Genomic DNA, 71710 nt, shown 5'->3' with positions numbered 1-71710 from the left:
AGAAATGGTCCATAAATTATACTTTGATTTGCATGTCGTCTTTGAGTTCAATTATTAAATTATGTAGTCCATAGGCTCTTCCACAAGTGGAGTTTTAGTCCTTCTTCCTTACTTCTGTCAAGTATTATTTGACTGTCTATTTAAGAGGTAAAAAGGTACATTGAAGTTTAGAAAAGAGAGGTGATTTAGTCTAGCTCAGCCTGGCTTAGTTTTTTCATTAAAAGAACTGGAACTAAAATCAGACCAAATCGGTTCCATCTAATTTTTGGTCAACTCAGTTCAGTTTTTTATCAATCATGTTTTTTCTGGTTTATTTGGGCTCAATTTTTCGATTTGAATGCCCACCCCTATCTTCTATGGTCTGGCCATAGTTTTCCCTTCAAATGGTTTTAGATATTTAGGAATTTTTTTTTTAAAATTTAAGTTGGGATAAAATAGAGATTTTTTTTTTGGGGTCAAATTATAGGAAGGGTAAAAACAGATATAGCAAGAGACGATTACTTTAATTATTGAAATGGAAATAATCCAATTGAGGATTGTGATCAAATCAACATGCATGGTTTTCTTCGGAATAAAGAAAATCACGATGGTTTAATTGAGACATTTATTTTATAATATTCTCTTATTTTTTCCTTACGTCTTTCTCATTCAGTTTTCTTGATCCTTTTCTCTACTTGGTTTTTTTTATTTTGGTCAGATCCATCCAATTTCCTTGGGTTTAAGCCGCTTTCTTTCGGCCAAAAAACAAAGTTTCCTTTGAAGACTCACAATATCCATCGAAATATGGCTATTGAAGAACAGTTTCGTATGACAAATAATTTTATTTGAGGAGCCTAAAAGCCTTAAAAGTGAAACATTTAAGCTAAACTTATACAACAAAAACATTTTAAATGGCAGATTTATTTCGTCTATACTAGTTGAATTAAACCTTTTTCATTTTAAACGAAGTATCTTAGCCTAGTCTCTTTGAACACAAATAGAAAAGGAAAAAGGGAATAGATCTTTACCATTGATGACATTTTCTTGATTTCTCAAGAATGAACACATTTGTTGGAAAGACGTTTTGTTTCTCTTGATTTTGACTCATTCACCTTAAGGCTCCAAGATTGGAGTCCTCTATCTCGCCACACCAAATGCTCCTAGAGATGAAGAGAAGGCAATCAAGAAGTATGGATGCTAGTCTACTTCTTGATTGGACCAATTTTTGATTTATGGAAGATGAGATACAAAAATGATCACTCATCAACCAAAGTAGGAAACCAAAAATCCTAGCTAGTTTTCTCTAATACGTAGGTTATATAGGACAACACAAAAGGCAATTGGGTGTGTATCTGGGGCTCCATTTGGTCCATAGGTCATGTCATCTTGCGTCACTTATTCCTTGGGCCCAATAGCCTTTTGGGTTATTTTATCCATTTCCTTTAAAATCATATTTAAAAACTCAATTCAATATTTCTATATGTCAATATTAATTCCATAATTAATTTTTTTATTATAATTTAACTATTAAATTATAATTGACCCGGTCTAACTATTTGACTTTGACCAATTGCTCTGGTCAACATGTTAACTTTTGACTGTTGACTTTGACATTTGATTATCAACTATTGACTTGTGTCTCCTCATTTGTACCTCTAATCACATTCTTTGGGTATGCAAATTCGTAGGTTGTCTTTAGCAAGGTTGTGGGTTGACTCAACTCCTCAGAGATAATATTCGAATTAAATTTAATTTAATTCTTCCTATTAATAAAGGTTAATTGGAACATTTTAGGACATCCACAAACCATGGTTATCGCCTAGCAGCAAGTCACGGTTATCCGAGCTAAATAAGACGTTGTGAAATAACCTATTCAAATTGGAATGACGTGAATCATTCTCTTATGTCAATACTCCTTATTCACATTATTAGATCATGGAATCCAATTGTCAATATCCTAATGTGAATCATTTATTTTATATGATTATCCTGATAAGATTTGAAGACTTCTTCTTTCAAGTTTTATCCACTATTCTACGCAAAGATTTAACCAATCATATTTTGGAGTATTCTCTCTCCTTTACTGAGAGTAGAGATTCCTTGTTGTACATTCATTTGCTTCCATGACTCTACTAAAAATCCTGATGAGCATATTTAGGCTGTACCTAATTTAGCATGACTGTATAATGCCCTCAAAGATTAACAACATAGACACAAAACATCTATGATGCCTCAGGTCTAAGGATTAGTTTGCACCATTGTAATTTATGAGTTCCAGCTTGACATATGAGTAAAGACTTCTATGTTGGAACTCATGTGTTGGATCGCGTTCAGTGTACTTGTTCTTCTACAAGCACCGACACACATATTGATGTGTCTCCACACTTAATGACTTGAGACCCTTTCATTCCCTACATATAGAGACGATACTGTGTGTACTGGTCTTTGCGAAATATTGACGCCCAATCAATATTCATATGACCAGGAACATATTTAGAATAGGGATGATGAGAAATCTCCATGTATGCAATCTCATTACATAGCTCTCATATCCACTTGTGTATTCCTTGGACTATGGTTGTTCTACATATTGAAAGATAATATAGGATGATTTAATATATAAAACAACCTTTCTTGCCCATTAATAACATAATATATCTTTTATCAAAGATGTCCTTAACTCTAATTATTACATAATTATTTGGCTTTAAGGGCATATTTCTAACATAGCTACTCTATTGTAAATAAAACCATTTCCATGTTACTCGCTTCGTTCTGTATTTGTTAAGTTATATTCTAGCTAGGTTTCTTTTACCTCCTCTTGAGAACTTTGTAATAGGACTTGTAATGTAATTACCCAAACTCAAGGTTATTAGACTAGGTTAAATTGCTATCAAGATTTGTTAAAAGTAATTTTTCATAACATTCATTAGAATGCATTAGGATATGACTAGTACATTCACAATAGGTTGGTATCGGCTTCCAATCCCATAAATGCCGTTGTGAACTGATTTAAGGAAGGAACAGTAAACCGGCCATGCACCTCTTCATGTGCCTTGACACAAACCTGAGTTGAGTGACCAAGTCTACCACAAGCAAAACAATACTCCGAAAGATATTCGTACTTGAACTCTATTAGTCTCTCTCCAATTTCAAGAAAAGTAACTGGTGTTTGACGTATTGAAGGCAAGTCAACATCAAAATGGACCCGGATACAAATAAAACGACCCACACAATCATCCCCATCTCGATTATCCACCCATAATACCTTACCCAAAGTGGCCCCAACAGCTATTGTCATACAAAAACTCAGAATATCATGCAGTTGAACTCAAAAGGTCCCATAATGTAACGGCGCCATGGGGAGAGAGGCATCATCTGGATTCTTCGCCAGCAGGACAAGGGATCTCCGATAGGCCCATGGTTCCATATCAAGAACTCGGCGCCCATCACAATCACATACAACCGAACCCAAAACCGATTATGTGCAATTTCCTTAATCGAGACATCCTCCTTACCTTTCCATAGGCTGGAGAAATTCTTGATAAAAGCATCACAATTGACCTCCTGTGGCATTAGCACTTTTGCAACAAGGCCATAAATAAAACCCACAAAACGATCGGATATTGCAGAAGCCCCTATCACCACCCCCACCTTCTCCCGATATGTAAGCACGAGTTGTTCAAGTGAAGTCCCAATCTTGTCAAGGGTCGGCTCCCCAGCCAAAAGAAGGGTTCCCTTCTCCCCCATACAAGTAGGACTGAAACCAAAAAGCAGAGGGTGTTGGAAACGACGGAGAGCAAAACCTGGACTGTAGAGAAAGGCGCTACCAAAACCTAAGAACCAAAGTCTCAAAACAAAGCTTGCCAGACATGATACAAAACCCAGAGAACCACTACCAAATCAAGCAAGGAAAACCAAATCAGAGAAGGAAAAGACGAGATCCAGTTACCCAATATCAATCCGGAGAGCACTTGGAGAGACGGTTTCAGGAAAACATAGAGGACCAAGACTTTTCCTGTGGGAAACAAGGAAGAAACCCTAACCGTCAAGACTTTTCTCTCCTCGTAGAAACGAGAGAGCGACCCCCACTCGCCCACTATATCTTTATTTGGTGGAATAGAACTTGTGCCAAAGTACTACTAAAAATTGGTCCACATTTTAAGTGTTCAAGAAACTAAAAACTAAGGCTTTGCTGTTAGTTTAGTTGGGACATGACCAAATACGAACCCAAGAAAGAAAGAAAAAAGGTTTTGTACATGCTTTCAAATTTAACGCAGGTCCTTATTGGTTTTGAACTGGCTCTATTCTCACCTTCGTATGTTAATTATTTGAATGAAAGGAACTCAAGCTACGAAATTGTACACAGAATAATTGATGGAAATACTTCTAGCCCCAAAAAAGTCGCTTTACATAGAAACCAAAACCTCAGAATTGGATCTAATTACCAAAAAACCATCTTCCGATTTAATTGGAGCAAAACCCCAAAAGCAATCCTCTTGTAAGTTAAAAACCACATTTGTTTTCTTGATTGAACTGTTAAAAGGCCATAAAAATGGGGTTGGCATTTCATTGAGCAAGACTTTTTGTGGCCTGTGCCAATTACACAGTACTCTAATGCGGAGGTCATGGTCACAGCAAGCAAGGACATCCATTTTGAAAAAAGTTCATAACAAAGTAAAAAATGGTAGAAGTGCCATGACAAGAATATTTATTGCCCATTTCTTAGTATTTTGTTGGACAAACAAAAAAAAATACCCCCCAAACTATGGGGTCATTTTCAAGTTCATACCCATTTTTAGGGATATTTACAACTCCATACTTAAACTCTGAAAAACCTACAATTTACCCCCTATGTTATCTAAACCGTTAATGAATCTGTTAAATACTTTGGTGTCAAAGGTTGGACCCAATTTTTAATGACATGAACTTCCACGTTGACAAAAAAACTAATAAAAAAATTCTTTACATTTTAAAACTAATTTTAAATAATTTTAAAATAAAATAAAAAGAAAGCAAAAATATATGTCTCCTCCTAGGGAACCTAGCCGTCTTTTTCTCCCTCCCGACTCAGCCTAACCCCTCAGCCACCCATCTGCCGTCACACAACCCATACCTAGCAACGACATCAATGGTGTAGAGTAAATTTATGGAATATAATATAGATATATTTTTTTTTTGTGGAGAAAAAAGATATTAATTATTGACGAAAGAAAGTACAAAATTTAAGCAACTAAGATGCCGAATATGAGTAAATCTTCATTAGTGACCAAATGCAACATCAAGCTAAATTGATCTGGAAGAATCACATGCAACCAACAAAATGACTGAAATCCCGTTTTCAGCAACTAAAACCACACTTAATTGAACCTGAAATTCATATTAGCAGCCCATTTAGCATAAGAGACATAGTCGAAATCTAAAAACCTTAGAAAAAGAATAGAAAACATAGCAAACTCTTAAAATGTTTCTGAAAGTTATTAGATGGAAACAAACTAAGAAACAGGATCACCACTCCACATCCTGTCACGCAACCTGAAGAAAGTTGTAGCGCCATGCCGGCTAAACCCATAATGTAGTGCCAACTAAACTTGAATCCAACGCAACCCAACAACAACCCCGCCTTGCAGCTCAAACTCATGTTGAAGGCTGACAACTGGAGTCAAATTCTTATGATGGGATGTGTGCGTGGGCCAAAAGACGACGACTATCAAGGTGATGACAGTGCTTCAAGACATCTCCTTCCCGACCACAAAACAAAACGAAAAAACAAAGAAGGATTTTGGGGAAGAGTGAGAGAATGAGAGGAGAGGAGATGAGAAGAGATGGGAGGAAAGGAAAGCATAGGGGAAAGGCTGAGAGGTGGGAGGGGAGGGAAGGAGGCCATGACTCCAAAGGGGAGCAGGTGCAAAGGTGTCTTTCCGTAGGATTTTTTTTTGGAATGTCGCTAGTTTTTAGCTGGTCAGACCACAATGTATATTGAATTTGAGTGAACCCTAATTTTTTTTAAAGGTCCATAAAGATTCAAAACTAAAATTATTGTTTTCTCCTTCGTTTCTTCCTCATCTCATTCATGTGCACATGTGCTAAATATGCTCGCAAAACTCATGGCAATAAATTTTCTTCAATCGTCAATCTATTAAGTATTCATGAATGTGAGAATTCATGATGTTATTCCGTTCTATTACTTTTTCGCTTCATTTTTATATTGGTCCCTTCACACATATTCACGTGTGTGCCAATTAATTTTTTTTATTTATGAATTAAGAGAAAAAGAAGTTGTGTCCCATGAAAATAGGACATCGTGTTCTTATTTCAATTTCAAAAAATTTAAGATGAAAAAATATTAATTTACTATATTATAATAAAGTTTCAATGCTTAATAAATTCATTAATCAAAGACAACTTTTAATATTTTAAATATTTTATAATTTTCTGTCCTTTAACTTCCACAAGTTCATTTTACATTTGTTATTCAGAGTTTATAGTTTGTAGGCCTGCTTGAAGGGACCCATTTCAAAGCACTAGTCTCTAGTACCAAAATTAACTGGCTTCATTTTTGTATTCTATACCCTTTCTCTCGTTAACTTCCACAAGTTCATTTTACTTTTGTTACTGAGAGTTAACAATTTTTATGTCTGCTTGAAGGGAGCCCAATTCAAAGCACTAGTCTCGAGTATCATTGTTGTGTAAGGTACCCATAAGAGCTCACTATATTGTCTCTTATCTAACCACTTAGGTCCAATACCTTGTGTGGGATAAAACAAAATGAACCTATCCAAGTGTGGGGTTTATCTAAACGTAGTGGATCAACTGCTTATAAGTTGTGGACTATTATAGTACTTCTCCGACGTGGGATAATGGCCACTAGGAGTGGACGCGGTCCAGTTTAGTCTAATTTTTACTTTAAATCAAAATCGGTGCCGGTATTATTTAACCAGTTTGATTTTACTGGTTTTTTTTTTTTTTTGAAACAGGTGGTTTGATTTGAATCAATTTCGATCTGGTTTTCAGTTTTTGATTGGAATTTTTTTTTTTGAACTTTTTTTTTAATACAAATTCAAACTAAAATTTATTTTTTGGACTTGAAAATTAACAAATGATTCAATTTCATACAAATAGAGATATTGGGCTTTGAAAAAAAAGAGATGTTTTGAAGTTTAGCTTGGGGAAATATTTGTTATGAGATTAAAAATGTAGCATTAGAATTAAATAATTTTGTAAAAAAAAAATAAATTATACACAACTGATCCGATTCGGTATGGTTTGGTTGGGTGTGAAATCGAAATCGAAATCGATTGGAACCAGTCTGGTCTAGTTCAATGCCAGTTTATTGACATTTTAGTCAATCGATTTTCTTTCGACTTTTTCCATCCGGTCCGATTTGGCGTTCCTATTTTTCGATCCCAATGCCCACCCCTAATGGCCACTACCACGTCCATGCATATTATCGAACCACACAATGCCAACAACAAGGCCAGTGAAACTTTAGTTGCTAAAAAGAATACATAAGCTTGGCTTTTTTTTTTAGTGGTGATTTCTCCACTCCAATTTTATCCACTTACACTCCATTTTATAATTAAAAAAGGAGTGTAAGTGGATAAAATTGGAGTGGGGAAATCATTACCCTTTTTTTTTTTCTCAGTTACAAACTAGGCCCATGTCCAATTTTTAGTAACCAACTATCCGGCCCATTGGAGCTTGGTTTTTGGATTGGGTTTCTAAAAAGGCCAACTGCACGGTGTTTGGCATCTCCCACTAGAGTTGCTCTTATAGATCCCAAATTTACGCCGGTCATTGTGGATGCTCTAAATCATTACCTTTTCTTCAATTCTCTTTCTCTCCGGCCCTCCGCCTTCAAGAAAAAACAAAACTACCTAATCCAGAATCACTCTCTCTCCTGCTCTTTCAAGAAGGATTGACGAAATTAAAGACGGAAAGTCGTTGCTCTAAGGATTTCTGAAGTTCAATTCACGTACGTTGAGTTTAATTTGCTCTAATTTCTTTTACATCTTTAGAAGAACAGTTGATGTGTAGTAGGAAATTTTATGTTTTTTTTTCCTCACACTATTAATTTTAAAAGGAAAGACTAAAAAAGGGAAATATTTCAAAACCCTTCACCTACATGTGGTGACACCACTCCTCCCTCGGCAACTTCCCCTCCCTCGTGGATCTGTATCGGTCATCTATTTCTATATTTCTCTCTATATTCATCACTTTTTACTCTCTCTACATACGAATCAGATCTGAGGCTTACTAGCTCTCTCTATGTGTATTTATGCAAATAAACCGGATCTTAGGCCAAATATAGGAAATAGTGGCGATGAGGGAGGTTGAGCTAGTTGGGGAGAAGCGACGCCAACACCGACAAGTTTCATATGCTTTCCTTTTTTCTTAGAATAACAAAAAAAGAAAAAATTGTTGTGCCTGAATATTGAAGAGTCGGACTCCAATAGGTTTTTCCTAAATTTTTGGTTTATGAATGAATTAGTAATGCTACATCTTTGTTAAATGAGTTTATGGAGTTGTTAGTGTGTTCTTCCACCTCGACCTATGTGGACAAAATTCAAAATCCCTAAACACCCCATGAATATTTGTGTAAAACCCCTTCTCAAAGCCCTTTTACTTATTTTTTTTAAAAAAAATTATGGAGTTAGGTACTCCTTTCTCGTTTCTTGTGCAAATGTTATTAACACAATTAAGTTGGTAAGATATGGAATGCCAATTTCACTGATCATTCCCTAATAATATCATTATGCAGATAAATGCTTGAGGCTTGTTTTGAGAATCGCGTAGGAGGACGGATGGCTATTGAATTTCTTTATTTTCATCAATAAGGTTCTATTCTTCCCTACCTTTTTCTAACATTTGATATGATTTCTTATTGTTGGGCGGTGACTTTAAATGCAAAAATTTTACCATACCTCCTATTAGAATGTGCATTCTAAATCTAAAAAGGAAAAAGGATAAAATAAAATAAAAAAGGAAGCAAATGATAGTTAAATTAACTCAAAGTGAATAAATATCACCTTAACTTTTAAGCATGTGTAATCCACATAAAATTTTAATTTTTACTATTAATCTGAATTTTGTAAAGTGTTGCAATTTATCATAGTCTACTATTCAATAAAAACATATCATATGCCCCTCATGTTGAGGATATTTTATTCCATCTACATATTAGGGATCACTGGAATCGATTTCCATTCAAACAGCCGATCTCTTCCATATTAGATCCTTGACCATTCTATAAGATGTAGTCATTAGCGACCCCTAATACGTAGATGGACGAATATCACTCCATGTGAGAGGCATGCTAATGAAAATTGAATAAAACTTAACATATGTGATATGAAACTTAAATAGAACTTGACATAGGTGATAAATTGCAACACTTTATAAATCACGTTTCACCTAGACCCATAACATCAGATACGAATCGGGTCAAAATTGAACCCATAAACTATGAGCCACCCGATAATATTGAAAAGGATATAATTATGTAGTTATGATGACACCATCAATTCGGTGCTCCTTGTTTCTTTTGTAAAATCCTGACCACTGGCTTCTTATAATTTTGACACGAGAAAAAGCTGCACATATGAAAACGTAAGCCCCCGCACACACAATTTGACCAAACAAACCCTATCCATCCATATGCACAAGATGGAGGAGGAGCCTCTTCTTCTTGAACATTTCCTCTTTAATTAGCATGCACCCAACAAACATGCATCTTAATGATATTGGGTGCTTGCTAGGGCTCTCGAGTATTTTTTTTATTTTTTTATTTTATATATAACTAAAGTGGGCTACCCTACAATCTAATAAAAAATATTGCAAAAATAAAAAGCCAAAAGAGAATGCCTTGGATCCTCTTCCGGCACAATCATGTTCATTTGAGATTATACACGAAATAATGATTTCTTATTTACCCTTTTCTCACTTCACATAATTTCATACAATCATAATATACACAAAGAGAGAGAGAGAGAGAGAATAATATAACCAAGTATTTATAGTATATGATACATTGTTAGCTTCTTAATTGAATGATTAGTAAAATGCTGTCATATTGTCAATATTATTATAAATTATATCAATTCGAATCATCCTCCCCATAGTTTAAATTAAATTAAAATTGAATATAGTTCGTATAAAAAATATATATATAAGCATAAAAATCTATATATATATATATATATATTATGGAATTCTTGCTGAAGGAGTGCCGCCCAAATTAGTAACCTAGTAACATACAACATGTGACAAAAGATTGCCTTCTTTCAACTATCATGATCATGGCTCATAATTGATAAGCGAATCTAGGCAAAATCCTACTTTTCTGAAACCCAATTGTCCGATTTCCTCATCCCTTTTGCTCCCGTCAATGTCATTTTTCTACAAACGTAACTCAATTTAATTCTAATAAAGATAATACAGTGACAAAAAAAAGTCTAAATCTACCACCATGATCACTTATTAATTGCACAACACTGTTGAGCCCATCATTCCACAAACCCTAATCATAAATTCCCAAGACACCAATTACGCTAGCTCTCTCTCTCTCTCTTTTTCTCTATTGGGAAACAGCATATGGATACGGTCTCCCTTTCAGTTTATAATCCCTACTTGTCAACATATCAGCTCGGTTATGGTAACTTTGTAGTTACCGAAGCCTTTGCCTGCCTACCTGTTTCTCACTATCTCTACACTTATATTTACTCCTCACTTTTTCTTTTTGGTCCAAACTCCGAGGCAACAGTAAAAATCTAGGGTCTCTCTCTTTCTCTCTCTCTCTGAGTTACTGCCAATTTCTCTCGCGCATTCACAAGGCTACAGACCCCAAAAGATTCTTGTATCCGTGCACTTTTGTCATACGTGTGGGCATCAACATCTACTTTTTGGTCTGTTCATGTCCTCTCCTTCTCCTGTCAATGAGAGAGAAGAAAGTAAAGGCTCTTCTCTTCTGCAGAGAGAGAGAGAGAGTGAGAGAGATAGTGGCATTGCATAGATCACTCACATGGGTGGGGTTTTGGTGTGTAGGCCCCACCCCCAATCTGGCATTAGATAAATGAGTAGGACCCACATGCAGCGTCAGCACCACCCATGTGGGTGGTCCCCGCTTGCTTTAGTCTTTAGCTCCCCATGAATAGATAATTTTAAAGACAGTATCCCACCAGTTACAAAAAGAAGAAAAAATGGAAGTGGCTTTTAAACAAAGAGACAAAAAAACACTCCTCCATCATAAAAGCCAAAGCACAGAAAGAAGCGAAAAAGATACCACAAATTAGAGTAAAAAACTCACTTGTTTCATTTCTGATTTTCATCCTAAGTTTTTCTTACTGTTCTTTTTTTAACATTTTAACAGCAAAGGGTACAACTCTGTGTATAACAACCACTACAAGTAGCAGGAACACATCATTGATTGATAATGGTAAAATAAAAATAAAAATAAAAGTTTCCCAATATCGTACTCGAGCTCAGCTGACTGATTTTGCTTCACAGCTTGCCTTCCTCCTCATAGGCTCCTTCAATTTCAACTACCCTTTTAAGAGTTCTGACTGACTCAGCCTTGTAGTTACAAATTTACCTTCTTTTCTTCTTTTTTTTACCTCTCTATCAGCTAGCTTCTTTCGGCCTCCGCTTCTGCTGTACAAAGATTGTTTTACACTAAAACAGAGACTAACAGACTAAACTAGATTTTGGCAATTGTTTCACTTAAAGGGGAACAATTGGGAAGGCTGACAATTAAAATTACAGTGCCAAAAGTTACAAACTAACATTTTTTTTTTTTGACCGTGTTTTGATTCTTTCTGTCTCTCTTCTTCTTTAAAACTTTTAAACCTGTGGTTGCAACTTCAACTACAGAAACTGAGTACAAAGAACAAAGAAAAGGAAATGGCTGACCCACTTCCTTTACTGCCTTTTACGTATGCATTTTTGTATGGTAGTAACTAGTATGGTATTTGATGATATGATGGCGGTGCTGCTGGTGGGGAAGGGATTTGATGATGATGATGATGATCTCTACAGATTTTTGGTGGGTTTTGTTTGGTTTATTAACTTGACTTGTTGATCCTCCTGCAAATACAGCCAAATAATCACACAGATTATGTTATGGAGGTTAAACAAAACAAAATCTTAAAACTTTGAAAGTAATTTGTACCTAGTTAAGAGCTTAATTAGGAAGTTCCAACCGGGCACTTCGGTCCAGCTCCTGTGCCCCCATACATCCCTCCTATGGTTCCATGGCCAGAGGACAACCTGAATTCAATCAAACGTTCCCAAGTTAGGTATAATTTAGACACCATGATGCCATGGATAAATTTGATGGAAAGGAGTTTGGGGTAACCTTGGAATTTGGCAGTTGAAAGACTTGAAGGACGCCATGTCGAGTGTTGAAGCTGCTGGGAGTAGTGAAGTGGCCAAGTTCATGTTAGCAGCTGAGGCATCGGAGTCATTGGCCTCAGTAGTCCCACTGGGGAAGGAGGACGTGTACTCACCGGCGCCTTTCGTTGGAGACGCGAAAGGACTATCAGGAAGGTTGTGCTCCAAGCTGCATGCACTCAATTATAAGGTCCATAAGCTTCAACAGTGTTCATACAACTTGGAAAACCAACACGGAAATTTGATGCAAATCCTGCGTACCTTTCAAGCAAGTTATTGACATTATCGCGGGGGCTCTCCTCGCCATTTCCATTGGCATTGGCATTGCCACTGCCACAGCCACTGCCCTTTTCATCATTGTTGGCCATTACTTCTTTACCTAACACAACATGAGCTGCTTCCTTAAGCAACTGATCGTCATCCACTTCTGAAGCAGTGGGTGGCATCGGGGTAGAGTTCTCTGAGATCGAGAACAATTAAAATGTCAACTACCGTATTGAACCATGACGCCTATTTACACCATTCTAAATGTAGCAACAAAAATACCTTGCGGAACTTCTGGGCCATTGGGAATTGAAGGAAACATTAGGTTTTGATTAAACATGCTTGGAGACTGAGTAGGGGACTGAATGGGACTGCTGGAAGAAAGAGAACGGTGGTGATGCTTTTTCACATCAAGAAGCTGCAGACCCATTAACCTTCGGCTTTGAATTTCAAGTGCTTGCTGCAACTCAGCTTGCTCCTCCAGCTTCCTCCTCCACAACATGTCTTGAGGATTGTAAAACATCCTTGCTCCTACAATTCAAGAGAAGCATGGTTGAATGCAAAATAATTTTGTCCCTGTGTGTGACAATTAATAACTCTTTGAAGGCTAATGTTTTGCTTGAATTAGCTACCTAGCTGGATATCATAAGGGTCTCTAGAATCCAGGCCAGTAGGTGTACCACAGGGAGACAAATCTCCTCTGTCCACTTGTTGCTGTTGTTTCCTGGCAAATTAATAACATTCAAGCAGCATTAGCTTAATTTCCCTCGAGTATAATTACTTCCGGTAACGATATTATAATCAGTGGAAGTTTAAGTTAGGGGAACAACATCAAAAAAGAAGTGAGAGTGTGCCTGTACTTGTCCTGGACTTTGCCCTTCTCCTTGTAAGGCTTAACCAGCACCCTAGCATCACAGACGAAATGAGGGTTCCCTTTGGCCAAAATGAGCTTCACAGTCTCCGGGTACACAAATGTAACAAAACCAAACATCCTCTTCTGCTGATATGGGATTCTCACATCTTGAACCGGCCCATAAATGCTTCATTATTTTCCATTCAAAAACAACAGCAAGCAAAGTCAGCAAAACAAAAACAACCCATTTCACCATGCCTTTGTAAAAAATGTTTGCACTAAAAAAGCTAAGGATCAGAAAAATGACCTGAAATAGTTTGAGACATCTTCCTCTCTGAAAGTGCTATCAGCTGGAAAAGTCAAGTAAATTTGCCTTGAAGCTGGGTTCACCATTCCTGCCCCACCACCATTCATCGAAAAATCCGTTCTTTCGAGCCGGGATCGACTGAATTTGTGCATATCATCACCCATCATTAAGGCAGCAGCAGCTGCAGCCCTACGTGGATTTCACAGCAAGATTGACTTATATAACAGAAAAGATTAGAACTTTAATACCAAAAAAGATGACTTTATTAAATTTTGTACCTTTGGGCATCGGTTTGTTGCTGCTGAAGAAGGAAGTTCATGCACTTAGAGGAATAAGGGAAGGAGTTAGCTGAGGCCATGAGCTGAGAAGCAGCAGCAAGTCTTTGCTGTTGCTGTTGAGCAGTTTTAGATCTGAGAAGTGCTTCATGGCATGACTGGTCCATCATCTCGAGCTTGCTCGGTGACCCAACAGCCATTTGACCACCACCATCGACAACAGAGTCCCCAAGTCCTCCACCATGCAAGAACCTGCAGCTGGTTCCATTCTTGCAGTAGCCTCTTGCAAAATACAAGCAGGGTTTCCAACCAAACCCAGCAGAGTTTGGGTCCTCTGAGCACACATCACTGACAGAGCAGCTTCTCCGGTGGAGGGGCCCACCACCACCACCGCCCCAATTTGCAGAGCCATGGTAAGAGGAGAAAAGGGCTGGATCAGAACCATTGGTAGGACTTGAAGACAAGTCAGTTTGGGGGTAGAAAAAATCAGTTGATTTGGGCCCAAGTGCTGGAGAGCCATCGTTGAGGAAAGAGAGCTGCTCTTGAAGCTGAAACTCATCAATCACATCAGTCCCTCCATTTCCATAGAAGGGTAAGGAGGAATTCATCATGGAAGATGATGAAGAGGACCCATTGAGAGCTATGTTGCTGCTGGGGCTCATGATCAAATTATTTTCTTCTTGGTTTCTAAGCTCAGAGAGAGCAGCCCAAGAAGCTGAAGCAGAGGAAGAAGATGGGTTTGGAATGGAGAGAGAGAGTCTGGAAGACGAGGAAGTAGAGTTTTGCCTCGAGATAGTGATTGGGTTAGTGGAAAGAAAGGGGGAGGGTGAAGAAGGTGTGGAAGGTGTAGAAGGAGAGTTTGATATGGGCACTCCCAACTCTTTCCTTGCCTTGAGAATCACTGAGTGGAGAAAAGCTTCAGGGCCAAAAGCCAACCTTATCATTTCTTTCTCACCATGATCTTGTATCAGAAGCAGACCCATGATTCTGGAAGCATTTTCTGGGTCCAAGTTTTGGATCCTTGCAAAAACAATCCTTGTAGCTTCATAGGAATCCATGGCTGATGTTGATGATATGGAGATAGCAGAGTTGGGGTTGGTGTGTGCTAAACTTCACTGCCACCAACCCTCCAAATCTTGTGTTTCTGGTTTTGAAAAAATTGAGAGGGACAGAGGAAAGAGAGGAGAGAGAGAGAGAGAGAGCAAAGTGATAATTTGCTCTTCTACTCTATGAACAAGTAAAATTTCTTTCTCAACCACACACAAAACCTTTTACCTACCAACAACTTCTTGTGATGAGTGGAGAGATAAGAGTGTTCACTTTCTTTCTATCTTATTATTCCTGCAAAACCCAAGAAAAATAAGTAAAGGTGAAGACACAGAGAGATAGAGAGAGGAAAAAAAACCATAAAGAAAGGTGTGGAGTGTTAAAAGTAGTATTCTCGTGTGGTTTGATTGATTAAAAAGAAGAACTGGTTAGCTAGGCTGAAGCTCAGAGTTGCCTTTAATTCTTGAAAGGAAAGGAAAAACCCAACCCCCAAAAAAGGCTTTTGGGGGGATTGAATTTCTCCAAAAAGCAAATAAAGAGAGGAAAGTTTGGAACTTGGAAGAGTCATAAGCATAAAGAAATAGCAATAAAACTGAAAGTCTAAAACCACCAAAAAAAACCACACACTGTCTTTTTTCACGTAAAAAATTCGGTTTTCTTTAGTTTCTTTGCCAAATTGAAAGCTGAAACTGGACTCTCTGTGTAAAAAGTACGGCTTACCCATGAAAGAGGATATGAGTCTTGTTCTAATTTCTTTGTCTCCCAACTCGACTACTTGAAACATATTATCTTTCTATCCCTGTAATAAAAATCCTTGCTCTAGCAATAGGACTTGGCTTAATTCCTAGTCAAACTTTTACTCCAAAGGCCAAACCACCGCCTTTCTTTCTAGTTTCTAGGCTCTTTTGCAGCAGAAGAACCATCAATTGCTTCACTGCTGCAACTGTTGCTGTGTTTCTGCTGCTGGGTTTTTTTGGGTTCTGAGCTCTCTCTCTCTCTCTCTCTCTCTAGCTGTGGATTTTCTTCTCTCTCTATTTCTCCATCTATTATTTCTCTCTCCTTTGAACTTTATAGAGGACAAAGACGGGTAGAGGTATGAGCAGTGAGATGAGACTGAGTGAGTTGAGTGAGTTGAGTGAGTGTGTGGGTGCCCGAGTTGGGTGTTTTGAGTGGATCCAGATCTGTGCCTCAAATACTGCACGTTCTCTTGCCTCTAACCTCTGACACACTCTCTGTCTCTCTCCTCTTTTTCCTCTCTCACCTCTTTTTCTTTCCCAACCCAAAAACACCCTGGTTGACTCCACGCGTTCACGTGGATAGGTCATCACACGCGCCAATGGAGACCTGGATGGGCTCATGGGGACCAAGTTTGACAGAGGGAGCAAGCATCTGTGTGGTAATTGCAATGTGGTTTGCACGCTCTTGGAATTTGGTTTCATGGTCTCATGGTCTCCTTCTATCTGTGTTTTTGTGGGTGAGTCAATGCCTCTCACAACATGAACTGAAATAAATAAATAAACAACAGTAATTTAAATAATATAAGTAAATTTATATTTTAGTCATAAAAAAATTTTATTTTTGAAAAAAATTAAAGCTTTTTAAAAAAAAACAGAAAAATTTATCAACTTTTAAATTAAAGACGTGTAAATGTAAAGGATTCCTTAAGAAATTCAAAAATGAATAAGGGAAATTTTGTTCATTTCGGCTTCTTTTAAAAAAATTCTCTCTTCTTTGGCTTTTTTCAAAGTCTAGAGAATGGTTAAATATTCAAAATACCATAAAATGCCTTTAGTTAATAAAACATTAAAAATTAAAATTATTAATTAAATGAGAATAATATGGTAAATTGACACTTTTTCATATTAAAAATAATTAAAATTAAAATTAAAAGAAAAATCAGATAATATATCTTATTTTTATGGAATACAACAACCCATTATCTTTTTTAAATTCTAAAATAAATTTAAAAAAAAAACTTCTCGCAGACACGGAAGTGTATGCGAAGAGGCTAGTAATTTTTATATAAAAACTTTGGCAATATTTTTTTAATATAATTTTTCTCTCATCTTCAAGCACATAATTAGGGGTCATTGGTGCTCATGTCCCACCAGCTTATTATATACGTGGGGCTTTTGTTCACTCCCTGTAAAATAATTGTCATTATGATGATGGTTTATGATACTATAATGCCTCAATATGCAAAAAGAGGGTATGGGTTTGTTTTTTTTATGGTGAGGAAACTACAAAAGGTATGGGGATTTGCATAGGATATAGGGAGGCAAGGTTCTTGCTCTTGCATTTTCGCTTTCTCACTTGTCTTTTTTTTTTCTTTTTTTCTTATAAGATGCCCCCACAACAAATAAATGATGACTGAATCTTTTTCCCAATCTCTCTCTTTCCTTTTCTCACTCTCCAAACACCCAACTCATACCTCATTATAATTTACAGCAAAGAGCCCCAATCACTTTTCCCTCCAACCTTTTCATGTTTATTACTCAGTTGTGTGCACAAAGAAAGATAAAGGGAGTACAAATTGTTGTTGCCTCTTGGTGGTGAGTATCAAAAGTAGTTGGGACTTGTAAAGTATGGCTTTCAATAGAGAGAAGGAACCATGGAGCTTCCACATGGGTGTGGCCACTCTCTCATAATTTTACTTTCAAGCAATACATGCTAATATACCCTTTTCTTATTAACATGTGAGAGATTGCACCTCAATTTATAACTCACTTTTAAGATATTTACATTTTCAATATTATATATTCTAAATGTAATGTTGTCACGCTGTTAAAAAAATAACTCAAATAAATAGTGCAATCTGTGTCTTTATACAATATTGAAGTATATCATCTTTTTTTAGCTCTCTCTTTTCAATACATTCAATTCCGTCATGTGTTTAGAGAAGCCAACTTTGTTGTTGATGTGTTTACAAACATTAGTCACTCCCCCATCCTTTGTGCTATAGTTTCACGTTTCAATTTTTATTCGTGCTTTTTTAATTTACTGTATAAAATTTAAAGGAAAAAAAAAAAACAAGAGAAGATTTTCAACATACCTACATTACCAATACCAAAAACGATGACACCCAATTTACATGGAGTGCCATATGCTCCATCACCATATATTTCTTCAATTTCGCAATCAATTACTAATTTTATATCATTTAAAAACAAAACCTTGCTACATGCATATTAATGTTTCATTGATACCAAACCAAACATCAATTGCATGTTTTGAGCTCTCTCTCTGTGATCAGAACATTCCTTGCTTGTCAATTCCACGCGTGAGATTTGAAGCTTAAAACAAGCGCGTGGGTTCATAGTTGATTGGCCCATGAATATATTGTTAAAATTTGTAAGCCTTTTTGTTAATTTTGTTGAGTTGGGTGGTGGGTTCATATATCAATTATCAAATTTGCTCCTCTCTCTCTATCATTCCCAGGTGTATTGCAGATGAAAACTCAGGTGCTGACAATCACAACTTATTTCAAAATTATTAATTCGCCTTTAGATTATCTTGTGATTTGTATATTGTCATTTGAAACTATTTTTAATTCTTTTTTTATATTCCCAAAATATCTTTGATTTAAATGAATCTTAGATATTAAAAAAAGTAAAATAGGTCAGTTAATCAAAGTAACGTACTCGCATTCTGCATTCAAGCTCGATGCCCCATATGCCCCATATGCGATTGTGATAGAATAGTTTCAACCATCACTTGTATTTAATAAAATAAATTCTTGAATAGCAAGGTATAATTTGGTCCTTGATGGGAGTGGGCAAAATAAATTAATATGGCAATAAATCAGTTTCAGAATGAAAAGGATGCTTCCCTGTTTATATGTAATGGTACGGTACGATTGGATTCTTGATATCTATAAACTACTGACAGTATTGTGTATCCTATCAATTCTCCTCATGGCTTCCTATGGATGGCATGTCAGATAATTATTACTAGACATGGATTAATTGGGTTTGATTGTTACTAAAGTTTACATTTATGCCAAGATTATTGTAGTGCAAGCAAATATAAACATGACTTATTATTTCGGCCGTTAATATTAGACTTTGATTTTATATATTTGAAAACACATTATTATTAAATTATGAGCATACATAGGAACATTAATATATCTACAAAAATTATTAATATATTTTTCATATTTTGTTGAATATTATAACATGAATTTGTAACTAAATAGATATTAAAGTGATTAGTCATATGAGGGAGGGCAAACCACACACCCATTATGAGTGTGTAACAATCATATATGCTCACAAGATGACCCTTACGGCGTATACTCAAATATTACCCGACACATAACTTATTGTAGTGGGACATAACGAGCGTTATCGTTACTTTAAATAAATGTGACACATACGAAGTCATTTGAACTCAATATTATAGCAGAGGGATGTTATCCTAGGTGCTTTAGGTGAAAAAAAAAACAAAAAAAAAAACCTTCTTTCTTGAAACACACTTGTGCCAAATTTATTATGTCTTAGAATTATGCTGGAAAATCCAATCTTAATGTAACACGCACCATGTAGTACAAGAGGGTTGGCGTTTGCGCAATAAAATCAAATGTAGATTGCCACATGTTGGTACCTTATTGTAGTAGGGCATAACAAGCATTACTCATGCTTTCAATGCATACGACACCTAGAAAATAATTTGAACTCAAATTTTTTGGTGAAGGGATGTTAGCCTCGGTGCTCAAGACAACAAAACACATTTTGAAAAGAACGTACATGTGTTGGAAAGGAGGTGAAGAGAAGTTGTGTCTGCGTGAATTAGGTAAAATAGATATGGAGGAATTCTCTTTCACTTTTGCTGTTGTTGTCGTGGCCGTCATTGACATTTCCATTGCTTGCTTCACTTTCCTTTGCTGTGGTCATTGCCGTTGCTGTTGTTGCCTTTTGTCTTTGCTTTGCCTTGCCTTGACCTTATTTTTTAGGGTTTGGCTTCGCCTTGCCTTACCCTATTTTTAGGGTTTGTTTTTGCCTTGCATTTGCCATGTTCACAGGGTTTATATCTTTCTTGCCTTGCCTTTACCGTGTTCACAGGATTTCTATGTTTCTTGCCTTGCCATGCCTTTGCTGTATTCACATGGTTTCCGTATGTGTTTTGCCGTGTTCTGTTGTGTGCCCTATTTTTAGGGTTTATGTGTTCTGCCGTATGCTCTATTTTTTAGGGTTTGTTCTTGTGTTTCAGCTGTGATCTTTGCTTTGGTTTGCCTTTTGTTTCACTCATGGTTTACGACAAGACCTTATCTACAGTTGTTTGATGGGTCAATGTTGAGTATGGTGTTCTATGACTTGCTTGTCAAGTTAGGCATGTGAAATATCTTTGAGCCAACTTGAGAGAGAGTGTTGGCGAGTCCTTATTTAGTTAGGATTTTGGTTCCGTATTATGTTAGGATTTTATTTACTTACCTATGTATTTTGTCCCATTGTAATTGAGATTTATTTCCTATTGTAATTTAGATTTATTTCCTATTGCATTTAGGGTGAACAAATCTTTGTATTTCTTTATAAATACCTCCAAATTTGAGAAGAATAAAAATCTAAACATATATGAAATAACTTAATATATCTGAGAATTTCCATACACTTTGTTTGACAAAAAAATGGTGCATATATGTCAACTGTGAATCTAATATATATATATATATATATATTTTAATACAAACGATATTGGAGAAGAGGAAACTCGAATACATAATTTCGAGTGTTGAAATAACTGCTCTTATTAACTTGAGCTACAAACCCCTCACAACTTGTGAGTCAAACGACTAATAGCTTGTGTCAATTCTCATTTGGGTTCATTGATAGCTACACATGTTTTATTAATTGAATAATTCCAACATGCTTTCCGTATACATTTGTAAATAAACGTATATTCGCTTTATAAGACTTCCCTCCTATATTGGGAAAGTTGGAGTGGATTACAAAATGTAAATTAGACAAGTAACCATATTATTAAATATTAATTGATTATTGTATAAACAAAGACAGAAACTAAACTAAAATTTATTTTGAAGTGATGGAATAATATTCCCATATACAAACGTCTCCGGTGTCTTTTTCACATTCCAAGTCACATCCAATCATCATTAAGAAATTATTACAGCTTTATTTTAAAATGTTTGGAATTATTCAACTCATCGTGAATTAATTAGCAAACGACTTCACAGGCTAGCGACCTGTTATTTATGAACTTAATTGATGTCTTGTGTATGAATTGAGTTTAGACAACCAGCTAAACTGCCACCAAGTCTTGCTTATGAATTATTTATTCAATTTTTTATATATAATTTTATTGGTCACCATTACTTATAGACCGTAGAATTACGTTGCTATCTAGCCACCATTTTCAACAACTAGCCTCCCAAATTACAAACCTATATATGTACTCTATCTATGCTACCCTACAATGCAGCTTAATGAGTCGAACAGGGCCGTCCTTGAGATTTTGAGGGCTCTGTATGAAACTTAAATTGGGGCCTCACATAATCTAATACAAAAATACTATAAAAATTTGCCATAACTTAATGTCATAAATAATTTTTTTATAACTAAAATTCACCATCAATAAATATGTAATGAGAATCAGAAATCAAATTTATTAAAATATAAATGTTTCCATTTGATAAAGTTAAATGTTTGGTACAAAAATAAGCTCCTTGTGCCCCTATAAGGTCCCTTGCTGCCTCCAATAAGCAATCTGTGTTTAATAGGAAAAAAAAAATTGGCAATCACAAATTAAAGAGTAGTTGCTCACAAATGTCATTAACAAATTAGATTATATTGCATTAAACACAAAAGTAACAACAAAAACATACCTGATTATCCAAAAATCATTCACATTGTATTTGTTGTCTTATTTGAAGAATTAAAACTATTACGAGAGCTTTTACCCCAAAAGGAAAAAAACACAGCCAGTACAATACTAATGTCTGAAAATTGACCTTCTTGAATTTTTAGAAGAGAAATCATCAATCAAATGTTCATATTCAAGTTTTTCAAGAAGTTCACTTTCAATTGACATCAAAGCTAGTCCGTTTAGAAGAGAAATCATCAATATTATCCCAATTTCTTGGATCATAAATATCCAATGGAATGGATTGGCTTGGTTCCTCATTGAATAAATCAGTGACGTTCTCATTGTTATGATTTTCTATGTCTACATCTTCAACATCTTCATTATGATCATCAATATCAGCATTTTCATTGTCATCATTCTCATTCTGCTCAGCATTACCCACACATTCATCCATATTATTTTCAATAACTTGCAATTCCTCAACATCATCTTGTTCTCGTTCATTGAAAATATTTTCATCAATTGTAGCATGTGATTCTCTAACAATGAATCTATCAAGAGCTCCTCTTTGAGATTGAGTCAATTCCTCGATTTTTCTTTTTCTAAGCCGTTTTGTATATCCAGAAACGTATTTTCTAGTAGGTGGCATGTTTAGATTACAAAGAAAAATTCCAAAACCCTATAACCTGGAAGAAAACCCCAGCAAGAAATAGATAAATATTTCTACAAACTATATTCTCATATAACCAATCATCAACATGATAATAATTTAATAAAATAAGTCATGTAATATATAGAATATATTGAAATTTAGATACATACCTGAATTTGAATTGAGATTTGAATCTGACTATTTAATTTTGAGTGGTCTTTATGAATTCAGGAATTAGGGTTTTCTCTTTTTGGTGTTCAAATTCCTGAAATTGAAAGAATAACATAAATTGTCAAAGGATTGAAAAAAGAACCAAAGAGAAATTGACGAATAATGATGAGTACTTATCAGAAAATCATAGTTTAAGAGAAAGAAGAAGCCATGAAGTTTTTTTCGTTTTGTTTTAAATGAAGAAAGTACTTTTCTTCGAGGAGAAAACCTTTTTTATTTTATTTTTAAGAACGTTTGGGGGATATATATACTCCTCCTTTGGTGTGGTTAAGCTTCCACGTTATCGAACTCTGGCCCTTTTGCGAAATAGATATGTGCTCCAACCAACTCCCCTGAACATGCTGTTGTGCAAATATCCAGACACTATACTACATATACGATTCATATAATATTAATATATATATATAATATAAAGAATTTTTTTTTGGGGGCCTTTAAGAATAAGGGGCCCTATGCGGTGGCACCACTTGCACTTTCCTAGGGTTGCCCTTGGAGCCGAAGTGTCTATGTTTTAGATAATTCATGAAAAAAATTATCTGAATTAGAAGTTATATGATCATCCAAAATGTACAAATTGTTCATTAGATAATACGGAAATGAAATGCGAATAATCAAATAGTTAAATAATATCTAATTTAGTTGATTTTATGGTATTTGGAAATGATACATGACTTCAACAACAAAGGTGGCAACCAAATTCTCCAAGTAACTTTTGAATTAAAAACTCATAAAAAGGAACTAAAATAACCCAACACATTAACTCATGAAAAATAATTTATTTCCAACTTTAATCATAGATAAGGAAAACAATGATTTACAAATAAAATCATTATATTTAGTTGTGATATTATTGGACAAAGATATTGCATGTCATCATCCCTTTAATTAATCATGCATCACATTACCAAAGTAGCCAAACACGCCCTTAATGGTCTGGTTACTATTTGTCTCCCACCAATTGGGCATGCAAAGTGTTGCCAACAAAGACTCACAGTTTGAAGGACACATAACTTATGCGACACAATAAGTGATAAGAATTAGAGGATTTAAAGAAAGGGGTCCTTGAGCTTCAGCTCTCACGTGAATTGTCGTCAGCTTTTGCTAATTGCCAAATCTGATTTCCAATCAAGTCAGCTTTTTTGGGTTCTTCTTCCAAAACCAGAACCACCATGCCTTGAAATCCGCTTGCTTTTTTTAGGGGGGGACAAAAACCATGCGGTTTGTTTCCATTATCTTCAAACAATGTAGAGCAAGCAAACAGCTGAGAAGAGGTCAGCTTTGCTCTCTTCATCTGCGCCTTACTAGTCGGTGATCTATGTCCTTCCCCAAATCCACTCACTTACAGAAGTGGCGAGAACTTTCCGTTCGCTACGTGCCTTACCAGTTAGAGGTGTCAAACGTGCCGTTCGAGCCAGAGTCGGTGATCTATGTCCTTGCCCACCTTCTCTCTCTCTCTACTTATCTGTTGCTAAAAATGACAAGCTATAGTGCCATGGCAACAAACCCTACGTGAGGACATATTTGATCAAGTAGAGGTAAACTTTCTACTTCACCTATTTTCTATTATGTCATTGAGAACTTTGTAGACTAGGCTGGAAGCAATGCGAGAGATGTGTTTGATTTTTGGGTTGATTAATTACACTTTGCAATATCTTGTGATTGTGGGTTTGGAGCGTGTAACAATTTGTAACAACTTGTAATTTTTTTTTACCACTTTACTTATTGAGAGAGGTGATAATATATTAAACTCACACACACTACACGAGTGCTAAGACTTGAACTCATGATCTTTCCTAGAAAACAATTGCTCCAAACCACTACACTAGTGTTCCTTTGTAACAACTTTTAATTTAAAGACAAAGTGGTACATTAGTCGACACCTGAAGTGAATAAAAATGAGGATATTGGGTAGATTTAATGGGTCGAAATTACCAATATTGTTCTTAATTTCAATAATTATTTCATGTAATGAGGATTATATTCTTGCGATTTCTTGTAGAATAACACTTTTCATGCAGTTTATTACTCCCCACGTCAATTCATAACACTTTCATTTCATATCGTTAACTTTCCTATTAACCTTTTGGCCACATTTGGCCAAGCATTTGGCCCTTTTGGCCCGCTGATTAGGTTTGACCTGGTGACATGGCACATTTAGTTCATTGCTGCAGATGAGTTTTGATTGTGAAAGAACTAAATTTGAGGATTTAGCCCACTGTTAAAGATGGCCTAACAATTGTGTCTCATTAGCTACCTATTTTCTGACAATGGAGGTAATTGAGACTTAATCTCTCTGGGTTGTTAGCTATGGTTATGGACATGTCTGTCTTGCTTGCAAAGATAATAGTTTAATATGGAGAGTCCTCATTTAATTGCTTGCAGTACGAAATAAATTATATGTTACAAATTTACAATACATTTATGTACTTATAGAAATAAATATGTTTATGTCAACATTTTCAGATTTTTGAAATTCGGCACGTGTTTTGTGAAGCAAATATGATTGCTGATTTTCTGGCAAATTTGGGTCATCATCAACAAAATCTTTGTATTTATTTTAATATGTTCCCAAATTTTGTGACTATGCAACTGTTATTTGATCAAAATTTAGGGATTTTTCGGGATCCGTTATATAATTTTTTTTGGGTTAATCAATTTATTAGTTCCTAAATTTAGACTCGATTTACATTTGAGTATCTCAATTTCTAAAATGGTTCCCGTGGTCCTTTAACTTTAGTTTTATTAGGACAAATAATCCTGCCGTCAATTTTGTTAACTTTTCTGTTAAATGTATGGGCAAAAAGGTATTTTTGTATCAAAATTGATTAAAATATAAATAAATAAAAAAACTAAAAAATTTAAATTAAACTCTCTCTCTCCCCCTCTATCTCGATACTACTCCCCCCAAACTTGATTTTTTTGTTGTTGGTTTTTTATTTGATTTTCTTTTATTGTTATTTTAAAGGTGTGATTATTTATTTATTTATTTTTGTTTAAATATAAAAATACTATTTTACCCCTGCATTTAACATAAAAAGTTAACAAAATTGACGACATGATCATTTGTCCAAACGAAACTAAAGTTAAAAGATAATGGGAACTATTTTGGAAATTGAGGTACTCAAATACAAATTGGGTCAAAATTTAAGACAAATAAAATGATTAACCCTTTTTTTTTGGGTACTAGAAGTAGTGTATCAAGCTAAAATGGAATGCCCATAGCGTTGGTTTTTTTCATTTTTAATTGTTTATATTAACAATATATATGATATTCTAAACTATTTGCAGCAATGAAGATTGAATAATCGATCATATCCAAGGAGGTGGACTCACTATTTTGATCAACTAACTCTTTTTTTTTTTTTTTTCTATTTGACCAACTAATTTAACCTGCATCTCTTTATAAAGTTACTATTAATATTTTTTTGGTATGAACTTGAAGAAGTAAATAATCTTTTTAGTTGGAGCTAGAAGGCTGTGTTGATTGAATTTAACTTTCCTCTTCCATTAAGAAAAGCTAAAAACTTTCCTTTTGCTATCTGAAATCCTAGGCTATAGATACCCTCTAATTTTCTTGTATTAAAATAGTTGAGTGGTGCACATTGGTGGCCTGCAGACAATGAGACAACTTTAAATTAAACATAATCAAACACATGATATAAGATAACTATTAAGTTCACTTTCTACCCCACTTAGCACACCTGATATTAGGAACTAAATATACTGATATACTTCACACTTGTGCAGGATTTCTTTGCACAGTATGAGCACATATAATTTCTTTATTAAGAGAAGTGCGTGGGAGACAAACAGAAAAGTTTATTTGAAACTCCAAATTGTTTTCAATTGAGTCTTAGCGGATGAAAGAGCTTATATTTAAATGCTTAAATGTTAAAATGGTCTCTGTGTTTGATTTATTTAACCAAATTAGTCAATATAGTTCTTTTGTTTGACTCAGTTAGCTAGTGTAACTCATTTCATATAATTAAAGTTAAAAAAGTTCATAAGTGACTACTTGAAAAATATAAAAATATAAGTTGAAAATAAAAGGTTAAAGTTAAAAAAGATTAAAAATGAGATTAAGAAGTAAAATAAAAAAACTTAAAGAATGAAAACCAATAGCCCAACCTAAGGCACTACTGCTCCGCCCATCCCGGTCTCTCTTTTTTGTCGTTTTACCTTTCGGCAAACTCCCCAACTCCTCTTTTCGGCAACTTGTCACCTAATTAGTGGCGGATATAACATCCCACATCGATCAACGAAGAAGGGGTGATGTGCCTGATATGAACATGCCTACCTCCATCTAGCACGAGGCCTTTTGGGAGCTCACTAGCTTCGGAGTCATGAGAACTTCGAAGTTAAGCGAGCTTGGGTTAGAGCAATCCCAAGATCGTGACCCATTAGGAAGTTGTTAGTGAGTTTTCAGAAACAAAACCGTGAGGATAATGGGGGCCCAAAAAGGACAATATCTTGCTATGGCAGAGCCGATCTGTGGTGTAACATAATGGTATTAGAGTCACTCTGCCTTGTGGTGCGAGTGTGCCGACGAGGACGTTGGGCCCCTAAGGGGGATGGATTGTAACATCCCACATCGACCAACGGAGAGGAGGTGATGTGCCTGATATGTACATGCCCACTTCTATCTAGCACAAGGCTTTTTGGGAGCTCACTGGCTTCGGAGTCATGGGAACTCCGAAGTTAAGCGAGTTTGGGCTAGAGCAATCCCAGGATGGGTGACCTACTAGGAAGTTGCTCGTGAGTTCCCAGAAACAAAACCGTGAAGGCAAATCGGACAATATCGTGCTACAGCGGAGCCGATTCGGGGTGTGACAGTGGGTCTAGGAATTTTCATTCCAGGGGTCAACATATAAAAGGTTAAAAAAATTCTATACAAAATAGACCCATCAAAATGAAACGATAATATTCTAATTCATAGTTAATAGATAAAACCATACAAAATATTCATGTTAATTATCAAAGAGAACTACATCAACCTCAAAAAATAGACATACTACAATAAACTAGAAATATCTCTAAGAATGTGATAATAAACTAAAAAATTAGCGCAATCCTTTTCTCCTCCCAAGGCATCCCGTCTATTTGACGTAAGAGCTGACATATATTGGTGCAATCCTGCTCATTAAGGCATTTACGTCATTTTTGAGGTCCGTCGTCGTTTTGGGTTTGGGCTTTATCTACATTTCTTTTGGGCTCTAACTCTCAAACTTTGAATCGTCATGAGTATTGTCTTAGGGGGAGCTTATTCAAGCAAATATTTCTTCAATATGTAAGCGATAGGTTATTCTTGTAAAACTCTTTGTGGATTGAACATTTAAGGCTTTTACCTAGATTGACTTTAGGTCCCTTAATGCATTCATATCATACATGAAAAATAGTTTTATGTAAAAATATTGGCTAAGTATGAAAAATGATTTTTCAGAATAATCATTTTCTCAAGATAATTTTTTGTGGCTTTTATTCCTTACACATCAAATAAGAAAACTTGATTTATGAGATTTTACTATGAAGTATATATTGACTTAATGAGCCATCATTTTTAACCTAAATTGTATTTTGCACTAAAACCGATTTTTCAAATTTTGATTTGATGAGAATTTAATTTTCTAGTATTTTTATTTGAATCCAAATGGGGGGTACTTCTTTATTTACATTGTCAACTTAAGTAAAACGAGTACTATAAAATAAATGAAAGTAAAAGGACAAAGAAATTTACTTAAATGCTGAAAATGGAAATAAGGTAATCTCTACAACTTTGTCGTTTGACGTCAGGAAAACAAAAACAAAGTGCTACGCGCAAGCAGTGAGCGCGCCTGCTTGCTGTGCTGGTGTGCTACGCCATCTGGAGCATTTCATCAAGCAGTTTATGGGTAATTTGTCGGGGTCAACATCTTCGTCTTCAATGGTGAATTCTGGACTTGCAGGGTTCCCTCTTGCCCCTATATGGATCCGCCCCTGTACCCAACCACACCCACCCCCAAATTGGACAAATTGTCCAAAAAAAAAAAACGCATGACCAAAATTCATTTAAAAAAGAAATATATAGTGATCATTTTGACATTTAAATCTTAAAAAAATAAAATTATTTGACGGAATTGACTGCATAGACTAACGAGAACAAACATATGAATCAAATTGCCTAAATTAAAAACAGAAGTACTAAATTAGCAAAAGGAATAAAATACATGGAACATTTGATATTTTAGCGCATTATAAGAAAAACAAAAAGGAGAAATAGAGAGCTTTGGAACTGCCTGACTAATTTTATATATGTGGAAGACGGGGCATCGTATGAGATGCGACGCTGCGGCTGTATATACAGTTTGAGACTTGTGGACCTCTCCATCAAATTTTAGATTATACTTCGTCGTTGGTGCATACAAAGTCTGCATCAACTTAAAAGTTTAAAATGTATTATTTATATATATGTCGACTAGGACTAGCTATAAGGATGTGATGTATGTTACAACTTGATGATAAAAAAAAGAAGAGAAGGTTAGAATATGGGAAAGGGAATGGTTGGAGAACAAATATGACACTAAAATTTAGATAATTCGTTAAAGGGGTTTAGCTTAGTGAAAAATGGTATTAACTCGAAGATTAATGATCTCAGATTCAAACATCCGTGATATATTGATAGTGTGTATGTAAGAAAACACCTATTTCCTTATAGTTTAGATTATCGTTTGTATTTATATATATTAAAAAAGAATTGGAAGGGAAACAGAACTCTACAATTACCATATTAATTATTATCTTCAATCCTTAAATATATTATAAAAGATACTGAACAATAAAGAGAGCTTCTTTAATTTTCTCAAAAAAGAAAAAGAAAAACAAAGAGCTTCTTTAATAATATACACACGTGTAAAATCACACACACACACACACATAGTTATTCTCTTATCTGGATGTCCGCACGTTATTATCATATGAATGTTATTGTAAACAGGCAGGAAAGTAAGGAGGGGTAGTATAAAATACATAGCGCACGATAATAATGTCCGATTGTCAACATATGAGAATATATGTGTATATAAGCTAATTAGATAGTAAATTACATGACATTAATAATTTGTTTGAGCAAACTCATAATGTAATATCATGATTTTAACTGTTTATTTTTCTTTTGACCAGACAAGCGATAGTATTTTATTAGATTAATTGAAAAAGTACATAGAGAGAAATTTCGATTAGTAATACGATAGACATGGATAAAGCTTCCCTAGTGACTTGAGTCAGCTCTAGAATTGAAACGATTTGGAGAGAATAAACTGCAAAGAACTTGTCTAAAACCCCTATCTACCATCTACGTTGTCCTAGATCAAGTCAGTTATATCAAGGACGAATCCTGACCGCTAACCAGCATAACTCTCCTAGAGAAACTAGACTATCCAACAAATTCAACAAAAGTTCTAGGAATTATAAGAGAAAACGAGACAACTCATAGAGTTTCTAGACTTTAATAACAAACTACACCATATCTACGAAACCAAACAACACAGACTAAATGAGCAACAACACTTTTGTTCTACAAATAATGCACAACAAAAGCCATCCAGATCCATAACAGAGACAACCATATTTGCCAAGAGGAGAGAGGAACATCATTGTCTGCCGAGGCATGAGAGAATACCAAAAATCAGACGGGGAATAAACCCCTAGATCTACCTTTCCTCCACCCTCTGTCACACACCTTGTTGTGAAAATCAAAGGGATCAGAGCCAACCCCACAACCAAGTATGCAAAAAAGAAATACTTGTTGTTCGAAAACACTCCAAGACCTTATCGTTTATGGACTACGCGACTATTACATGCAAGCCAGACAAAGAAAAAGTATACATAAACCAAAAAGTAAACAAGCACACAAAGAACATAAGAATTTATAGAGATTCAGCGTTGTGCCTACGTCCTCTTGGTGATCCTCGATAAATTCATTAGTATGAAAGAACCCCTTTGTTTAGAATGAAGAACCCCATTTGCTCTCTCACAAACCCTAGCACTCTTTTTTCTCACCCTTGGTTCAAACCTAATTTGATGCCTTAGCTTTCTCATGTTATCATAACCTAGCACTAAAGTGCTTATTTATATGTCAAAGGGCTTTATTACAATTATACAAATAATAGGAAACTTAAAACCACCCCAAAACTAGGAGAAAATCTGTCCATATTCGCCAGGGATACGTGCTGGATTCGCAGCTCACGCTTGAGCGCCACTCGCGCCGCTCGAGCGGTAGAGCCCACTCAAAATGACTACAACTCTTTTGACCGTATCTTCCTTCACTCCTTCCACATATTTAGGTAAGCCAACATCAATAATCTCTAGCCTAAATACCTTGTGAAAATCATTGACCTTTAAAACCTCTTCAAACCTCTTGGAAATCATCCTAGTAACTCCCAAGAGCTCTACCTTAATCTTTAGCATATAACGAGATTGAGCAAACTCAAACAATGTCTGAACTTCTCTTTTGGGAACGTAATTGAGTTTATCGTTCTTCTTTTATGGCATGTTTAGTCCTATCAATGGGTATAAGAAGAAATGAAATGATTTCAATTCCCAATTGTATAAGAAGAAAAAACTTGCAACACATAAAAATATTAGCCCCCCGTTTGTATTTTCTGTAATACAAACTTTAAAACTTTGGATTATCTTTTATGGATTGCAGTTATACTAAAATGCATTGATACAATTGGATGACATTGTTAATGTCCATCCTTTTTTCTGAAGATACTTTTTTAGATTGGATTCAACATAATTGGAATAATTTCAAGAATCATACGCTTGAGTATATATTTTTATGTTGCAAGGAATTATTTATTATTGTTTGACCAATTAGGCACACTAAAATGCGATATGGTCCAGATTCTATGCAAATGGCCGCAATATGTCATTTTCACGTTGGATTAATCATTGAACGATGCTCCTTGTGGGCCCCTGAATAAAAGTATCGCAAATTAAAACTCTGATTTAACTCAATTTCTAGAAGAAAGAGAAAATTAGATATTTTCTGTTGATTATGATTAATATATGTACTTTTGGTAATTTACTTTTTTTTTTTTTTTCCCCTCAAAGTGAGTTTCGAATTCAATACCTCTAGTAAAGTTGAGAGAAATACAACAAGAATCATGATTGGTATGCGTTTTCAGTCATTGTCATTTCCATTCTAACCACCTTTATAAAATTCCTACAGAAAAAAAAAAAAAAAAACTAGACAAATAAAACCACTAACTTTGAACGTCTTCCAACTCAAGTTAAAAAAATACAAAAGATTTACTCTTTGGGAAATTAAAAAATTCTGTCTGTTTTCGGTCAAGGCTGGAACTACGTGGTGGACTATCAGGAACGGTGCCGCTAAGGGACCAGTGTGGTCCCGAGCTCCTTCCATTTTATTGAAAAAAATATTATATATATTAATATCTTTAAAGATACTTTTAATATTTTTAGGGTTTTCTCTTCAAGTTTACATCTGTTTTCATGTTTTGGATAAATTTTCTAAAAATTTAATATACATATTATTATTTTTACACAAGGCCTTCAAATCTAAGAGATTTTCACCCATTTCTCTATAAATCTAAGAGACTTATAGGCGGCTGGATTTTTCCCTTTTCCAATTTCCTTATGTACTAAGTATTACCCAATCTATCTAACCACGTATTTGTTCTTTTTGTCTCTTTTTATTGTTGTTTGAGTTGCCCAAGTGCGTTTTTCTTGTCAGGCAGGGCATCTGCAGTTTTTCTTTTGAAGCACTTTTCCATAAAGGTTAGACGTGGGACATGCGTGTGATTGAGTTCTCAACCAATTACAAAATGTAATTTCAAATTTTTTTGTTCTTCACATGTAATTAGCATTAAAGATTAAGAATTTGTGGGTTTTTTTTGTTTTTTTTTTGTTTGGGGTACAGAAGAGCAGGGAAGCCATGTGCCCCCTTGTTGGCCATGAGATGTCTTAGTCTAGGTTTTACGAGGCAAATGGTTGTTATGGCAACATTATTAAGGGGCAAATAGTTGCATGAATGAGTCATGTGGGTCTTCCAAGAGAGAGAGAGGTGTGGCCACTTCGTGGATGCAACTAGGCGCTCCTCCACTTATTTTCGGTCTTCATTTTTAGATTCCAATTTAAGGATAGCCTTAGCAAAACATGAACAAAGTCAAAAACAATTTGATCAGTTTATCAGAAGAAGTACTGTGTTGTTTTGTTTAATGGTCATAAGTAGATGACTAAATGGTTTCTTATTTGATTAGTTATTTTTGTAAGGATATCCTTGATTTAGGAAAAATAAAATAAAAGAAGAACAGTTCAAGTCATCGTATTTTTTGATATGAGACTTACACATTATGACTTGTATCTAGCTATTTACACCAACAATCTCCGCATCGGCGAGATCCAAGCCAAGGTTTATTATTTATATTTCTGATTATTATTTATATCTTGTTCTCTCAGTAATTGTTTGTGTTGTGAGTTGGGCTTACGTTGGCCCACTTTATAAGCTTTCATAGAAATACAAAAACAGAAAGAGGCAAATACTGTTTACATTCTGAAGTGGTTGCGTTAGTTGAATAAGTAATTTTGTTTGTTAATGATAAGTGGGATGGATGAGATCTGGTAAAGTCTAGCTTTGAGGATCCTTGCATCTCTCCCTCACCAATCAAATTGAAAACACGAGAAAAATGGAGCGTTGGCCTTGACCATAGACGTCCCTTTCTCTCCATCATTATATCCCCAGCATATATAGGACAAGGAAAAATTTAATACAACCATAACTATTTAATTTTATGCTTTGTCGAGCAAATTGTAGATGATTTTGGCAGAGGAGAGAAAGGGCTATGCAACTACAAAAGTCTTAGACGTTTTTCCTCCAAGAAGTTCATACTCATTAACCAAGGTTTTGCAATCAAGTAAATCAAAAAATGGATTTTTTTAAGGATGAAATAATCTTATTGGAACTGTCTATATCCGGTTCATTCTTAGGATCTATTTTGAATTTGGTAAATGTATTGCTTGTGATGGTGGACAGCCCGACAAATAGACATCCACATGAATTAACTTATCAATTCCCCGAACAAGTGGTATTGAAGCTCTTATTCTTGCAACCCTAGCTACAGCTTATATAGTTGATTTAGTCTAAGCTTATTTTCTCAAACCTGTTAGTGTTTGTGTTAGCCATAATTCAGGGATTCTGTGATCCCTGATTTCCTGATGCAATTCACGTTACCTAATTAGAATAGTTACCTAATTAGGATTCCTTGTAATTAGCTAATTACTTTTCATTGTAGGAAAAGTCAACTTGTACTGATATATATATATATATCTGTTGAGAAAGATGGGGAAAAATAAAAGCCAATAAATAAATTTGGCAATCCCATGATCTGTTGTGTAAATAAAATGGGCAAACAAAAATAACACTAAATATCTTCCACTATGAAAAATAACGGGAATACAATAATCTCACGAAACATCGGTGGCTAAACTCTCTCTTGATTTTTTTTCTTAAGAGGATTTACTCTCACACACAAGTGAGGTTGAACTATCTCTCAAAACTCTATAAGTTTTGGTTTTCTGAGGGATGCAATGAACTAAAAGAAGACAATTGCTTTTATAGTCAATATTCCTAACTAGTTGGGGGCCATGCATGATAAGCTCATAATTTCACACATTTGCATGCCTTCTTTCCTTAGTAATTTTGTTAGCTTCTCTTTATTTTGAGTCTCTTACCTATGTTTGTGTGCTTTGTAGGTTAAGACAGCAAGGGGATGACATTTGATACAATTCATGCATGTTAAGGGCTGAGTGGCACAAGAGGAATATGAGCTTAAAGACAAAACCAATTTGTGCCACACTCCTTGTCAGTCCAGTTTCGTAGGTCATCTTGCAGGCCTTATTTCAGTAACTTACACAGGTCGGATGAGGCGACATCCTTCATAGAAGTTGTTCCAATGGGTGTCTATTATAACATATCCAAATTTCAGCCCAATTGGATAAATATGGAGCCCTCAACACGTCAAAGACTGAACCAAGTTCACAGAAATGTCATGTTGGCTGCCATCACATTTAATGTGGCTACATCCCTAAAGCCATGTGCTACACATGGGCAGCCACACATGGGAGTCAAATCAACTCAGAAGCTCAGTATGATGAACAAAAGTCAAGCTTTCCATAAAGAAACCATACCAAAGCATGTATTTGTCAGCTGGAGCAGTTGGCAAGTATGGGCAACTGGAGCAGTTGGGAGCAGCTAAGAGAGGTGTGCTTCACCAGCCAAAGGGGAGCACGAAATTGCACTCTATAAATAGAGAGTTGCACACTCATTCAAGAGAAAGAGGGGCAGACACACACATTCACTTCATCCATTACTCTCATACACACATTCAGATTCACCACAAAGAGAGAAGGGAGCTTGGAGCTGTCAAGGGAGCTTGGAGCTGTCCTGGGAACTTCCTTGCTGCCATCATCTAGTTCTTCTCCTCTCTTTATCCTATCTATGTATTTCTTATTTTCTGTATTCATAGTTATGTCTAACTAATCCATTTAGTTAGGGCTTAGGATGAAGCCCTAGTCATGAATATTCAATGTTATGGATGATTTTATAGTTAATTGATTTCCTTGCTTTTATTATCAAATTGTTAATCTCCAGTTTATTATGTGCTTGATGTATGTTTTCTTGGAGTAGCTAACTAGGATTTTATGCATCTAGCACAGGTTGGGAAGGGGTTTAGATTCACCAATTCTACTCTCCTTTTCACAAGCAACACATAAATGGCTTAAGAATCATTCAAGGGGTTAATAACCATAGGTTGACTAGGACAGATACCATGTTCTAGGACTTGTGTGATTATCATATTCTCAAGGAGCTTAATGACTCTTGTATGTTTTATTCTAAGTAGATACCATGCTTATGTTGCATATTAGAGATCACGTGTTGTGTAGATACTATGCATAATCATATGCCTTAGGAGAATCATGCATCCTGCACCTAGATACCATAGGCTTGTGTGCGATAATCTATTGTTGATGAAGCTTGAGTCAATTTCTATGCATTCATAACTTGGAAAGGAAAACTAGTGGTGGATTCCAAGGCTCTAACACCTCTCAATCATTGTTTCACAACTTGTTGATTGCTGTCAATGCTTACTTTCGAGCACTTTCATTTCACTTTCTTCTTTTCCTTTCAACAACAAAACCCCCCCATTTCGAGTGCGTGTGTGGTGCTAGGATTCTGTCCTAGACCTTGAGTAATTAGCAAGAGGCATTGTTGAATTCGACCTTGCCTTTGGCTAGTTAGTTAGTTTCTTTGTTCTAAGTTTTTCTAGCATTCTAAGTAAAATTTAACTTGGAACCAAGTTACCATTCTCCGTGGGATCGACCTCGTATTTACATAAGCTATACTATAAACGGTTCGTGCACTTGCGAGAATTAAAGTTTCTGTTTTTAATAACTCATTTTAGTTGTTAAGAATAGGAGCAACAATGCATGATGAGACACTTCTCCTTTTCTCTTCCATTCGTTTTCTTCAAATTCTCCCGTTTTTTATTTTACTATTTATTTTCCATTCTTTTTCTATCCTTCACAAAGGAGGGAAACCCATCAATATCCTCCTCTTGGAGAAATATAATATCATTCACAATTATTCAATTCTTCTGTGTTTGAGTTGGTATCAGAGCCGGTTAAACTCGGCCTCTCAGACAAAAATACAAAAACCCTAGCCATCGGCAACCTCTACCACTTATGGCAACCAAAAAAAAAAAAAAAAAAAAAAACTACCACAAAATAGTGACAATATCCTTGTCGTCACAAACCTAGTGCGACAAAAGGCCCTAAAAACACAAACCGCCAATCCTAGCCGGCACAACCTACCTTCCAAACTTGTTCTCTGTCCATGGTTTCGAAGATGCCTTAGACACCCCCACCGTCGCCGCAAGATCCAGTGCTTCAGAAACCTACAAAACTCTTGATATAACGCAACCAATTGTTATAGTTCACAATGATACTTTCGCGACACATTCACCATACGGTTGAATGGAATAATGATGTTGCTTCATGTGTCAGGCCCAACGCAGGGAGATGATGCTTAAGAATGATGGAAAGATTGAATCTTCTGCAGTAATCGTTTCCAAAGCCCATGCTGCTAGTTTTTATTTTTCCCATCCAACCCCTGAGGAAAAAGAAAACATGCATTGCACTTTCTGTAGTGGGAACCGTCATACAGAGGCTACATGTTTTTACAAGAATGGATTTCCAAAGTGGTTCCTTGAATGCCAGAAGCAACGAAGGGTAGCCCATGCGAATAAAAAGAATGGCAGGAGCAGTATAGCTGCTATGCTGTAGCCGATGCTACCTCAACTGTCTTAACCTCACACACGACAACTCATTCAGTTGATAATTCTCTTACTGTTCTCTCCCAGTTATCCCTTCCAGAGTCCGCTCACTCTGAAGGTAACAGGGGAAAAGTTTTGACGCTTTCTGACCAATGAGATACAAGTTGGATTATCGATTCGGGTGCTACTAATCATATGACCTATGATAAAGTTTTTTTTCCATTCTATGACTGCTCCTACTAAAACAAGTGTGCTACCACCAATGGCGAATCTAACTCAGTCATTGGGGCTGGTTCCATCATTCTTACTCCCACCATAAAACTTTGCTTGTTTATACTTTGTCCCATAATTTATTATCTACTGGACAAGTTATCGAACACTTACATTGTTGCATGCTCATGTTCTCTTCCTTTTGTTTGCTTCAGGATGTTCTTACCAGAAACATCATTGGGCGTGGTACTAAGAGATAGGGGCTTTACTATATGGATGACATTGCTGTTCTCTCCCAGGTCATGTTCATCAGGTTCGGGGGTGTTGTTAGTGACAAGCATAAAAAGATTTGGTTATGACATTGGCAGTTGGGTCATGTTTCTTTTGCTTATTTGCAGTCTTTAATTCCATCTCTATTCAGTGGACTAAATTTTTTTGATTTTCAGTGTGAGACTTGTATTCTTGAAAAAAGTCAATGAACTTTTTATCCACCTAGTTTGAATAAAAGCACATCTTCGTTTAATTTAATCCATTCAGATGTTTGGGGCCATATCCGATTATTACTGTTTTTGGTGTTCGGTGGTTTGTGATTTTCATTGATGATTGTACTCGGTTAACTTTGCTTTATGTTATGAAGCATAAATGTGAAGTTGGTTCTTTATTCAATAATTTTTACAAGATGATTCAAACTTAATATTCTTGTTCGATTAAAGTTGTTCATTCAGATAATGGAGGGGAATTTGTTAACCACACACTCGCAGACTTCTTCACTGACAAAGGCACTATCCATGAAACTATGTGTTCGCAGACTCCAAAACGGAATGGTATGGCCGAACGCAAAAATCGCTATATTCTTTAGACTGCCTAAGATTTCCTTATTGGGGGCTTGTTCCCCAAACCATTTGGACCGTAGTTATTTAATATGCTATCTATCTTCTTAGTCGTATGCCTTCACGTGTTTTGGGTTTCAAAACACCACTCCAGACATTGGTTGCTCATGTTCTTGTTTGTTCTCATCTTAATCTCACTCCGTGCATTTTTTTTAATTATGTGGCGTATGTCCATCTCAATAAATCTCACTGGACCAAATTAGATCTGTGTGCCCTCCGCTGTGTCTTTGTGGGTTTTACACCTCAACAAAAGAGTTACCAGTGTTACCATCCTTCTAGTAGCCGTTTTTATGTTACTATGGATGTTACGTTTGTGGAGAATGAAATGTTTTTTTCTTCTGTTAGACGTGCCCAATCATGTTCTTCATGGGGATAATACAGTAAAGGAAGCACATAATTGGTTTGAGATAGAAATACGGGGGAAAGAAGCACAAAATAGTGCACTGAAACTAGAGCCGCTCAGCTTAGTTGAGCCGAGCCAAGCAGCTGCTGGAAGCAGGCTGCTGACTAGTCTAGCAAAGCCGAACATGGCAGCAGTGATTCCGAATTGGATAGCAGTGACCCCCTATCTTGAACATACCTGCTAATGCTCTATTGAACATCCTTGAGGTAAGTCCTTCGGATCCCAGTGCTTCTCAAAATATTGTTGAAATTGTGAAAAAATTACCTACATGAGCAAATAGGGGAATACCACCAAACATATTCTCACTAGAAGGCAAGGTGAAATATGTCATTACTTATTATGTCTGCACACACAGATTGTCTTCTCAAGCTAAAGCATTTCTTAGTCAGATGGAAGGAATTAAAATTCCTAATTGATTGGAAGAAGCTTTGCAAAACACAAAATTGGTGGAAGCAATGAATGTGAAGATGGAAGCCTTACAGAAGAATGGAACATGAGAGATAGTTTCGCAACCTAAAGGAAAGAAACCTGTTGGATGTCGATGGGTGTACACAGTTAAGCATAAAGCTGATGGTACAATAGACAGATATAAAGCAAGACCTGTAGCCAAAGAGTATACGCACACGTATGGAGTGGTTATCAGGATATGTTTGCACCAGTGGCAAAAATGAATACGATGCGAGTTCTATAATTTAGATTGGTCTCTCAAACAACTTGATGTAAAGAATGCCTTTCTACATGAAGATCTAGAAGAAGAAGTGTACATGGACATGACACCTCGTTATGGTTGTCTAATAATAGTGGGAAGGTGTGTAGGCTTCGAAAGGCCCTTTATGGATTGAAGCAGTCTCCGCAAGCATGATTTGAGTGGTTCACTAAAGCAATGAAGAAGTGTGGATGTCATGAAGGTAACTCGAATCATACCCTATTTATCAAATGCAGGGATGGTAAGATTACTTTGCAGATAATCTATGTCGATGATATGGTAGTTATTGGTGATGATCTTGTTGAAATGAGTAAATTACAAAAGTACTTAGCTTCAGAGTTTGAGATGAAGGACTTGGGGGCTTTGAAGTATTTTTTGGGAATTGAAGTAACTTGCTCTGCTACTAGTATTTATCTCTCTCAAAATAAGTATGTTCTAGAGCTGTTAATAGAAACTGGTATGTTAGGGTGTGCACTAGCCGAAACTCTTATTGTGCAAAATCATCGCCTAGCAATCTATCCTGATCAAGTGCCAACCAACAAGGAGAGATATCAGAGGTAAATGGGAAGACTAATTTATCTTTCGCACACTAGATTAGATATCGCATATGCAATTAGTGTTGTTAGCCAGTTCATGCATTCTCCTAGTGAGGATCACTTAGCTGCAGTTATGAGGATTTTGAGTTATTTGAAGAAAGCTCTAGGCCGATGCTTGATATTCAGAAAACTAGGACATTTGGATGTCAAGGGTTATACAGATGCAGATTAGGCAGGTAATATAACAGATAGATGTTCTACATTAGATTACTTCACTTTCATTGGAGGTAATTTGGTTACATGGCGAAGTAAGAAGTATAATGTAATGGCTCGTTCTTTCGCTGAGGCAGAATACAAGGGCATTGCACAAGGAGTTTGTGAGCTTCTTTGGCTAAGAATACTCTTGTTTGAAATTGGTTTTCCACTAAAGAAAGTCTTGGAGCTTTATTGTGACAACCAAGTTGCGAGAGAGATAGCAAATAATCCAATTCAACATGACTTAACTAAGCTTGTTGAAGTGGATAAGCATTATATCAAGGAGAATCTGGTAGAAAAGCTAATCAATATAACATTTGTAAAGTAAGAAGAACAATTGGTAGATGTCTTAATGTATGCGGTGTTAGCAAAGGTTTTTCATGACTCTCTTGACAAGTTGAGTATATGAGACATCTACGCACCAATTTGAGAAGGAGTGTTGGCGTGAGCCATAGTTCAGGGATCCCGTGATCCTTGATTTTCTGGTGTATTCACGTCACCTAATTAGAACAGTTTTCTAGTTAGGATTCCTTGTAATTAGCTAATTACTTTTCCTTATAGAAAAAGTCAACTTGTACTTATATATATATCCTCCTCTTGGAGAAATATAATATCATTTACAATTATACTAGACTTACCACATTTTTATACCACATTGTGTACCACCTCTTTAATAGAGGTTGAACCCACCAATACAATGAAGCCCACCTTTATTAGAGAGGCAGTACACAATGTGGTATAAAATGTAGTAAGCATATCATTTTCTATTATTCAATCCTTCTGTGTTTAGTTTGAGTGTTAGCTTTATGGCCGAATTATAAAAATAGTTGCTAAAATTCAGTTTTTCTTCTAGTTCGTGTAGTTTTAAATTAAAACTTTTAATTTTATAAATTTCGCTCCTTTAATTGGAAAACAATAGTTAATTGGAGAACATGAACTTATTAACCTTGAGTTAAAAATAAAGGGAACTGCAGTAAACAATGAGAGCTTTTACAATGAGGAGTTAGAGCTTATTTGGGGTTACAAACTTTTTGACTAGTCTAATTTAATTTTAGTTAACATTAACGTCATTTCAACCCAACATTGGGCTTAGGGTTGCAAATATGAATTTTGAGATAAATTTTGGGTTTGGGTTTCAATGTTATATCCAAACTATCGATTGAAAACGACTAAATATTGTTGGTGTGACATGTTACCTATAATTAAGTGAGACAATCCAAAAAATCTAAAATGCATAATTTGTACCGCAACATGTTCTCTTTTCATCAATTGATTAAGATAATTTAGGTCATATCCTTGTATTGCAATCTTTAGACAAACAAACTAAAGAGCTAAAAGGAAAATATTTGCCTCCTTCTACAGGAGGTAAGAACTAAATTCATGCAAATTACAATTTGACATGTATATATGTGTTTTTGATGATAGAAAGAGGTAAGAACTAAATTTATGCGAATTACAATTTGACCTGTGTGCATTATATGTGTTTAGGATGAATTATCTTTGTATATGTGTCAAAATTAAAAACTTGTCAAATTACAAAAATATCCATATTACAAGGATTATTTTGGTAATTTCGCATAGCTTTCTTCCAGGAAAACAGAGTCACGCTGACATAATTGCAACAGCAGTGACTCCTTGATAAGAAAAATAGATCTTTATTTTTTTTGGGTTACATTAAAAAAGTTCTTATTGAATTTACAGTTTCGAAGCATGAGTTTCTCTTTTCCTTTTATTCTATTATTTCTTTTGTTCTTTCACAAGGTAGCTAATTTCGTCAAGCATGCTCTGCTTTCGTCAATAATTTCATTGAAGCTAACGGCAAAGCTGATGCAATACCATTCCTTGTTGAGACCTTCTAAGATTTCAAAGCAAGTTACAAATTTTATAGAGCTAAGAGAATTATGGAAACTAGCAACATCATGGAAAGGGCACCAGACGAGTTTGATGACGTCTTTTCATTTTGGATGAGGAAATGGTGTTTGTATGCTGAAATGAGAAACAGTTCCATTGAAATTTGAAACAGACTGAAAGATTTTGACTCGAGATTCTGAAATGACGAACATGCAGAGGTGAAAAGTTTTGTTCACTCATAACTTCATCTTTATCTCCATCTTGGGGGAAAGTTGCAAAAAATTAATGTAGCCATCATCAGCTTTCTCTGTTGTAACATTCAATCAACTAGTCCCAATTTAATAATAATTCAGTAGGAACACTGCATGCATTGAGAACTTCAAAAGAAAACTTAGTTTGCCAAAGATACATGACTCATTTTCGATGCAAATGGTTTTCTTTCTACATCTCAGTTGATCCTAGGATGACATTATCCTCATTAGTGATTGAGTTCCATGTCACTTCATGTTCTGAAAGTTATTGACTAAAAGAACTTTCATAAACAAAAATTCATTAAACATAGATCAAGAAACAAAGAGAGGAAGTCTTATATACACGATGGATATGATATAAGTTATTCAGAGAAACCAAAACTACAAACATTATCAACAAGTATGCTACTTTATTGACCTAAATACGTATCACATTAAAGGATCTTAAATATGGACATCACAATGGCACTCATATATTTTAAATACTATATTAATCTATTACTCTTAAAATATGTTATAGCAATAGGTAGTAGTATAAAGATATTTGCTCTGGTATAGAAGAAACTTACATGCTATATTTACTCAGCTTCTGTTGCCAATGATACCAAGGTTTCTACTATGTGTAGAGTTTTGTACTGCACTTGCCATCTCATTTGTATTTGCTTGGCAATCAATTACTGCAGGCTGACAATTTCCTCCTACTGGCACCATTGCTTTCGCACTGGTGCTGATACTAGCCTGCATTGATGGCCCAACAGGTGAACAGAAGCATGGTAAATCTGTTTGACAACAAAGTCCAACTGCCCGAGCAGTAAACTGCGGATTACAATCAATTTCCGTTGGAACAGAAGAAGTCTTACACTGATTTTGGAAGGGGAAAGCACCCAACTCATGATCAATCTTTCCTCTAAGGTCCAGAAACACGCTTTTCAGCCTTAAAAACTCTGTTTCAAGAATTGCCTGCCCCTGTATTTTTCTAACAAGTTGCTGGTTCAACAGCCTCAATTTCTTCACTTCCTCTTCTAAGTAAGCTGTATGTGCCTTCTTTTTCTCCCTGTACTTTCGAACTGCTTCTCTATTTCTGGAAGGCCTTCTTCTTCGTGGTCTGGGAACGGAATGCTCTTTATTCTTAGCACCATCATCATCTTCCGACGGAAGAACTTGGGTATGGGTGTGGTAGCAAGTATGTGTATGTGCAGCATCAGGGCCAGGTGGGTTGCAAGTGTGAGTGTGAGTGCAAGTCCGGGTATTCTTCAGAAATTCATCAACAAATGTATCTACAGCCTGGTCTGAAGTCCCTACCTCCCCATCATCCATGTTTTCTTTGATTACTTAAAATAAGAACTGTTTGGAGCCAAATACCAAGTTTCTGTTTATTGGTCAATTAACTATAAAGCTACAAACTTTATGCAATTTATAAGAACTTCATGCATAATCGAACCAAACCACACAATTCTTACCAAAAAATACGAGGGCTCCACTAGAATCAAATTAAATATAATTCAAGAATACAAGCACAGCAGCACAGCACTCGGAACAAAATATATGAATTACCAACACCATCATATGTTCTAATGAACCAAAATCTCTCTTAAAAGCGACTTATTTGAACCCATAAGCAGAAACAACCCTGATATGCACTCAGAAGTTGAGGGTTTAAACTGAAAGCAGGGTTTTTCAGCAATTCAAAAAAGATATTAGATCAATCACAGAGACAAAATTATGGTACAGATCAATACAACTAGTGAAGAGAATCCAGACATCAAGTGGGGCTATATGATGGAACAGAACATAAAAAAGCAGACTTTCGTGCAGAATATAAGAAAAGCAAGAATATGATTTTTATCAGATTGTGAGGCAGAAAATTCTGGAAATCTTTGTCGCAGCAAGTATGACGTAGTTACCTGATTTCTAGGGTAAGATTCTGTGACCTTGATGGTTCATCTATCTGCCATCTTTACTCCATTGAAGAAGAAATAAGCATCTCTGGAGTATTTTTCATGTCTGTTGTCCCTTCGCGGATAAATGTCAACTAAACGTTGCCTTTTTATTTTAGTTTTATCTTTAGATAATAGACACTAGGGGTGCGGGGTACTAGTTTGGCCGAACCAATGAAACAGGCTATTCGCATTATAATTTCCGGTTTAGTTTGGTTTTTTATCAATAAATTTTTTTTTAATGGTTTAAACTGAATTAAACTGAATAGCTAGACTGGACTGTGAATTTTGCAAACCAATTCAAACGGAACGAGACTGTCCACTTTTATATTTATTTTATTTTACGTGTGTAATTCTCTTCTTGGATAATAATTATATAAAAATGTTGAATTTAAAGTTTGAAAATATTGATATTTGAATTTGTAATTAAAGTAGTTATTGACGTAAAGTTTGATTTAATGTTGAATTTTAGGATAGTTTGATATGCTATAAAATGAAAACTATGTAGCAAGTTATGATTTTTTGTTGTTGTTGTTGTAATTGGACTAATAAAGTTAAAGAAATGTAGAAGAAAAAAGGATTGGGTTTAGGACCAAACCAAACCAAATATAATCTTCCATAATTGGTTTGATTTGGTTTGGTTTCCTCATTAATTTTGTCAAAATTGAACCAAACCAAAACCGTTCTATTGTAATTAATTTTGCCTATGTTTTCTGGTAAAACCATTCCAATCAGGATTGTGCTTGCCCCTAATAGACATGACATCCTTTCCGTATTTGAGCTATTTGAAGAATCGTATTTTCAATTTTATCATTTAAGTACCATATTTGGTGTTTTCAAAATTATTGCATTGTAGTTTTGCAGTTAGATTGATTGTTGGAAAATCCGTTTCAGTCATGATGTGGCACACATGGATCCACATTGTTTTCTTAAGTGAAATAAATTATTAATAAAAATTAAAAATTGAATTAAAAAAGCAGATCTAGATTAAACTAAATGCTCATTTCCTCTCTCTTCATCTCTTCCAGCAACCTCCTCTGTCATCCAACATTCCCCAACCCCGTGACGCCTAACCACCAAGAGTCCGTCAACCTGCTGATCACCCTTTTCTGTCACTCCCTCCTCTCTTGTCTCTTCCAACATCCCGATTCGCCACTGACATGGCACAAGTGGTACCTTTGTCTATTCATAGTAAAAACAACTATAGTGTGCAATAGAAAATTGAAGGGATAGAAAAGAATATCTAAAGACAAAGTGTTTGTGGCTTAAGTGGTTAAGAATAGTTACTCCTGCACTTGTGATAATTTCCACAAACACCATTTGAACTATTTATGTGCGCAATTTTAACCTATAAATAAATTTGTAATACATTACTTCATTTTTACATTTAGTAAAAATCTTTTCTTTATATTTACAATTACAATTACAATTGTTATAAGGTATTTTGGTGAAAAATATCAAGGTCCTTAAAGGGACAGATAATGGGTTATGATCCCAAACTCACAAGATTTTTATAATATTTACTCCTAAACATGGAAAGAGAAAGAATTCAGGGCATGTTTACGTATCAGTACTGGAGAAAGTAAGGAATCAGATAATTTAGGAATCGGGGAACTACTGAATCGGTATGGGAAGAATCATTCCCATTAAGCTGTTTACTAAACATACGAAATTAGTAAAGGAATGGGGTTGATTCCCATTGTTATTGTTTACTAATTTTCATGAATCAGAATCCAAATTAATTTGATTACTAAAATGCCCTACACATTTTCACCACATCACATATATAAAATTCACCCAAAACCAAAAGCTATAGGAAAAGGGGTTTTGAATTAATCAGTAAGAGGGAATCCGTTATCAAAGAAAATTATCAGCAATTTATTCTGAACCAAAAGCTAGACAAGCTAACCTGGCTAAGAAATCTTTGATCAAGTGAGATAAAATTCACAAAAGAAGTCACCTAAGGGCTAAGCAGTTGCAAAGAGCACATCCAAAACTAACATAAGCAAATAAAATTCACAAAATAAACTCCAATAAATATTTATCTTTCACCTACGTAACTAGTAAATAATCAAATAATAATAATTTGCATAATCTAAGCGTGCATAGACATAACCCGCAGCACATACAACAAATATTATTCGAAGGTAGACAATCAAAGCATTTATAGTAACACGTAGTTTCCTCTTTGTGGACAAACTTAATCGAGCCATTTGTCTACATGACATTAAAATATGTATATTATTCAAGATATCAAAAGATTCTGTGATATGAAAAATATATATATCTGTGATATGAAAAACAGTTTAACATATGTGAAAAGATTCTGATCAACACAAGACATCGAAATTTGTAAAAGGATATTGGGAAAAACCAAAAACTAAAACAAAAAAGAAACAGCTGATCTATGGCATGAAGGCTTTTCCTCTTTTCCTTTTCTGATCAACACAATGCGAGGTGAGACCCAGAAATATTTGTGACAATAATAAAAATATTAGTTACCTAAGCCTAATCCTTGTTCTGTATATGACAACAATAGAATTATGGAATGGAAGGGAGACTGTAGTAATTATCACGTAAGTAGTAATTATCACATATCCATTGATTGGAACTCCAAACGGCAGCAATCACTTTGTAGTAATTACCTAAACAAACTGCAAGTCTTAGAATAGTAACACTAAGAAATTCATAAACAGAAGATAATGACATTCCACTTTGACAAAATAATAATAATTAATAAAAGGTTCTTAGGACGATAACCCCCACAAGTTAAGGGAATCATCAACCCCCATTAGTTGAGGAAATGGTCAAAGTACATTTCATACGATTGTCAATAATACCTCAAATGGTTTACTAGTTGAAAGCCCTACACCAAAATTCAAAATTAAATGCAAACTAGCCTAACTACAAAATAATAAAATCTTGTTAAATCACAAGTAAAAACATGAAGAAATTCCTTGGAATATTAAGCTTTAGACAAAAACTGACGCTGCAATTGGAACTCCAAACAGCAGCAATCACTTTGTAGTAATTACCTAAACAAACTGCAAGTCTTAGAATAGTAACACTAAGAAATTCATAAACAGAAGATAATGACATTCCACTTTGACAAAATACATTCTGCACCAGCTATAAGATTTTCCAAACCCAACGCCATCTCTCTTCATTCATATACTACCAACATGGTTAACTATGACAATATCATCAATTTATTTATCCATGATCATACTTTGTTTTGCGATGAATGTGAAGACAGAAGATAGAAGAAAAAGAAAAAGGTGGATAGATAGATAGATGGAGTGACTTACATAGTTTCTGCTGCTCCAGGGAGGCTGTGTTGTAACGTTAAGGGTTTGAGTTGTTTGAACTCCTTCTGGCGTGTATTTTTATTTTTTTTAGGGTTTGAGTTATTTTGGAATTATAGTAAAGTGGTAAGGGTATTTTTGGAAGTTAATAAGAGAAAGCAGGAATGGGAATCGTATCGACTAGTCCCCCCTAGTCGATCTGATACCTAGTTTTGAGGGAATGTGATTACGGATTTTGAGGTGGGGCCCACTTATTTTTTTCATTCCTGATTGCAAGTAAACGCAGGGGAAGTCAGGAATGGAAATCATTCCCTTTCCTCCCATACCCATTACTGATACGTAAACATGCCCTCAGTTGAATTATCACTATACGGAAAAAGTATCTGCTACATAATGTGCAGAGTAATATTGACAGTTTAATACATTGCTTGTGTGTTTGTAATCATGTAGCATATTCAAGGGTTCTTGGCCGCAAGCCTGCAGAACATAGAGTTAGCGAAATCCTAGCTTACTTAGGATATTTATTTCCTAGTTTATTAGGATTATATTTATTTCCTTTTTGTACAGATATTGTGTAATTAGGTTTTTATCGTGTTTCCGAGTTTAACTCTACTAGGGTTACATCCTTGTACTATAAATACTTTCTTTTGGAGAATGAAATACAACTTGAAAAATATTCTACCCATATTGTTTGACTTGGCATCAGAACCAACTTTTCTGGTGACCTGTGTGTTGTGCCCACCCGTGTTCTATCCCCATATTTTTTTTTCTCTACCTGTGCCATATGTGCCCTCCTAGGTTTGTGTGTTGTGTTGTCGTGTTCTTAAAACTAGAAATCTGAAAATATGGAAAAGTAGAAATCCTACTAGAATTTGGAAAACTAGAGAATCTAGGAAACTAATAAATTTAGGTCATACGCGTCCTGCATCATTCTCTCCCTGCGAAAAGAACTAGACTCCGACAAGTAAACAACCACAAAAGGTAAATTAATGACGACAATGTCGACTTCCAGTATGAATAATAGGGGACGAGGGTCAGCAATCATCAATGCCCAGGTCATAGACATCTTCGACATGCTCCACAATCTCACAAAGCTCACTAGCAGGAGTGTTGATAGTTAAAGTTTGCTGCAAAAAACGAGAGGCAATATGTCCTTTGGCAAGGCAATGGAAATATTCAGCGCAAGCATTAGTAGAAATAGCTGGTCCTTTGTTAGGTGGTGGTGCAGGCAGGTTAGATGGTCCTGAAAACCCTGTCTGCATATCCATAGTGGGAAGAGTTTGGTTGGCAATTGCAAGTTGACCATAATATCCTGAATGTTGTGGCGACAAATATGTCTCAGCTTTCAAGGCTTGGCAATAGGCGTCCTCCAACACATCCGGACGTGACCTACTTACCTTGTGTTTGAGATCATCCCTAAGGCCATGAATAAAATGAGAAACTTTAACTGCGATCTCTTCCTGCAAGTAGAGCGCAACTTGTGCTCCACAAAGAGAGAATAATAGTCTTAGATTGTTGAAGTACTCTCGAAAAGAGTCCATAATTGATCTAACAATTGGTGACGATAAAAAGATGGAAGGTATTGTTCTCGAAGTTTCAATTTCATCTCATCCCATAAAATCATATAGGTTTGTCTGAGTTGTTGAAGATGGTGCTCTGTGGCCTTCCAGTTTTGCTTTGCAGATTTTACCAGTTTAAGTTTAGCGAATCGGATCCGTTTAGCATCAGACATATCATACCATTCAAAAAAATCTTCCATAGGCGATATCCAATCAACAAAGAGAGTAGCATCCCCGCTACCATCGAAGTTGGTAGCGGTAGGCTTGGCATGATAGGTGATCTCAAAGCCCAAGTTTCTATGGATGACGTTCTGTTCGTTGGGTCAGGGCGGCGGGGAAGGGATAGTGGCGTCCATTAGAGGAGAACCCATCGTATGTTGGGTATAATGTGGTTTAGGCGCAGATCCAACGGAAAAAATTGATTCATACCGAACCATAGATGTCCCTACAGAAGATGATGGAAGGCCCAGTTGGCCTTGGAACTTGGAATCCATACACGGAATAGGAAGGAGACTAGCTTGTGGAGAAGGTGTGAATGAACCGGAGAGAATGTCGGATGTGGAGGATGGCTCAGGAGTCGCGATTGAGATGTGGATGACAAGCAGCGTCACGGAAGCTTGTAACCTGGCAATATCTGTTGATATGGATGAAAATTCAGTCTTTTGATCAGCCATCAATTTGGCGACCTGATTTCCCAATTTGGTGAGATTCGTAGAAATTTTCACCTTCAATTCCTAATGTTGTTCAGCTAAATTGGCAACGGTGATGTTAGGAGCCATGACGATAAGTAGGGGCAACGAAGCAGAGTAACAATGGCAAAGCAAAAGGTTCTGAATACCAATTGATGTAGTACAACCCATAGGTGTTACATTAAGCACTTAAACAATAGAACACAGAAGAATATAAGAGACTGAGGAGAAGAAATATAGATTGAAAAGACGAGATAAAGGGCAGAAACAATATAACAAAGAAGAATATCGGAGATTGAGGAGAAGAAATATAGATCGAAGGGACGAAATCAGAGAGTTCTAAGAAAAGGTTTACTCAACATTCAAATCTCAATTTTGAAGAACTATATGGGGGTATTTGTAGCAAACTAAATCCTAGACATAATAGGATAAAAATCCCTTGCTAAAACAGAAATCCTAACCAAAATAAAATAGGAAACTTAACTAGAAGTATGGAGATCTGGAAAAGTAGAAATCCTATTAGAATTTGGAAAACTAGAGAATCTAGGAAACTAACAAACACATTAGGAAACTAATAAATTTAGGTCCTACGTGCCTTGCATCGTAAAAGGAAAATATTTGCTTCCATCAACCAATACATCACTAGCCCACACAGAGGTATTTTCAAAAAAACAAATGCCCAAGTCAAGATTGTAGCTCCATCTTGCAAGACAGTCAGCAAGATAACCTAGACACCAACTGCTAAGTCCATTTCAATGATGAGCCTATTGACACCTTTATCCAAAGCCATTTTGAGACCAAAAAATAGACCCCATAACTCAACTTCAAGAACTTGGCCGAACCATTGAAACAGGAGGATCCACATAAGGGTAAGAGGAGTCAATTGACCCCTGCAAGCCCGGAATCCACCATTGGAGGCGAAGATGTTGACCCCTGCAAATTGCCCCTAAATTGCTTGATGAAATGCTCCAGAGAGCAGCACAGGAGGCAAATTACTTTATTTCCATTTTCAACATTTAAGTAAATGGTGTAATAAATAAATGAAAGTAAAAGGACAAAGACATTTATTTATTACTTCATTTACTTAAGTTTACAATGTAAATAAGGAAGTACCTCACATTTGGATTCAAATAAAAATATACTAGAAAATCAAATTCCTACCAAATCAAAATAAAAAATCGGTTTTAGTGCAAAATACGATTTAGGCTAAAAATGATGGCTTTTAAGTCAATATATACTTCATACTAAAATCCCATAAAATTAAGTTTTCTTATTTGATGTGTAAGGAATAAGAGCCGCCAAAAATTATCTGGAGAAAATGATTATTCTGAAAAATATTTTTCATACTTAGCCAATATTTTTACTTAAAATAATTTTTCATGTATGATATGAATGCATGAAGGGACCTAAGGTCAATCTAGGTAAAAAGCCTTAAGAATAACCTGACTCTTATGTCTTGAAGAAATATTTGCTTGAATAAGCTCCCTTTAAGACAATACTCATAAGGGTCCAAAGTTTGAGAGCTAGAATCCAAAAGAAATGTAGATAAAGCCCCAAATCAAAACTATGACGGACCTAAAAAATTATGTAAGTGCCCTAAAATGAGCAAGATTACGATAAGATATGCCAGTTCTTAATTTTATCAAAATTGAACCAAACCAAAATCGTTCTATTGTAATTAATTTTGCCTCTATTTTCTGGTAAAACCATTCCAATTAGGATTGTGCTTGCCCCTAATAGACATGACATCCTTTCCGTATTTGAGCTATTTGAAGAATCGTGTTTTCAATTTTAACAGTTAAGTACCATAGTTGGTGTTTTCAAAATTATTGCATTGTAGTTTTGCAGTTAGATTGATTGTTAGAAAATCCGTTGTTTTCTTAAGTGAAATAAATTATTAATAAAAATTTAAAATTGAAATAAAAAAGCAGATCTTGATTAAACTAAATGCTCCTTTCCTCTCTCTTCATCTCTTCTAGCAACCTCCTCTGTCATCCCCAACATTCCCCAGCCTCGTAACGCCTAACCCATCCTAACCACCAAGAGTCTGCTAACCCGCTGATCACCCTTATCTGTCACTCCCTCCTCTCTTGTCTCTTCCAACATCCCGATGCGCCACTGACATGGCACAAGTGGTACCTTTGTCTATTCGTAGTAAAAACAACTATAGTGTGTAATAGAAAATTGAAGGGATAAAAAATAATATCTAAAGATAAAGTGTTTGTGACTCAAGTGGTTAAGAGTAGTTACCTCTGCACTTGTGATAATTTCCACAAATACCATTTGAACTATTTATGTGCGCAATTTTAACCTATAAATAAATTTGTAATACATTGCTTCATTTTTTATTTAGTAAAAATCTTTTCTTTACATTTACAATTACAATTACAATTGTTATAAGATATTTTGGTGAAAACTATCAAGGTCCTTAAAGGGACAGATTATGGGTTATGATCCCAAACTCACAAGATTTTTATAATATTTACGCCTAAATATGGAAAGAGAAAGAATTCAGTTGAATTATCACTATGCGGAAAAAGTATCTGCTACATAATGTGCAGAGTAATATTGACAGTTTAATACATTGCTTGTGTGTTTGTAATCATGTAGCATATTCAGGAGTTCCTGGCTGCAAGCCTGCAGAACATAGCAGAGAATATAGGCTGCGGATCCTCTGGCAGTCACACACATCCATGCACAACCCTGAGTTTGGTACTTTTATTTGATGCCATTTTAAATCATGGATGCAGGGGTGCAAAGAAGTTGAGAGTAGTAAGAAGCACTTAAAAAGCAAACCTCCATATATTTTAGGGCTCCGGTTGGGTGTAAATCATGGATTGTTTACAACTCATAACTGCATGGAGAATAAATGGTTTACAGGATGTGTAAAGCTATGCTAAAATATGAATGCCATTGTAAAGGGAACGAAAATATATGAATGCCACTTTTTCAGGGAATCAGAAAGCACAACTCACAAAACTACCTCAAATGTACATAGGGAATGTTTTCAATCTTGGACCAATCCTCTCCCTTGTCCCGCTCACACCGATGTTGAAGAAGATGACAATAACGAATAGATAGGTCACCAAGCATAGCTGGCAGCCCATTCATTGGCAAAGATTGGAGCTTATCACACTCACTAATAACCAATTTTTGAAGTGAGTCGAGATTCTGGAGCGCCTCCGATATGGATTCAAGATCAGGGAGTCTTTGGACAACAAGAGAGGTTAGAGTGTGTGGAAGAAGATACTCATTTGAAAACGACACGAGGCCAGGAAATCCACCAATGGTGAGATCATGAAGAGATTTGAGTTTGTGAAGTTTCCACTCATCTACAGGATTAAGCATTTCACAATCTGTAACTGTCAGTAATCTTAAATTGGTGGGCAGTCCCGACTTTGGCAAGGATATGAGACTTGGACAAAAAGATATCTCCAATTTTTGAAGCCGTTTGAGTTTGTAAATAAACTCAGGTAGGAACTTGAGCTTCTCACATTCAAAAATTCTAACTGACTTCATGTTGGTTGGCAACCCACCCACTGGAAAATGCTCAAGAAGGGGGCATCTAATTACTTCCAAGGTCTCAAGATTTACGAGGTTGACAAGGTTCAATGGTAAGGTCTGGAGTTTAGAGCAATCACCAATCTCAAGACGCTCTAGTGTTGTGGGTAATTCACCACTTGGGAAGGACATGAGAGAGGGGCAGTTGTCTATCTCCAAAAACTGAAGAGTCATGTTGTCTTTGATCATTAAACCCCCAGGCAGTGATGTTAGAATTTTGCAGTAGTAAACTTTCACATGTTTCAGAGTAGTAGGCAAGTTTCCTTCCTCAAGAAATGATATCAAAGAGGAACATTTATGTATGTCCAAATACTCAAGACAATTGTTGTTGTGTAACACCTCCTTCGGAAGGCTCTTAAGACCGCCACAGTCACCAATTACAAGACGCTTAAGCATGGAGGGAAACCCTGTATCTGGAAATGATTCAATCTTTGGACACCATTCAATCCTCAACTCTGTAAGAAACTTAAGTTTGTAAAGCTCATCTGGAAACTTCAACAGGCTCTCAGAATGTTTTAAACTCAAATAGTTAAGCACAGGAGGCAGCTTATCAGCTTCATTGGGAAAAGCAACAAATTGAGGACAATTGGAGATTGTCAAGCGTTGGAGGGATGCAAGATCTGTCAGTCCAACTTGCTCATTTGACAACTGATTAAGTTCAGAAAAGCTATCAAGACTCAATTCTTCAAGCTTTGTGGAAAGTCGTATAAAGCCCTCAGGCAGTGACTTGACATGTGAAATATGATTCAGGCGCAGAGAGCTCAGTGAGGTTAGTTCATTCATACATCCCAGTAATTCAGCATTAGAATCTGACACGGACAATGTACAAAGTCCCATTAGCCTTGGAAGTGCAGCCAATTTTTCGCAACCATCTATCTCAAGACCTTCCAATGAAGGCAGGGTAACAGGAAGATCTTCAAGCTCTTTGCAACCTACGAGGACAAGCTGTTGAAGGCTAGGGAATTGTACAGGTTCTAAGTTTCCAAGTTTAGGATGATGAGAAAAACTAGTCAAAGCCCCACAATACTTGATGCGCAGTTTTTTCAGGGAAGCAAATCCATGAGAGAACTTTCTTAACTTTGGACATCTGAATATAGAAAGCTCGCGAAGGCCAGGAATTCCTTGAAGTCTTCCATCTTCTAAAGATGACCATAACTCCCACTCTTTCATGTTCTCAAATTTCAAAGTTTCCAAAGACGGAAAAGGAATTGTGAAAGCATCACCATCCCCATAAAAATCAAGTCCGACATGATTTATTCCATCCATTGCTTCAATTACAAGATCTTTAAGAGAAGGCAGTTGGCCAAGGGATGGTAAAGATGTGCATTTTGCACAACCTTTGAGATGCAGCTATACCATGCCAGTGTATAGGATCACACATCCAACTTGGAAATTTTGTACCACCATAGTAGCTAATGGTGAGTTTACTCAAGTTTTCATGAGGCTCTAATGCATCCAATACATCTGTCTCAATTTGTTCATTTCGCGAATCATCATCACTGCTCCATTCCATAACTAGTTCATCAAGGTGTTGCTTAACCTGCATTTTCGCCCGAATTGCATCCCCAACACTGACTTCATGCAAACCAGAAATGGAAAGTGAACCTCGAAGATGTGACAAGTCTTTTAACTCTGCTATCCCTGATCCGATGTGTTTCCCCACAACAAAATCTGAGAGTGTTTGAAGGTTAATCAATCTTCCCATTCTCAGAGGCATACTCTTCAGCCTAGTTCCTAGAATATTGAGATGCCGTAGATTCCTTAGGTTTCCCATATCTGTAGGCAGCGTGGTAAGAGATACGCATCGAAATAATATCAATGTCTGCAGATTGTATAGGTTGCTTGTTGACTCAGGCAACTCTTTTATTTCACAATGAGATAGATTGAGGTACCTAAGATTTTTCAAATTGCCAATTGAATCTGGCAACTTAGCTATGAGATAACCACTAAAGGATAGAACACGCAAGAATCTAAGTTTAGGCATCATATCATGAGGAACCTTGTGGGTCAAGCTGCTCAGATTGAACCCTTGCAATGGGTCTAACGGTAGAAAGGTTCGCAAACACTCAACTTTGCTGAATGGCTCAAATTTCTGAAAAACATCTTCATGTTTACGAACATATGATAAGTGACGAGTTTTTGTGGGCTCGCTATTATTCTCTGCATTTTCCTCCAACCTGAAAAATGTTTTTCCAGAAACAGATTGAGCTAGATCATGGATGAGATCGTGCATCATAAATCGTGACTTGTCATTGATGCATTGTTGGAAGAAGGACCTTGATAATAATTCAGAAACATACTTTCCAGCTACATCTTCAATTCTTTTATTTCCCTCGGGCTCCTGCACAAAACCCTCTGCCATCCATAACAGGATTAGCCTCTCTATGTCATATTCATAGTCCTTAGGAACCATTGAGCAATATGCAAAGCATCGCTTCAAAATCCCAGGGAGGTGATACTAGCTTAACCTTAGAGCTGGTAGAATGTTGTTGTCTGGCAGTTCCCAAATTTTGTTATTCAAGATGTCATTCCAAAAACTCTCATCCGGTTGAGGTTCAGCGCGCAGGAGACCCCCAAGTGCCTTTGCTACCAAAGGCAACCCTTTACACTTCTCTACTATTTTCTTGCCAATCGCTTTCAAGTTTTGATAGGCATCTAAATTCCTGTTTTCAAACACAATTTGTTCAAATAATGACAGACAATCATTTTCCGACAGTGCCTTCAAATGGTAAGGTAGAACAGTGCCCACAAGTGATGCAACTTTTTGAGAGCGTGTTGTGATTATAATTCTACTCCCTGGAGCACCAACTCTGAAAGGTTTTTGTAACTTGTCCCAACTTTCATACTCCTCATTCCAGACATCATCCAAAACCAGCAGAAATTTCCTTTTGTTCAATAATCTTTTCAGATCATCTTGAATTAATTCCAGATTGTCTGTGCTCAAAGTTTTCTTTGTGGCAGACTCAACAAGTGTTTTTGTTATCCTGACGACATCAAATGAATCAGATACACAAGTCCACGCTTTCAAATTAAAATGCTTATCCACGGTGTCATCATTGTACACAATTTGAGCAAGTGTTGTCTTTCCAATACCTCCCATGCCGACAATTGGAATTATGGAAACCTCGTCATCATTTTCCTCGCCCAAATCCAGCAACTTAATTATCTCCTCCTTATCAAACTCTCTGCCATAAACATGAGATTCATTAACCATTGGAGTTGTTGGCAATCTATCAACCGCGAATGATACCCCACCAACATCTTCTCTCAAACGAAGAATATCTTTTTGTTTTGCAATTTCATCTAGTCTTTCTATGATCTTTTTCATTTTTGGCTCAACACATTCCCGAAAGGGATTAAGAGCATTACCAATGTCTTTCATCTTAAAATCCAGCTTTTCCTTGACTATTTCATTTGTATTGAAAGAGTCACAGACAAGGTTCAATACCTTGTTTTTGCTGTTTTGTGATTCAAGAGCATCATTGGCGATCTCAGCCACAATGTCCTCAGCATCGTAAGCTGCAACTCTGACCTCCTCAATCCAAGCTTTGACATGTAAGTCTTTGATTTGCCTCTCCTCAGCATGATTGAGAACTGCATGAATTATTAGTAGGTTCGTCTTGAGCTTTCCTAATAGGGAACCATCGGGTTCCCACTTGAGGAAAAAATCTATTACATCCTGGGTAGCCAACTTGTTAAGCAACAGGCTTACAGAAGCAGATTCAAATGCTCGTCCCAAATGTTAGTGTTTTTCAGGTATGAATACTCAGAATTTTCAGAAGGAAACAAAAGGGAAAGAAGCAAGAAGAAATCACCAAAATCTGTCTGCTATACGTGTAGCAGCAGAGTGTTCATTCACTACTCTCTTTCTTACAACCTCACGCACATAGTGTGAGGGATATATCTGTTATGCACAGTAGCTGGATCTCTTACATCACAAGATGATCTCAGCCGTTCACTTAGGCAACCAATAGGAATCTTACACTTGTCATAAAAGGAAATAAAATGGAAAACGAATTAAACTAACTCTTAAGTCAGCTTAAGGCTTATAATTCAACACTCCCCTTTAAGTCTTGAGCTGATTTAACTCCAAGCATACTTCTAAGGTAATTGAATCGATCCTTAGCCAAGGATTTGGTGAAAATGTCAGCTAGTTGTTCCTTAGTAGGACAGTACACCAAGTCAATGATGCCTTCTTGAAGAGCATCTTTGATGAAATGATACCTTCGATCAATATGCTTTGTCTTCTGATGAAACACAGGATTTTTAGTGATGGCAATTGCAGATGTATTGTCACACTGCAATGGAGTTGCTTCTGTCTGAAGTTCTCCAAAGTCTTCTAACACGAATCTAAGCCAAATGGCCTGTGCAGTAGCCTCATATGCACTTATATACTCTGCTTCTGCTGTGGACAACGCCACACAATTCTGCTTGACTGAAGCCCAAGAGAAAACACCGCTGCCAAAGGAGAATGCATATCCAGAGGTGCTTTTGCTGTCATCAATTGATCCTCCCCAGTCACTGTCACAGAAGCCAATCAACATTGCATTCTTGCCTTTCACATACTCTAGACCATAGTCTAGAGTCCCCTTAATGTACCTTAGCACTCGTTTAGCAGTTCCATAGTGCTTATTTGTAGAGCAATGCATGAAACAAGCAAGCAGGCTAGAAGCATACATAATATCTGGTCTAGTGGCAGTTAGGTACAAGAGGCTACCTACAATGCTTCTATATTGCTCTTCACTTGCTGCTCCACTTCCATCATCCTTAACTAGCTTTTCAGTAGATACAAGAGGTGTGGTTACAGACTTGCACTCATTTAGGCCAAATTTGTTTAATAAAGAACCTGCATACTTCTTTTGGTGAATGAATATGCTTGAGTTCGTTTGAACCACTCCCATGCCAAGAAAATGATGTAGAAGGCCCAAATCTGTCATCTCGTATTTCATCATCATCTCTTCCTTGAATTCATCTAATAATTCTTTGCAGCTCCCTGTATACACAATATCATTAACATAACTAGAGACAATGAGAATATCTCTATCTTCCCTTGTCTTGGTATACAAAGTAGCTTCACTTAGGCTTTTTTTAAAACCACATTGCATGAAGTAGGTGTCTATCTCTCCATACCAAGCTCTCGGTGCTTGTTTTAGACCATAAAGAGCTTTGCGCAGCCTATATACTTTATCTTCCTTGCCCTTTATCACATAACCCTCTGGTTGGTCTATATATACCTCTTCTTGCAATACACCATTTAGAAAAGCTGATTTTACATCAAGCTGGTATAGCTTCCATTCCTTCTGAGCAGCCAGGGCAATCAGAGTTCTAATGGTGTCCAATCTAGCCACAGGAGCATAGGTTTCATTGTAATCCAGTCCAGGTTTCTGAGCATACCCTTTTACAACTAACCTTGCCTTGTTCTTTTGAACTGAACCATCCAAGTTTAGCTTGCTTTTGTAAACCCACTTGACTCCAATAACTGGTTTCTCAGTTGGTCTATCAACCAATTCCCAAGTACCATTTTTCTCAATCATTTGGAGTTCATCTTCCATAGCTTTTAGCCATGCCTTGTCTTGAGCTGCCTCTGCATATCTTTCTGATTCAATGATGCAGAGATTGCATTGTGCAAGCACATCATCTAACCTTCTCCACTTCAATGGTGAGTGATCATAAGCTTGAGTGTTCCTTTCTTCACTACTTATGTCACTTGAGATATGTTGTGATGGTGCTTGAGAGGATGATGGACTCCTTTCATATTGGGTTTGAGTCTGAGGTGTTAGTGCAACATTCTCAGCTTTATCTCCTATAACAAAGCCATGCTCACTTAGACTTTCATCAGGAAATGGTGTCACAGCTTTGCCATAGTGTTCTGTCCAGTTCCAATATCCTTCCTCATCAAAGATGACATCTCTTGACAAGGTGAGTTTCTTGGAGATTGGATCAAAAATTCTATAACCTTTCTCACAGGTTGCATAGCCAACAAACACTCCCTTTACACTTTTGGGTTCCAGTTTGTGTCTTAATTCATTAGGCACATGAACATAACACAAGGAGCCAAAAACTTTCAGATGAGCAATGCCCGGCTTTCTTCCACTATAAGCCTCAAAAGGTGTGACATTGTTCAAAGCCTTGGTAGGACATCTATTCAAGATACACACAGCTATTCAAGATGATCTCAGCCGTTCACTTAGGCAACCAATATGAAGCTTACACTTGTCATAAAAGGAAATAAAATGGAAAACGAATTAAACTAACTCTTAAGTCAGCTTAAGGCTTATAATTCAACACCAAAGGCATGGCTGCAGTTTAGGTTTCTGAGGAAATGAGAGAGAGAGAGAGAGAGAGAGAGAGAGGGTCCTCAATGAAAGATAGAAAGACAGAATATGTGACTTGTGATGACTAACTAAAACGTGTGTATCATGGTTGTTGGTATAGCTTTCAAGCTGTCAAGTTGTCATGCAATATATTATACGCAATTCAAGGTCCTATTTTAAATAAGCTAGATATCCTATTGTTTAATCTAAGTCTAACTATTAATCTAAGCTTTGATTCAGTCAATTTCATCAACTAGGCTCTGCCAGAAAGAAAGATATTTAATTCTAATTTCAGCAGAAAATTTTGGGTTGAAGACAAGTGGTGGTTCATCCATCACTGACCAGGGAGAGGAAAGGCTCATGAGGGTGGTAATTCTTCTCAGTTACTTTTTGGGGTGAGACTAGGCATTGTTTTTTATATATTTCTTTTGCTGCTAATTTACCTTTTAAATTGAGGCCTAATTTTTAACAGAAAAATGAATGGAGTTTGAAAATTTTAATGGTAGGAGGTAAATTGGCTATTTTCCTAAAGTTCATATCCTTAGTTTTTTAGAAAAAAAAAAAAAAAAAAAAAAAGAAAACAAGAAAGTACTGGGGGTCAATTCTCATAGGGGAAAATGACTTTACCCTATTAAATTTTAAAATATTTTTTTGGAAGCTACAATATTAAATTTTGTAACTTTCTATATAGTTCACGGGCAAAGGAATTGTGTTTGGTCACAAATGGTGCATGAGGTTCAAGAAATTATCATTTTCATCGGCTGCTCCTTGATCTCTAATATTGGTTTTTGTTGGGCCAAGGTTGGCGGTGGAAGCAGCAAGAGAGGGCTCGAATCTTGGGTGCAAATAGTAGATTTAGGGGCAGAGAGAGACATAGACAGAGGGATGGAGATTGGGTGGCTTGGGATTGGCTTTTTGAGTTCTAATTTAGGGATTTTTTGAAGGATGATTGATTGGGCTCGTGGAGAGAACAGAGATTGGGGACCTCGAGTCGGAGGGTCTCTTTGGTTTCTATGGATCCCACTCTCAATTTCACGTCGGTTTTGCTTATTATCTCTGCTGATTTTGATGAGACCAGTCTCTACCCTAACTACAGCCCAGCCCATGGCCCATCCAACTTCACCATTGCAATAAGAACTCTCTAGAATTCCCCACCTAGAAGGAATACCCCAGAATACTGGGTATATCCGTTAGATAGCTAGCAACGTGGCACTATTCCTATTCTTGTCCTTATCTGATATCATTCTGTATTAAAGGACCAGAGGTCCCAGACTATAGCAGACAAGAATATATAATTTACTCAATTATGCGCTTTTTAACTTATGTCCTTTTGCCTTTTACGTATCACACTCCTGTGTTCCATCATTCTGATATCAGAGCCCACCATGGGTTCTGGGAAAGCTACCGTACCCGAGCCGAGCCTGGCCACCATCTCCATGGACGTTCCCTATGACCACCTAGAAACCCAACTCCAAGATACCCAAGACACCATCACAACCCTCCTTTCTACCCAAGAAGCTCACCAAACCTGCATTTCCACTCTCCGCAAGTCAGTCGACAGCCTCACCACCGCCCAAACCAACCTTCAGTCCTCCATAAAAAACCAGTTTGCTTAGCTGCAGCAAACCTTACCCCATTCTTCCCACTGCCTCTCCCAGGCCGAAGCACAGGAGCGTCGCTCCAAGGGCCTCTGTTTTACCTGCGACAAGAAATATAGACCTGGTCATCGTTGTCTCAAGCCCATGCTAGCTCTCATTGAGGCCACCATTTCGGATGATGACTCCTCGGTATTTCATGATTATCACCAGGAGTTGGCCCCTCTAGAGCAGGTGTCCGTGGATCATTCCACCGACTTTACAGTCTATTCCATCCAAGGCCCCGATTATCCCCGCACAATGCGTTTACAGGGAACCATCAATAATATTCCCATCCACATCTTCATAGATTCCGGAGCTATATTCAATTTCGTCAACCCAAGCCTTGCTACACGTTTGGGCTTACCAGTTGATCACTCTGCCCCCCAAACCCTATACACAGCCACATGGGAACAATTACTCACGCAAGGCACCATTCAAAACCTCTCTGTCCAGATTCAAGATTACTCTCTTACTTCTAAATTCAAGTTATTACCCGTTGCTGGTTGTGATCTACTATTGGGTGCGGAATGGCTTGAGACATTAGTCTTATTGAATGGGACTTCATCAAGAATAAGATTATGCGTTTCTACCTTGGCGAACACTCCTATTGCTTGACAGGTATCCACCGCTCTCCCACCACTGCTATTGATGCCAAGTTCATGGCTCAAACTCTCTTGGCTGAATAAGAGGGCTTCTTGGCACAGCTTATCCCGTGCTTACCAGACCATGAAGACGCCACAGCCACTGCACCACCTCCGGCCCTCCACCACCTTTTGGATACCTTTTCTGACTTGTTCAACACCCCTGCTGCATTATCGCCACCTCGCCATATTGACCACCATATTCCCTTACTTCTGGGTGCTGCCCCCGTCAACATCCGGCCTTATCGGTACCCGCATCTCCAAAAATCAGAGATTGAAAGCCTCATCCGTGAAATGCTTGCAGTGGGCATTATTAGACCAAGTGCAAGCCCTTACTCCTCACCAGTTCTTTTAGTCAAGAAAAAGGGCGGCTCTTGGCGTCTATGCGTCGATTACTGAGCCTTAAATGTTGTCACCATCAAAGACAGATTTCCCATACCTGTTATAGATGAACTCCTCGATGAACTCCACGGAGCCTCAGTCTTCTCCAAGCTTGATCTTCGCTCCGAATATCATCAAATTCGTATGCACACCGATGACATTCACAAAACCGCCTTCTTCACACATGATGGGCATTACGAGTTCCTCGTAATGCCATTCGGTTTGTCAAATGCCCCTTCCACCTTTCAATCCTTGATGAATGATTTATTTCGCCCTCACTTACGCCGTTTTGTTCTCGTCTTCTTTGACGACATATTAATCTATAGTGAATCCTTCCAAGATCATATCACTCACTTACAAACTGTTTTTGAGATTCTCAGAACTAATCACCTCTTTGTGAAGAAATCCAAGTGTGTTTTTGCCCAACCACAGATCGAGTACCTTGGCCACACCATTTCTTGCCAAGGCTTTGCAGTAGATCAAACAAAGACTGATTGCATTCAAACATGGTCCAAGCTGCCTTCCCCAAAGTCTCTGCGAAGCTTTCTCGGACTCGCAGGCTACTACGGTAAGTTTGTGAGGAACTTTGGTCTCATTGCTCGCCCACTAACGCAGCTACTCAAAAAGGACAAGTTTGTGTGGAACCATGAAGCCGATGCTGCCCTAAAAAATGCATTATCTTCTATGCCAGTGCTTCAGCTGCCCGATTTCTCCAAACAGTTTACAATAGAATGTGATACCTCTCAAGGAGGACTAGGTGTTCTTTCACAGAATGACCGCCCAATTGCCTTCTTTCCAAAACCTCTGTCAGGAAGAAATTTGGCACTCTCCGTCTACGAAAAAGAAATGAGGTCTGTCATTGAGGAAAATGATGGAGAGAATATGATGATGGGGAGAATATGTTTTTGTGGAAAATGATGGAGAGAATATGATGATGGGGAGAATATGTTTTCTCATTGTGTTTTAGTTTACAGGATTACACACGTATATATGTATAAGCTAGGGACCACCACCTTGACTTTAACCCCTAATTATAGAAAAACTATAATTACAAGCAACCACCACCTTGACTTTAACCCCTAATTATAGAAAAACTATAATTACAAGCAACAAGATCAAATCCCCTAAATCAAGGAAATCCCCTAAATCAATCACAGCTAGCAGCCACCAAGCTATACTTCCAATACTCCCCCTCAAGCTGGATCAAGGGGATTAATTGATCCAAGCTTGGAGAGCAAGCGTTGAAACTGAGTGGAAGCAAGAGACTTGGTGAAAACATCAGCAAGTTGATCATGGCTCCGAGTGAATGTGGTTTGAATTACCTTGGACTGAACCTGTTCACGAACATAGTGACAGTCAACTTCAATGTGTTTGGTCCGTTCATGGAACACGGGATTGGAGGCAATATGCATAGCTGCCTGATTGTCACAAAAAAGAGACATAGGTTTGTTGCTCAAAAAACCCAAGTCTAAGATAAGGCTCTTGAGCCAAATGAGTTCACATGCAGTGGAAGCCATTGCTCTATACTCAGCTTCGGCACTTGAGCGAGCAATTACATTTTGCTTTTTGCTCTTCCATGTCACGATGTTTCCTCCAACAAATGTGCAGTAGCCTGTAGTGGATTTTCTATCAATAGCATTCCCTGCCCAGTCAGCATCGGTGTATGCCATGATTTGAGTATGACCATTGTTTTTCATGATAATTCCACGACCAATGGAGCCCTTGAGGTATCTTAGAATCCTTTTAACAACATTTAAATGAGCCTCAGTGGGTGCATGCATGAATTGACTTACAAGACTGACGGCGTAAGTTATATCCGGTCTAGTAATGGTGAGATATATAAGCTTACCCACCAGTCTTTGGTAGTAACTTATATCGCTGAGAGGCTCTCCTTCCAAGTCCAACTTCAATTTGCTATCAAGAGGTGTACGGGCCGGTTTGCAATCTATCATCTTCACTTCTTGAAGCAAGTCAATCACATACTTCCGTTGACTTAAAAACAGTCCCTTGGGAGAAGTAGCCATTTCAATCCCAAGGAAGTATTTTAACACTCCTAAGTCTTTAATGGCAAATTTCTGATGAAGAGAATGCTTAAGAGTGTTAATCTCATCAATATTATCACCTGTGATGATGATATCATCAACATAGATTAGAACAACTAATTTGCCAACTGATCCAGTTCGAACAAACAAGGATGAATCAGCATGACTTCTCTTGAAACCAAACTTTTCAAGTACAGAGCTCAGCTTAGCATACCAGGCACGTGGAGATTGTTTCAATCCATAAATGGATTTGTGAAGCTTGCAAACCATACTTGAATTCTGTGCTTGTGGATGACCAGGAGGTAATTGCATGTAAACTTCCTTTTCAAGATCTCCATGCAAAAAAGCATTTTTTACATCCATTTGGTACAACGGCTGTTGTGCGGAAGCGTCAACCAACTGTGAGTGAAAAATAAACAACTACTGGCAAGAGAAAAAAAAATTGAACAGAAAATTACAACAAGAAGAACACCAAGATTTATACTGGTTCGGCAATTGCCTACATCCAGTTTGGAGACGACGGAGTATTCCACTATAATCAATGGGGATATACAATAGTGTTTACCACTCAATTTCCCAAAGACCCAAATACACCCAACCTCACACACTCACAAAGGAAGAGAAAACAATGATACAAAGCAAAGAACAACTAGAGAGAATTTGTTTCTCTCTTTGGCAAAATGCCTTTCTTGCTATTTTTCTCTTCTACTCAACACTTGGTTGGATTTTTCAAATGAAACCATTTGCTTCCAATTTATAGCCAAAGGAAGTGGCTTCTCAAAGAAGCCAAAGGTTAGGCAAGTCAACAATAGCCTACCACCATTTGTGAAAGCCAATTAATGCATTCACATTGCAACTTGTCAATATCCATCACTTTTGACTATTGGTTTGAGGCAATAATCAACAATCTCCACCTTGGCTCAAACCCTCGAAGTAGAACTCCCAATAGTCGTCTCCCAATCCCCTATGGGGCAATCAACAAATTTTACAAATGCCAATTAAGTCTAAGCAGTGCTTAAACTTGAGCAACGAAACTGGCTTTGTCAACATATCCGCAGGATTGTCAGCAGTCCCAATCTTTTGAAGAAGAATATCTCCCTCTTCAATAATCTCACGAACAAAATGGAACCTTACGTCAATGTGTTTTGTACGTGCATGATGAACTTGATTCTTTGCTAAATAAATAGCACTCTGACTGTCACAATGAACATCCACATGGTCTTGTTGGACCCCCAAGTCATCAAGCAACCCTTGAAGCCAGATGGCTTCCTTTATAGCTTCTGTTACTGCTATGTATTCTGCCTCAGTAGTCGACAAAGCAACTGTAGATTGCAGAATCGACCTCCAACTCACTGGACCTCCAGCAATAGTGAATACAAAACCTGTAGTGGACCTACGCTTGTCCAAATCTCCTGCGTAATCAGAATCCACATATCCAACAACACATTGACCAGTAACTTTATCTTGCTGAAACAATAAACCAACACCTACAGTACCCAGAATATACCGCAGAATCCATTTCACAGCTTGCCAATGCCCTTTTCCTGGATTATGCATATATCTACTGACAATACTAACAGCTTGTGAAATATCAGGCCTTGTACACACCATAGCATACATCAAACTACCAACAGCACTTGCATATGGAATTTGAGCCATGTAATGACTCTCTTCACCAGTTTTAGGAGACATAGAAGCACTAAGTTTGAAATGAGGGGCAAGAGGTGTACTAACCGGCTTTGAATTTTCATTCATCCCAACACGTTGTAGTACCTTCTTCAAATACTGCTTTTGACACAGACTAATCTTGCCCTTCGCTCTGTCTCTTTCAATTTCCATACCCAGTATCTTCCGAGCTTCTCCCAAGTCCTTCATCTCAAATTCATTACTCAGTTGAGTCTTCAACCTTTCAATCTCCACTTTGCTTTTACATGCTATAAGCATATCATCAACATATAAAAGCAGATAGATGAAGGTTCCATCTTGTAGTTTGCGAAAGTATACACAATGGTCATAATGACTCCTTGTGTATTTATACCCGATGATAAACCTATCAAATCGCTTGTACCATTGTCTTGGAGACTGCTTCAAGCCGTACAATGATTTTTGCAATTTGCAAACCCAATTTCCAGCAACTTTAAAACCTTATGGCTGAGACATATAAATTTCTTCCTCCAAATCACCATGTAAGAATGCAGTCTTGACATCAAGTTGAGCCAACTCAAGGTCAAACTGTGCAACCAAAGCCAACAGAATACGAATAGAGGAATGTTTTACTACAGGAGAAAATACCTCATTGTAGTCAATGCCTTCCTTCTGAGCATAGCCTTTAGCTACCAATCTGGCTTTGAATCTTACATTGTCTTTTCCCAAAGATTCCATCTTTTTGGCATAAACCCATTTGCAACCAATTGCTTTCTTTCCCTTTGGTAACTGAACCAGCTTCCAAGTCTCATTTTTATGAAGAGACTTCATCTCCTCATCCATAGATTTCTTCCACTCCAAGCTCTCTGAACTTCTGACAGCTTCTTTGTAGGCGGATGGAATATCATCTTCAATAACGGGAAGTGCATATGCCACAATATTAGTAAACCGAGCAGGCTTTCGAATTTCCCTTCTTGATCTTTTGGTTGCAATAGAATCTTGTTGCTGTGGAGGCTCTTGGGTAGGTGCCTCCTCATCATCATCGTTGTCCTCATCATCATAATCAACTGTAGGACTAGTGTCTGTAGTATCAGACCTTACTGGAACAACTGGAGTTTTCAGTAACTCCACCTGCTTTGAACTACTCATGGTCTTAGTTGCTTCAATTTCACCTTCATGCTTGTTCTGATTTACCATAGCAGCCTCATCAAAAGTCACATCTCTGCTTACAACAAATTTCTTCTCATCTGGACACCAAAGTCGGTATCCCTTCACGCCAGTGCTAAATCCCATAAATAGAGCTTTCTTTGCTCTTGGATCTAACTTGCTTTCCCTGACATGATAGTAAGCAGGACAACCAAATATGAGTAAATACTTGTAATCAGTACAAGGTTTACCAGACCATACCTCTATGGGCGTTTTGCTCTCATTCGCAGCAGCAGGCAACCGATTAATGAGATGGCTTGCATAAGTAATCGCCTCAGCCCAAAACGCCTTGCCTAAACCAGCATTAGACAACATACACCGAACTTTCTCAAGCAAAGTACGGTTCATGCGCTCTGCCACCCCATTCTGTTGCGGTGTCTCCCTAACCGTGAAGTGCCTCACAATACCCTCATCTTGACAAACTTTCAAGAAAGGATCAGACTTATATTCACCACCATTGTCTGATCTGAGAGTCTTAATCTTTCGACCGCTTTGCGTTTCAATCATCTTTTTCCACTTCAGGAATATCTTCAAGACTTCATCTTTACGCTTCATGGTGTACACCCATATTCTTCTAGAGAAGTCATCAACAAAGGAGACAAAATAATGGCTACCTCCCCAAGATGCATTCTTGGAAGGTCCCCAAACATCAGTGTGAACATAATCTAGAATGCCCTTAGTGTGGTGAATAGTAGTGCCAAATTTCACTCTAGTTTGCTTACCCAGCACACAATGTTCACAGAATTCCAATTTGCATGCCTTCGCACCTTTCAATAAGCCTTGCTTCACCAATCCTTGCAACGCTTTTTCACCAGCATGCCCAAGACGCATATGCCATAACCTTGTGGTGTCTGTGCTATTTGCGTCAGCAGCTTCGGTGACAGCTGCTCCACCAATAACTGTACTCCCCTGTAAGAAATACAAGTTATTTCGTCTTGTACCTTTCATCACCACCAGTGCCCCGTACACAGCTTTAAGAACTCCACCCTCCATGGTGATCTTGAGACCCTTGGATTCCAAGGCGCCCAATGAGATGAGATTCTTCTTCATATCCGGTACATACCGGACATCACTCAATTCTCTGACTGTTCCATCATGTATCTTCAAACAGATTTTGCCTATCCCTTGTGTTTTGCAGGCATTATTATTGCCCATCAAAACAACTCCATCATCCAGCTCCTCGAAGCTAGAAAACCATTCCCGAATGGGACACATATGATAGGTGCAACCTGAATCCAAAATCCACTCAGTTGAGTGACCATCAGCAGATGAACTAGCCAAAGCAAACTCGAAATCAACATCTCCAGATTTTGCAACATTTGCTTCAAAACCGGCTTTCTCCTTCTCTTTGTTCTTCGATTTGGGGCAGTCTTTCTTCCAATGACCCTTTTGGCGACAAAAGGCACATTCGTCTTTAGCAGGAAACTTCCCTCGTGACTTTGAACGAGATTTTCCCCGCTTCCCAGATTTTCTTTCCTCTGTTCGACCCCTTGCAACGAGTGCCTCGGTTTGTGAATTTTGAGTCTTCTTTTCCTTTTTACGACACTCATGATTCACCAATGCCGCAGACACCTCATCCAGTTTCACCTCGGATTTTCCATACAACAAAGTAGTTGTCAAATGATCATAATCATCAGGCAATGAATTTAACAAACATAGTGCCTTATCCTCGTCAGGAATTATCACATCAAGATTTGCTAAATCAGCCAGTATTTTATTATAATCATTGAGGTGTTCATGCATAGAAATACCTAAACGATATTGAAATCGGAAGAGTCGTTTCTTCAAGAAGAGCCAATTTTCTGCGCTCTTGGTCATATACTTCTCCTCCAATTTCATCCATAACTTCTTAGCAGAAGTTTCCTTCATATACGGGTATTTCAACTCTTTATCAAGGAATGATCGAATAGCGGCACAAACATGGAGATTAATTCGCGTCCACTGCTTGTCATCAATATCTTCGGGTTTATCCTCCAGAACCATATCCAGCTCTTGTTGATACAACACATCTATAACTTCACATTGCCACATACCAAAATTATTAGAGCCATTGAATTTATCAACCTCTAACCTTGTAGTGGCAATTGGATGTCTATTGGATGTAGGTGCCGACGAAGACGATGCCGACTCCTTCTCCTTCAAAACTTCGTCTTTTTCTCCAGCCATCAAATCTGCCTGGTACTATTCACGGGACTGTAGCAGAGCACTATTCACGGTACTGTTCACGGTACTGTAGCACCAGCAAATTTTTCACTCCTACGAGACCCCAGTCGAAAATTGGAGCTCTGATACTACTTGTTGTGCGGAAGCGTCAACCAACTGTGAGTGAAAAATAAATAACTACTAGCAGGAGAAAAAAAAATTGAACAGAAAATTACAACAAGAAGAACACCAAGATTTATACTGGTTCGGCAATTGCCTACATCCAGTTTGGAGACGACGGAGTATTCCACTATAATCAATGGGGATATACAATAGTGTTTACCACTCAATTTCCCAAAGACCCAAATACACCCAACCTCACACACTCACAAAGGAAGAGAAAACAATGATACAAAGCAAAAAACAACTAGAGAGAATTTGTTTCTCTCTTTGGCAAAATGCCTTTCTTGCTATTTTTCTCTTCTACTCAACACTTGGTTGGATTTTTCAAATGAAACCATTTGCTTCCAATTTATAGCCAAAGGAAGTGGCTTCTCAAAGAAGCCAAAGGTTAGGCAAAGGAAGTGGCTTCTCAAAGAAGCCAAAGGTTAGGCAAGTCAACAATAGCCTACCACCATTTGTGAAAGCCAATTAATGCATTCACATTGCAACTTGTCAATATCCATCACTTTTGACTATTGGTTTGAGGCAATAATCAACAACGGCCACTCATGATTAACTGCAACAGATAACAAAACCCTCACTGTACTCATCTTAGCCACAGGAGCAAATGTCTCCTTATAATCAACTCCAAATGTTTGAGTAAAACCGCGAGCCACCAACCTTGCCTTGTGTCTTTCAATTGAACCATCAGAATTAAATTTGGTTTTGTAGATCCACCTACTGCCTACCACCTTCTTTCCCTTTGGAAGCTGGACTACACTCCAGGTTTTATTTTCATCCAAAGCCTTGAGTTCTTCTTCCATGGCTAGCCTCCAAACATCTTGAAGATTGGCTTCTTGAAAATTCCTTGGTTCACTTTCATTTGACAATTTACTGAGAAAAGCTGCATGGGAGTGAGAGACTTTGGAGTAATTTACAAACTTGTGAATTGGGTACTTTACATTGAACGTTACATAATCTTGTAGCCTTGATGGTGGATGTCTATCTCGAGTTGGATTCCTCCGAGGTTGAGATGGGATCACAGTAGGTTCAGCTCCACTCTCTTCTATAGATGATGTGTCATTGTCATGAGGAACAACTTGTGCTTCGGAGGCTTCAGTTTCATCTCCAATTTGTGCTTCGGAGGCTTCAGTTTCATTTCCAATAATCACGTTGTCAATATTGGTTGCATGAGAGTCACTGTTGTGAGGTACTGAATGAACACAATCACTTGTTTCGGCTGGATTTGGTAATGGAAAGAAATCCAGTAAGTGCTCCCCCTGACGATTTTGATCTGATGGTTTGTTGAAATACGGTTTGATCTCATCAAACCTTACATCTCTTGAGACAAATAGCTTCCTGGAACATGGATTGTAACATTTGTAACCTTTTTGAGTGGAGGAGTAACCCATGAAAACACACTTAATTGCCTTGGGATCTAGCTTGTCTCGGTGATGGGATTGGATATGAGCATAACAAGTACATCCAAAAATTCTCAGATGGGACAGGTTAATTTTTTTGTTTTGCATGACCTCATATGGTGATTTTGAATCCAGAACCCGACTAGGCAGTCTGTTGATGAGGTAGGTAGCTGCAAGAACTCCTTGAGACCAAAACCTCTTAGGCACATTCATTTGTAACATTAGAGCCCTGGTTTTCTCAAGTAGATCCCTATTCTTCCTTTCGGCAATTCCATTTTGCTGAGGAGTACCTACACAACTTGTTTGATGTATAATGCCATGTGTGCTCAAATAGTTAGTCATATTTTTGGATGTATATTCAGTGCCATTATCAGACCTTAGTATGTGAATTTGAGACGAAAAATGGTTCATGACAAGATTATGAAAATTCTTGAAAGCATCCATGACTTCACTTTTGAATTTTATGAGGTACAACCAAGTGACTCTTGAAAAATCATCAACAAAGGTAACGTAGTACCTATAACCATCAAAAGACTCTAGAGGTGCAGGTCCCCAAACATCGGAGTGCACCATCTCAAAAAGTTTGCTAGCTCTAGATATGGAAGAATTAAATGGAAGTCTAGTAAATTTTGACAAATGACAGATTTCACATACAAGTGAGGATTTGCATAATCTAGGGAACAAAGTAGACAAAACAAATTCTGAGGGATGTGCTAGACGTTGGTGCCACAACTGATGTTCTAGATTTGAACTGACTTGGAACCCTTTTGGAACATTAAGGTTCTTTGAAAAATAGTACAGCCCATTTAGGTAGTGACCT

General features: G+C 37.0%; 5 protein-coding genes across 9 annotated transcripts; all 5 read right to left on the bottom strand.

The window, feature by feature from the left end:
* LOC18787039 (zinc finger CCCH domain-containing protein 53) lies at nt 11267–16364 on the bottom strand. 3 transcript variants are annotated; one of them, XM_020556847.1, is made up of 10 exons: nt 15833–16364; nt 14069–15406; nt 13791–13979; nt 13461–13670; nt 13263–13354; nt 12913–13161; nt 12628–12826; nt 12332–12535; nt 12146–12243; nt 11267–12060 (listed from the first exon to the last, which is right to left on the bottom strand). In XM_020556847.1, exons 2-9 carry the CDS (start codon nt 15121–15123, stop codon nt 12162–12164), a joined length of 2280 nt encoding a protein of 759 aa, XP_020412436.1. In that variant the 5' UTR covers nt 15124–15406; nt 15833–16364; the 3' UTR covers nt 11267–12060; nt 12146–12161. The 3 variants fall into 3 exon arrangements, with proteins under 3 accessions (XP_020412436.1, XP_020412437.1, XP_007219577.2); XM_020556848.1 differs by having other exon boundaries at nt 13485–13670; XM_007219515.2 differs by having other exon boundaries at nt 13491–13670; nt 15833–16363.
* LOC109947154 (suppressor of Mek1-like) lies at nt 22149–22583 on the bottom strand. Its single transcript, XM_020556667.1, has one exon. It carries the CDS (start codon nt 22581–22583, stop codon nt 22149–22151), a length of 435 nt encoding a protein of 144 aa, XP_020412256.1.
* Nucleotides 42532–44288, bottom strand: LOC18786414 (basic leucine zipper 23). Of its 3 annotated transcripts, XM_020556185.1 has the most exons (3): nt 44154–44287; nt 43110–43593; nt 42832–42987 (listed from the first exon to the last, which is right to left on the bottom strand). In XM_020556185.1, exons 2-3 carry the CDS (start codon nt 43564–43566, stop codon nt 42983–42985), a joined length of 462 nt encoding a protein of 153 aa, XP_020411774.1. In that variant the 5' UTR covers nt 43567–43593; nt 44154–44287; the 3' UTR covers nt 42832–42982. The 3 variants fall into 3 exon arrangements, with proteins under 3 accessions (XP_020411773.1, XP_020411771.1, XP_020411774.1); XM_020556184.1 differs by having other exon boundaries at nt 42532–43618; nt 44154–44288; XM_020556182.1 differs by having other exon boundaries at nt 42532–43593; nt 44154–44288.
* On the bottom strand, nt 52344–54970 carry LOC109947152 (putative disease resistance protein At3g14460). The gene is made up of 2 exons (XM_020556664.1): nt 52723–54970; nt 52344–52593 (listed from the first exon to the last, which is right to left on the bottom strand). The coding sequence occupies exons 1-2, from the start codon at nt 54564–54566 to the stop codon at nt 52581–52583; spliced, it is 1857 nt and encodes a 618-aa protein (XP_020412253.1). The 5' UTR covers nt 54567–54970; the 3' UTR covers nt 52344–52580.
* Nucleotides 54586–55389, bottom strand: LOC109947153 (putative disease resistance RPP13-like protein 1). Its single transcript, XM_020556665.1, has one exon. The coding sequence runs from the start codon at nt 55285–55287 to the stop codon at nt 54586–54588; it is 702 nt and encodes a 233-aa protein (XP_020412254.1). The 5' UTR covers nt 55288–55389.

This window comes from Prunus persica, chromosome G2 (assembly GCF_000346465.2).
Source record: "Prunus persica cultivar Lovell chromosome G2, Prunus_persica_NCBIv2, whole genome shotgun sequence".
In the NCBI taxonomy this organism is placed as follows: Eukaryota; Viridiplantae; Streptophyta; class Magnoliopsida; order Rosales; family Rosaceae; genus Prunus; species Prunus persica.
Note: the sequence above shows the minus strand (reverse complement) of the source record. Positions and strands in the feature narration are given on the sequence as shown.

Bases quoted from the DNA above. Each gene is read 5' to 3' on its own strand.
- LOC18787039 (XM_020556847.1), bottom strand. From the start codon at position 15,123: ATGGATTCCTATGAAGCTACAAGGATTGTTTTTGCAAGGATCCAAAAC. The intron at 13,355-13,460 runs GTTGTTCCCCTA...TTAATTTGCCAG, and splicing joins ACTCTCACTTCTTTTTTGAT to GAAACAACAGCAACAAGTGG. The intron at 12,536-12,627 runs GTACGCAGGATT...GAGTGCATGCAG, and splicing joins GTCAATAACTTGCTTGAAAG to CTTGGAGCACAACCTTCCTG.
- LOC109947154 (XM_020556667.1), bottom strand. From the start codon at position 22,583: ATGCCACCTACTAGAAAATACGTTTCTGGATATACAAAACGGCTTAGA.
- LOC18786414 (XM_020556184.1), bottom strand. From the start codon at position 43,566: ATGGATGATGGGGAGGTAGGGACTTCAGACCAGGCTGTAGATACATTT.
- LOC109947152 (XM_020556664.1), bottom strand. From the start codon at position 54,566: ATGGATGGAATAAATCATGTCGGACTTGATTTTTATGGGGATGGTGAT.
- LOC109947153 (XM_020556665.1), bottom strand. From the start codon at position 55,287: ATGATGCCTAAACTTAGATTCTTGCGTGTTCTATCCTTTAGTGGTTAT.